This window comes from Anomaloglossus baeobatrachus, chromosome 5 (assembly GCF_048569485.1).
Source record: "Anomaloglossus baeobatrachus isolate aAnoBae1 chromosome 5, aAnoBae1.hap1, whole genome shotgun sequence".
Taxonomy (NCBI): Eukaryota; Metazoa; Chordata; class Amphibia; order Anura; family Aromobatidae; genus Anomaloglossus; species Anomaloglossus baeobatrachus.
This window is the reverse complement of record NC_134357.1, coordinates 595169668-595239723: the sequence shown is the minus strand read 5'-3', so window position 1 is coordinate 595239723 and position 70056 is coordinate 595169668. Positions and strand designations below refer to the sequence as shown.

Genomic DNA, 70056 nt, shown 5'->3' with positions numbered 1-70056 from the left:
GGTGAGGAAGTTTTTGCGACAAACTGTCTCTCACCCACCGGCCATTGACCTGTGGCAGTTAAATGTCGCTAAAGCGGGGGAGTCTGCCACCGACCGCGGACGCGGAGAGAGAGGGCTGAAAGTCATGAGGAAACCGCCTTGGTAGAGGTTCCTCTGGCTGCCTTCTCCGGGCGTGATTGAGCCCGCCAGGAACCTGCGCCCCTCTGAGCCTTTTGAGTCCTGTTGGACGAGGGCAATTGGGACGTGCCCGATCCTGGGAAGGACCGAAACCTCGACTGTCCCTTCTCCTGATGGGTCTTGTTTGATAGCTGGGGTAAGGAAGAATCCGTACCCTTGGACAGTTGAATGATTTAATCCAACCGCTCATGAAACAGTCTGTCACCAGATAAAGGCAATCTGGTTAAGCACTTTTGTGGAAGCAGCATCTGCTCCAATCCCTTAACACTAGGAGCGTAACAACACGGAGTTGGCGGACGCCACTGACGTACGGCTCGTAGAGTCCAGGACAGCATAAACAGCTTGAGTCGCAATGCCGACATTGCGAGGTGAAGGACGCTACTGCGGCCAAGATGTACATGTGACTGCGTCCCTCTGCGCAATACTAGCTGAAATAGCTTGGAGTGCCTCTATGGCTGCGAATGCCGGGGCAACCGACCCGCCGATAGCTTCATAGACAGATTGCAACCAGAGGGCTATCTGTCTGTCAATGGCATCTTTAAGTGAAGTCCCATCTTCCACTGCAACTATAGATCTAGCCGCAAGCCTGGAGATTGGGGGATCCACCCTTGGAGCGCTTGAGCACGTCAGGGGGGAAGAGACAACGCGTATCCTCAATACGGTTGGAGAAACGCTTATCGGGATAAGCGTGGTGTTCCTGGACTGCTTCTCTGGAGTCAGAGTGACCAGAAAAGTACTCAATATACGCTTGAGATACCGAAATAGGGATTTCTTCTGCTGTGAAGCTGACCCCTCCACTGGAGGAGTTGAGGGAGAAATACCCAACCTTCCATTGATGGACGCTATAAGATTATTCACTATAGCGTCACCATCCGGTGTATCCGGATTGAGAGCGGTCTCAGGATCAGAGTCCTGAACAGCTACGTCTGCATCATCATACAGAGAGTACTGTGATGAAGTCGAGGGCCGTTCTTAGGGAGCTCGCTTAGGCCGTCTGGGACTGTCGTCCGTGTCAGAGCCTGCACCCTGGGATGCATGGGACCCTCCTGGAGCCATGATTTGTTTCGAAATCAGGGTGGCCAGGGGCATTGAATCAACATTGCCCAAGGTCTGTCTGGACTGCAAAGTCTGTAAGATGTTAGTCATAGTCACAGACAATATATCAGCGGAAACTGCAACTCCGTCCCTGTCCCTGGACAGGGATCACAGGTGGTTCTTTTGGCCACCTGTAGCAGAGACCCCGTTGAGTAATTGCACACACTGGGGGTCCTGGAACAGTATCGCATGCAGTACAAGCAGCATAGAAAGCCTGTGCCTTGGCACCCATGCTTTTTTTTTTTTTGCTGTTGCTGTCTAGCCATCTAGGAGCATTAGCCAAGAATAGCGACCGTACAGTGCAATGTATAGCATACAAGCATGAAGTACAATAAACACTTCAGCACATGCAGTACAAGGAGCATAGAAAGCCTGTGCCTTGGCACCTTTGCTTTTCTGCTGCCGTTGTCTAGTTATTCAGGAGCATTAGCCAAGAAAAGCGACATACAGTGAATGTATAGCATACAAGCATGAAAATAATCACTGCAGCACATGCAATCCAAGCAGCATTGAAAGCTTGTGCCTTAGCACCCTTGCTTTTCTGCTGCTGTTGTCTAGTCATCAAGGAGCATTAGCCAAGAATAGCGACATGCAGTGAATGTACAAGCATGAAAATAAACTCTGCAGTACATGCAATCCAAGCAGCATTGAAAGCTTGTGCCTTAGCACCATTGCTGTTTGCTGCCGCTGTCTAGCCATCTAGGCGGGTAGACAGCCAAGAATAGCCCTTACAGTGCAATGTAAAGCATACAAGCATAAAGGACACATGACACTGCAGCACATGCAAGACAAGCAGCATATAGAGTCTGTGCTTTAGCACCCCTAATCTTTTGCTGCTGTTTCTAGGTCTGCATCCTGAATAGCGACCGTACAAAAGTACAACAGGACACTTCGGCATTAGTGGGTCAGCACTTTAGTTGCCGCTTACCGCCCGCACAAAAGCGGGTGTGTGGCGCCGGAATCCTGTGCTGGTAGCTCAGCGCTTGTCTCCGTTTTCCCGCTCTGCGTGCCGGAATGGCTGCCGGCGTCCAGAGGAGAGGGGCGGGCCGAGGGCGTGCCCGAGACAAGAGCGGGAACCCGGCGCCCACTGTGTCTAGTGAAGGGGGCTGGAGAATGCAAATAAGGCTCCAGCCCTCGGCGCTGCTATAGAACAGCGTCTCTCCCTTTCCCTGAGTGACAGGGTGGGGGCGGGAACGAAGCGGCGCTAGGCCGCAAAAGCCGGGGACTAAAGTTAGAAGCGCCGCCGCCGTAAAAGCGCGGTCGGCGCGTCCCCGGCGCACTACAAGTCGCAGCTGCGCCGCCGCTCCAGGGGCAGTCGGCGCGGCGGTCCCCACACGTAAAGTCCCCCAGTAATCTGCAGGGACTATAAGCCCAGCGCACAGCGCTACAGTCCCCGGCGCACTAGCACACCCAGCAAGCCTGGAGTGTGCGTGGCCTGCCATACGGGGACACAGAGTACCTGAAAGTTGCAGGGCCTTGTCCCTGAACGGCACTCCCGCTCCACATCCAGCAGGTTCTATGGGTCTGTGGATGGAGCCCGGCCTCAGGGCTTGGTGGCCGGAAAGATCCCACTTCCTCAGAGCCCCTCAGGGGGATGGGGAAGGAAAACAGCATGTGGGCTCCAGCCTCCGTACCAGCAATAGGTACCTCAACCTTACAAACCGCAAGTGGGGTGAGAAGGGAGCATGCTGGGGGCCCTAGTATGGGCCCTCTTTTCTTCCATCCGATATAGTCAGCAGCTACTGCTGACTAAACAGTGGAGCTTATGCATGGATGTGTGCCTCCTTCGCACAAAGCTTGAAAACTGAGCAGCCCGTGATCCCACGGGGGGTGTATAGCCAGAAGGGGAGGGGCCTTACACTTTTTAGTGTAATGCTTTGTGTGGCCTCCGGAGGCAGTAGCTATACACCCAATCGTCTGGGTCTCCCAATAGAGCGCCGAAGAAAAGAAGGCAAAGAGATATCCTGATTAAGATGAAAAGAGGATACCACCTTCGGGAGAAACTCCTGAATGGGCCGCAGCACTACCTTGTCCTGGTGGAAGACCAGGAAGGGAGCCTTGGATGACAGCGCTGCTAGCTCAGACACTCTCCGAAGAGATGTGATCGCTACCAGAAAAGCCACTTTCTGTGATAGTCTAGAAAGTGAAACCTCCCTCAGAGGCTCGAAGGGCGGCTTCTGGAGGGCAACTAGTACCCTGTTCAGATCCCATGGATCTAACGGCCGCTTGTACGGGGGTACGATATGACAAACCCCCTGCAGGAACGTGCGTACCTTAGAAAGTCGTGCTAGACGCTTCTGAAAAAGAAGGGAATTTTGTTACTTACCGTAAATTCCTTTTCTTCTAGCTCTTATTGGGAGACCCAGACGATTGGGTGTATAGCACTGCCTCCGGAGGCCACACAAAGCAATTACACTTAAAAGTGTAAGGCCCCTCCCCTTCTGGCTATACACCCCCAGTGGGATCACTGGCTCACCAGTTTTAGTGCAAAAGCAAGAAGGAGGAAAGCCAATAACTGGTTTAAACAAATTCACTCCGAGTAACATCGGAGAACTGAAAACCGTTCAACATGAACAACATGTGTACCCGCAAACAAACCAAAAATCCCGAAGGACAACAGGGCGGGTGCTGGGTCTCCCAATAAGAGCTAGAAGAAAAGGAATTTACGGTAAGTAACAAAATTCCCTTCTTCTTCGGCGCTCTATTGGGAGACCCAGACGATTGGGACGTCCAAAAGCTGTCCCTGGGTGGGTAAAGAAATACCTCATGTTAGAGCTGCAAGACAGCCCTCCCCTACGGGGAGGCAACTGCCGCCTGCAGGACTCTTCTACCTAGGCTGGCGTCCGCCGAAGCATAGGTATGCACCTGATAATGTTTGGTGAAAGTGTGCAGACTCGACCAGGTAGCTGCCTGGCACACCTGTTGAGCCGTAGCCTGGTGTCGTAATGCCCAGGATGCACCCACGGCTCTGGTAGAATGGGCCTTCAGCCCTGATGGAACCGGAAGCCCAGCAGAACGGTAGGCTTCAAGAATTGGTTCCTTGATCCATCGAGCCAGGGTGGCCTTAGAAGCCTGCGACCCTTTGCGCTTACCAGCGACAAGGACAAAGAGTGCATCCGAACGGCGCAAGGGCGCCGTGCGGGAAATGTAGATTCTGAGTGCTCTCACCAGATCTAACAAATGTAAATCCTTCTCATACCGATGAACTGCATGAGGACAAAACGAAGGCAAAGAGATATCCTGATTAAGATGAAAAGAGGATACCACCTTCGGGAGAAACTCCTGAATGGGGCGCAGCACTACCTTGTCCTGGTGGAAGACCAGGAAGGGAGTCTTGGATGACAGCGCTGCCAGCTCAGACACTCTCCGAAGAGATGTGATCGCTACCAGAAAAGCCACGTTCTGGGATAGTCTAGAAAGTGAAACCTCCCTCAGAGGCTCGAAGGGCGGCTTCTGGAGGGCATAGTACCCTGTTCAGATCCCATGGATCTAACGGCCGCTTGCACGGGGGAACGATATGGCAAACCCCCTGTAGGAACGTGCGCACCATAGGAAGGCGTGCCAAACGCCTCTTGAAAAAAGACGAATAGCGCAGATACCTGACCTTTAAGGGAGCCGAGCGCCAAACCTTTTTCTAACCCAGATAGCAGGAAAGAAAGAAAGGTAGGCAATGCAAATGGCCAGGGAGACACTCCCTGAGCAGAGCACCAGGATAAGAATATCCTCCACGTTCTGTGGTTCTTAGCGGACGTGGGCTTCCTAGCCTGTCTCATGGTGGCAACGACCCCGTGGAATAATCCTGAAGACGCTAGGATCCAGGACTCAATGGCCACACAGTCAGATTCAGGGCCGCGGAATTCCGATGGAAAAAACGGCCCTTGGGACAGCAAGTCTGGTCGGTCTGGTAGTGCCCACGGTTGGCCGACCGTGAGCTGCCACAGATCCGGATACCACGCCCTCCTCGGCCAGTCTGGGGCGACGAGTATGACGCGGCTGCAATCGGATCTGATCTTGCGTAGCACTCTAGGCAAGGGTGCCAGAGGTGGAAACACATAAGGGAGCCGGAACTGCGACCAATCTTGCGCTAGGGCGTCTGCCGCCAGCGCTCTTTGATCGCGAGACCGTGCCATGAAGGTTGGGACCTTGTTGTTGTGCCGGGGCGCCATTAGGTCGACGTCCGGCCTTCCCCAGCGGCGACAGATTTCCTGAAACACGTCCGGGTGAAGGGACCATTCCCCTGCGTCCATGCCCTGGCGACTGAGGAAGTCTGCCTCCCAGTTTTCTACGCCGGGGATGTGAACTGCGGATATGGTGGAGGCCGTGGCATCCACCCACATCAGAATCCGCCGGACTTCCTGGAAGGCTTGCCGACTGCGTGTCCCCCCTTGGTGATTGATGTATGCCACCGCTGTGGACTTGTCCGATTGAATTCGGATCTGCTTTCTTTCCAGCCACTGCTGGAAGGCTAGTAGGGCAAGATACACTGCTCTGATTACCAGAACATTGATCTGAAGGGTGGACTCCTGCTGAGTCCACGGACCCTGAGCCCTGTGGTGGAGAAAAACGCTCCCCACCCTGACAGACTCGCGTCTGTCGTGACCACCGCCCAAGACGGTGGTAGGAAGGATCTTCCCTGTGATAATGAGGTGGGAAGAAGCCACCTGGTAGCGGTTCCTCCGGCTGCCTTCCTTGGGCGTGATTGAGCCCGGCCGGCAGCTGAGCCCCTCTGAGGCTTTTCAGCCCTTTTGGACGAGGACAATTGGGACCTGCCCGAGCCTGGGAAGGACCGAAACCTCGGCTGTCCTTCCAGGACAGCATTAATAGGGTAAGTCGCAATGCAGACATTGCGAGGTTACGGACGCCCCTGCGGCACAGATGTACTTGTGCTCAAGACCAGCTGCACAAGAACAGCTGAAAAGCTTAGGGTGCCCATACGGCTGTGAATGCCGGAGCAACCGACACGCCGATAGCCTCACAGACAGATTTCAACCAGAGTCCATCTGTCTGTCAATGGCATCTGTAAGTGAAGTCCCATCTCCACTGCAACTGTGGCTCTAGCCGCAAGCCTGGAGATTGGAGAATCCACCTTTGGACCCTGGGTCCAACGCCTGACCACGTCAGGGGGAAAGTGATAACGTGTATCCTTAATACGTTTGGAGAAAACGCTTATCTGGGAAGCGTGGTGTTCCTGGACTGCTTCTCTGAAGTCAGCGTGGCCAGAACACTACTCAATATACGTTTGAGTTTGAAATGGGACTTCTCCTGCTGTGAAGCTGACTCCTCCACTGGGGGAGCTGAGGGAGAAAAGATCCAACATTCCATTGCTGGACGCTATAGGATCATTCCTTATGGCGTCACCATCCGGTGTATCCGGAGTGAGAGCGGTGTCAGGATCAAAGTCCTGATGAGCTACGTCTACCTCATCATACAGAGAGCCTCCTGGGACCCCCCCGGAGCACCGATTTTTAATCCAAGTGAGGGTGGCCAGGGAGCAATGATCCAGATTGCCCATGGCCTGTCCGGACTGCAAGTCTCTATCCCATTGCAACTCCGTCCCTGTCCTTGGACAGGGTTGAGAGGTGGTTCTTTTGGCCACGTCAAGTAGAGACCCCGGCTGACCAAGTGCTACAGGGGAGCATTGCACCCAATGGGGAGCAGTGCCGTGGAACAGTATCACATGCAGCAAAAACAGCATCGAAAGCCTGTGTTGCTTATATGCTGCTGCCGACTTATAGAGCCAAGAATGGCGACCGTACAGTGCAATGTATATCATACAAGCATAAAGTACAAATGAACACTGCAGCACATGCAATACAAGCAGCATAGAAAGCCTGCTTTTCTGCTGCTGTAGACTAGCCATCTAGGGGAATAGAGCCCAGAATAGCGACCATACAGTGCAATGTATAGCATACAAGCATAAGTACAAATGAACACTGCAACACCTGCAATACAAGCAGCATAGAAAAAAACCTGTGCCTCAGCACCCTTGCTTTTCTGCTGCTGTAGTCTAGCCATTCTATGGCGAATATAGCCAAGACTAGTGACCGTACAGTGCAGTGTACAGCATACAAGCATAAATACACATGAACACTTCAGTACGTGCAATACAAGCAGCATAGAAAGCCTGTGCCGTAGCACCCATGCTTTCCTGCTGCTGATGTGTCGCCATCTAAGAGGGCATATAGCCCGAAATAGCGACCTATGCAGTGTACTTAAATACAAATAGACAAAACTGCGGTATTTAGTGTCAGCACCCTAGGTGCCGCTTACCGCCCGCCTATAAGCGGGTGTGTGGTCGCCCCATTCCTGTTGGTTGCCCAGAGTCCGTTCTCCCAGCTCGGGCTGCAGGAATGGCTGCCGGCGTCCTTCCCCAGCTCGTGTGAGTAGGGGCGGGCCGTGGGCGTGCCCCCAAGTTAGAGCGGGAAACCTGGCGTCCCACAGTGTCTAGTGAGAGGGCTGGAGCATGTAAATAAGGCTCCAGCCCTCGGCGCTGCTGAGTGTACAGCGTCTCTCCCCTACCCTGATTGACAGGGTGGGGGCGGGAACGAAGCTGAGTTAGGCCGCAAAAGCCGGGGACTGGATTTACGAGCGCCGCCGCCGTAAAAGCGCGGTCGGCGCTAAGTCCCCGGCGCACTACAAGTCCCAGCCGCGCCGCCGCTCCCGGAGCGTCCGGCGCGGTAGTTCCCCATACATAAAGTCACTCAGCCAAGCTGCAGTGACTGTAGCCCTTTACTGTCCCCGGCGCACTAGCACACCCAGCAAGTCTGGAGTGTGCTGTGCCTGTGTGTACGGGGACACAGAGTACCTGAATGGTGCAGGGCCATGTCCCTGAACGGCACTCCCGCTCCACATCCAGCAGGTTCAATGGGTCTGTGGATGGAGCCCGGCCTCAGGGCTTTGGGGCCGGTAAGATCCCACTTCCTCAGAGCCCCTCAGGGGGATGGGGAAGGAAAACAGCATGTGGGCTCCAGCCGCCGTACCAGCAATAGGTACCTCAACCTTACAAACCACCGGTGGGGTGAGAAGGGAGCATGCTGGGGGCCCCATATGGGCCCTCTTTTCTTCCATCCGATATAGTCAGCAGCTACTGCTGACTAAACAGTGGAGCTATGCGTGGATGTCTGACCTCCTTCGCACAAAGCCGAAAACTGGTGAGCCAGTGATCCCACTGGGGGTGTATAGCCAGAAGGGGAGGGGCCTTACACTTTTAAGTGTAATTGCTTTGTGTGGCCTCCGGAGGCAGTGCTATACACCCAATCGTCTGGGTCTCCCAATAGAGCGCCGAAGAAAGACGGATAGCGCCGAGACTTGCCCTTTAAGGGAGCCGAGCGACAAACCTTTTTCTAACCCAGATTGCAGGAAAGAAAGAAATGTAGGCAATGCAAATGGCCAGGGAGACACTCCCTGAGCAGAGCACCAGGATAAGAATATCCCCCACGTTCTGTGGTAGATCTTAGCGGACGTGGGCTTCCTAGCCTGTCTCATGGTGGCAACGACCCCTTGGGATAATCCTGAAGACGCTAGGATCCAGGACTCAATGGCCACACAGTCAGGTTCAGGGCCGCAGAATTCCGATGGAAAAACGGCCCTTGGGACAGCAAGTCTGGTCGGTCTGGTAGTGCCCACGGTTGGCCGACCGTGAGATGCCACAGATCCGGATACCACGCCCTCCTTGGCCAGTCTGGGGCGACGAGTATGACGCGGCTGCAGTCGGATCTGATCTTGCGTAGCACTCTGGGCAAGAGTGCCAGAGGTGGAAACACATAAGGGAGCCGGAACTGCGACCAATCTTGCACTAAGGCGTCTGCCGCCAGAGCTCTGTGATCGCGAGACCGTGCCATGAAGGTTGGGACCTTGTTGTTGTGCCGGGACGCCATTAGGTCGACGTCCGGCCTTCCCCAGCGGCGACAGATTTCCTGAAACACGTCCGGGTGAAGGGACCATTCCCCTGCGTCCATGCCCTGGCGACTGAGGAAGTCTGCTTCCCAGTTTTCTACGCCGGGGATGTGAACTGCGGATATGGTGGAGGCCGTGGCTTCCACCCACATCAGAATCCGCCGGACTTCCTGGAAGGCTTGCCGACTGCGTGTCCCCCCTTGGTGGTTGATGTATGCCACCGCTGTGGAGTTGTCCGACTGAATTCGGATCTGCCTTCCTTCCAGCCACTGCTGGAAGGCTAGTAGGGCAAGATACACTGCTCTGATTTCCAGAACATTGATCTGAAGGGTGGACTCTTGCTGAGTCCACGTACCCTGAGCCCTGTGGTGGAGAAAAACTGCTCCCCACCCTGACAGACTCGCGTCTGTCGTGACCACCGCCCAGGACGGTGGTAGGAAGGATCTTCCCTGTGATAATGAGGTGGGAAGAAGCCACCACTGAAGAGAGTCCTTGGCCGTCTGGGAAAGGGAGACTTTCCTGTCCAGGGATGTTGACTTCCCGTCCCATTGGCGGAGAATGTCCCATTGAAGTGGGCGCAGATGAAACTGCGCAAACGGAACCGCCTCCATTGCCGCCACCATCTTCCCGAGGAAGTGCATGAGGCGTCTTAAGGAGTGCGACTGACTTTGAAGGAGAGCCTGCACCCCAGTCTGTAGTGACCGCTGCTTGTCCAGCGGAAGCTTCACTATCGCTGAGAGAGTATGAAACTCCATGCCAAGATACGTCAGTGATTGGGTCGGTGACAGAGTTGACTTTGAGAAGTTGATGATCCACCCGAACGTCTGGAGAGTCTCCAGTGCAACATTCAGGCTGAGTTGGCATGCCTCCTGAGAGGGTGCCTTGACAAGTAGATCGTCCAAGTAAGGGATCACAGAGTGTCCCTGAGAGTGCAAGACTGCTACCACTGCCGCCATGACCTTGGTGAACACCCGTGGGGCTGTCGCCAGACCAAATGGCAGAGCTACGAACTGAAGATGGTCGTCTCCTATCACGAAGCGTAGAAAGCGTTGGTGCTCGGTAGCAATCGGCACGTGGAGATAAGCATCTTTGATGTCTATTGATGCTAGGAAATCTCCTTGGGACATTGAGGCAATGACTGAGCGGAGGGATTCCATCCGGAACCGCCTGGCGTTCACATGCTTGTTGAGCAGTTTTAGGTCCAGAACAGGACGGAATGAGCCGTCCTTTTTTGGCACCACAAAGAGATTGGAGTAAAAACCTTGTCCTTGTTCCCGAAGAGGAACAGGGACCACCACTCCTTCTGCTCTTAGAGAATGCACCGCCTGCAGAAGGGCATCTGCTCGGTCGGGATGTGGGGAAGTTCTGAAGAACCGAGGCGGAGGACGAGAACTGAACTCTATCCTGTACCCGTGAGACAAAATGTCTGTTACCCACCGGTCTTTGACCTGTGGCAGCCAAATGTCGCAAAAGCGGGAGAGCCTGCCACCGACCGAGGATGCGGAGGGAGGCGGCCGAAAGTCATGAGGCAGCCGCCTTGGAAGCGGTACCTCCGGTTGCTTTCTTGGGGCGTGAGTGAGTCCGCCAGGAATCAGAGCTCCTTTGCTCTTTCTGAGTCCCTTTGGACGAGGAGAATTGGGGCTTGCCCGAGCCTCGAAAGGACCGAAACTTTGACTGCCACTTCCTCTGTTGAGGTTTGCTTGATCTGGGCTGGGGTAAGGAAGAGTCCTTACCTTTGGACTGTTTAATGATTTCCGCCAATTGCTCACCAAACAGTCTGTCTCCAGATAATGGCAAGCTGGTTAAACATTTTTTAGAAGCAGAATCTGCTTTCCATTCTTTTAACCACAAGGCTCTGCGCAAAACTACAGAGTTGGCGGATGCCATTGAGGTACGGCTCGTAGAGTCCAGTACCGCATTGATAGCGTAGGTCGCAAACGCAGTCATTTGCGTAGTTAAGGACGCCACTTGCGGCACCGCTGGACGTATGAAAGAGTCCACCTGTGCCAGACCAGCTGAAATAGCTTGGAGTGCCCACACGGCCGCGAATGCTGGAGCAAACGACGCGCCAATAGCTTCATAGACAGATTTCAACCAAAGGTCCATCTGTCTGTCATTGGCATCTTTAAGTGAAGCCCCATCCTCCACTGCAACTATGGATCTAGCTGCAAGCCTGGAGATTGGGGGGTCCACTTTTGGACACTGGGTCCAGCGTTTGACCACGTCAGGGGGAAAGGGATAACGTGTATCCTTAAGACGTTTGGAAAAACGCTTGTCCGGATAAGCATGGTGTTTCTGGATTGATTCTCTGAAGTCAGAGTGGTCCAGAAAAGTACTCAATTTACGCTTGGGATACAGGAAATGGAATTTCTCCTGCTGGGCAGCTGCCTCCTCTGCTGAAGGGGCTGGGGGAGAAATGTCCAACAGCCTATTGATGGCCGCTATAAGGTCATTTACCGTGGCGTCACCATCTGGCGTATCCAAATTGAGTGCGGTGTCAGGACCAGACTCCTGATCACCCACCTCTGTCTCATCATATAGAGACCCTTCTCGCTGAGACCATGACCCGCGTGATGACGTGGAGGGTCTCTCCCAGCGAGCTTGCTTAGGCGGCCTGGGACTGTCATCAGAGTCAGAGCCCTCAGCCTGTGATGCCTGGGACCCCCTTGAAGTACGGATTAGTTCCAACTGAGGGGGACCGGGGAACATAGACACAGCAGTGTCCATGGTCTGAGCAACTGGCCTGGACTGCAAGGTCTCCAGGATTTTTGTCATAGTCACAGACATTTTATCAGCAAAGACTGCAAATTCTGTCCCCGTCACCGGGGCAGGGTTCACAGGCGTCTCTGCCTGGGCTACCACCACCATAGGCTCTGGCTGACGAAGTGCCACTGGGACTGAACATTGCACACAATGAGAGTCGTTGGAGCCTGCTGGTAGATTAGCCCCACATGCTGTACAAGCAGTGTACACAGCCCGTGCCTTGGCACCCTTGCGTTTTGTGGATGACATGTTGCTGTCTCCTCAGAGCAATATAGGGTATACAGCCAAGAAGCGACCTTACAGTGCAATATATATAGATATATCTGGTACAGGAAAAAGTACACCAATACAACACTGTGGCACTAGTGGGGCCAGCACTAATGTGCTGCTTACCGCCCGCTAAATGCGGGTGTGTGGTCGCCAGAAATCCCTAGTCCGGGTCTCCCAGAGCCTGTGTCCGTCCTCCAGCCAGACTGCATGCAGGAATGGCTGCCGGCGTCCTGTGGAGGGGGGGGCGGGCCCTGGGCGTGCTCAGACCAAAAGCGGGAAACTGCGTCCCACTGTGCCTAGTGAGAGGGCTGGAGCATGTAAATAAGGCTCCAGCCCTCGGCGCTGACGATTGCACAGCGTCTGTCCCATTCCCTGATTGACAGGGAGGGGGCGGGAACGAAGCGGAGCTAGGCCGCAAAAGCCGGGGACTAAATTTATAAGCGCCGCCGCCGTAAAAGCGCGGTCGGCGCTAAGTCCCCGGCGCACTACAAGTCCCAGCCGTGCCGCCGCTACGAGAGTGGCCGGCGCGGTAGTTCCCAGCACATGAAGTCACACAGCTAAGCTGCTGTGACTCAAACCCCAGCGTGCAGCGCTACTGTCCCCGGCGCACTAACACACCCAGCAAGCCTGGCGTGTGCGTGCCTGTCTGTACGGGGACACAGAGTACCTGAAAGTTGCAGGGCCTTGTCCCTGAACGGTACCCAGCTCCGTATCCAGCAGGTTCACTGGGTCTGTGGATGGAGCCCGGCCTCAGGGCTTGGGGGCCGGTAAGATCCCACTTCCACAGAGCCCCTCAGGGGGATGGGGAAGGAAAACAGCATGTGGGCTCCAGCCTCTGTACCCGCAATGGGTACCTCAACCTTACAAACCACAAGTGGGGTAAGAAGGGAGCATGCTGGGGGCCCCATATGGGCCCTCTTTTCTTCCATCCGACATAGTCAGCAGCTACTGCTGACTAACCAGTGGAGCTATGCGTGGATGTCTGACCTCCTTCGCACAAAGCAGAAAACTGGTGAGCCAGTGATCCCACTGGGGGTGTATAGCCAGAAGGGGAGGGGCCTTACACTTTTTAGTGTAATGCTTTGTGTGGCCTCCGGAGGCAGTAGCTATACACCCAATCGTCTGGGTCTCCCAATGGAGCGCCGAAGAAAACCGCATGACTGCTGCACTGCCAACACTGGGACGGCCACCAAGAATTAAGTCTCGTTTCCAGAGGGATCCAATACTTATTTCTCTCTGCAAAATGCAAATAAATATATACAATGTGATTTTCTGGATTTAAATTTTGGATATTCTTTCACTCCCTGTTTAAAATAACCTACCCTTAATATTATAGACTGTTCAAAACTAACAAAGAAGGGAATTTTGTTACCGTAAATTCCTTTTCTTCTAGCTCTTATTGGGAGACCCAGACGATTGGGGTATAGCTACTGCCCTCTGGAGGCCACACAAAGCACTACATTAAAAGTGCAAGGCCCCTCCCCCTCTGGCTATACCCCCCCCGTGGTATCACGGGTTCTCCAGTTTTAGTGCCAAAGCAAGAAGGAGGAAGCCAATAACTGGTTTAAACAAATTAACTCCGAATAACATCGGAGAACTGAAAAACCGTTCAACATGAACAACATGTGTACCCGCAAACAACAAAAAAACATCCCGAAGGACAACAGGGCGGGTGCTGGGTCTCCCAATAAGAGCTAGAAGAAAAGGAATTTACGGTAAGTAACAAAATTCCCTTCTTCTTCAGCGCTCTATTGGGAGACCCAGACGATTGGGACGTCCAAAAGCTGTCCCTGGGTGGGTAAAGAAATACCTCATGTTAGAGCTGCAAAACAGCCCTCCCCTACGGGGGTGTCACTGCCGCCTGCAGGACTCTTCTACCTAAGCTGGCATCCGCCGAAGCATAGGTATGCACCTGATAATGCTTGGTGAAAGTGTGCAGACTGGACCAGGTAGCTGCCTGGCACACCTGTTGAGCCGAAGCCTGGTGACGTAATGCCCAGGACGCACCCACGGCTCTGGTTGAGCGGGCTTTTAGCCCTGAAGGAACCGGAAGCCCCGCAGAACGGTAGGCCTCTAGAATTGGTTCTTTGATCCATCGAGCCAGGGTGGCTTTAGAAGCCTGCAACCCCTTGCGCGGACCAGCGACAAGGACAAAAAGTGCATCGGCACGGCGCATGGGCGCCGTGCGGGAAATGTAGATTCTGAGTGCTCTCACCAGATCTAGCAAACGTAAGTCCTTTTCATACCGGTGAACCGGATGAGGACAAAAAGAAGGCAAGGATATATCCTGATTAAGATGAAAAGAGGATACGACCTTAGGGAGAAACTCCGGAATAGGGCGCAGCACTACCTTGTCCTGGTGGAACACCAGGAAGGGAGCCTTGGATGACAGAGCTGCCAGCTCAGACACTCGCCGAAGCGATGTGATCGCAACAAGAAACGCCACTTTCTGTGACAGCCGAGAAAAGGAAACTTCCTTCAGAGGCTCGAAGGGCGGCTTCTGGAGAGCAACTAGTACCCTGTTCAGATCCCATGGATCTAACGGCCGCTTGTACGGGGGCACAATATGACAGACCCCCTGCAGGAACGTGCGCACCTTAGAAAGACGTGCTAGACGCTTCTGAAAAAACACGGATAGTGCCGAAACTTGCCCTTTAAGGGAGCTGAGCGACAAGCCCTTTTCTAACCCCGATTGCAGGAAGGAAAGAAACTTGGGCAATGCAAATGGCCAGGGAGACACTCCCTGAGCAGAGCACCAGGATAAGAAAATCTTCCACGTTCTGTGGTAGATCTTAGCCGAATTCGACTTTCTAGCTTGTCTCATTGTGGCAACGACTCCTTGAGATAATCCTGCAGATGCTAGGATCCAGGACTCAATGGCCACACAGTCAGGTTCAGGGCCGCAGAATTCTGATGGAAAAACGGCCCTTGGGACAGTAAGTCTGGTCGGTCTGGCAGTGACCACGGTCGACCGATCGTGAGATGCCACAGATCCGGATACCACGACCTCCTCGGCCAGTCTGGAGCGACGAGTATGATGCGGCTGCACTCGGATCTGATCTTGCGTAGCACTCTGGGCAAGAGCGCCAGAGGCGGAAACACGTATGGGAGCTGAAACTGCGACCAATCTTGAACCAAGGCGTCTGCCGCCAGAGCTCTTTGATCGCGCGACCTCGCCATGAATGCCGGGACCTTGTTGTTGTGCCGGGATGCCATTAGGTCGACGTCCGGCACTCCCCAGCGGCGACAGATTTCCTGAAACACGTCCGGGTGAAGGGACCATTCCCCTGCGTCCATGCCCTGGCGACTGAGGAAGTCTGCTTCCCAGTTTTCTACGCCTGGGATGTGAACCGCGGATATGGTGGATGCTCTGTCCTCCACCCACATTAGAATGCGCCGGACTTCTTGGAAGGCTTGCCGACTGCGCGTCCCTCCTTGGTGGTTGATGTATGCCACTGCTGTGGAGTTGTCCGATTGGATTCGGATCTGCTTTCCTTCCAGCCACTGTTGGAAGGCCAGTAGAGCAAGGTACACTGCTCTGATCTCCAGAACATTGATCTGAAGGGTGGACTCCTGCGGAGTCCACGTCCCCTGAGCCCTGTGGTGGAGAAATACTGCTCCCCACCCTGACAGACTCGCATCTGTCGTGACTACTGCCCAGGATGGGGGCAGGAAGGATCTTCCCTGAGACAATGAGGTGGGAAGGAGCCACCATTGTAGGGAGTCCTTGGCCGTCTGGGAAAGCGAGACTTTCCTGTCCAGGGACGTTGACTTCCCGTCCCATTGGCGGAGAATGTCCCATTGAAGTGGGCGCAGATGAAACTGCGCAAAGGGAACTGCTTCCATGGCTGCCACCATCTTCCCTAGGAAATGCATGAGGCGCCGCAAGGGATGCAACTGGCCTTGCAGAAGAGATTGCACCCCTGTCTGTAGTGACCGCTGCTTGTTCAGCGGAAGCTTCACTATCGCTGCTAGAGTATGAAACTCCATGCCAAGATACGTTAGTGATTGAGTCGGTGATAGGATCGACTTTGGAAAGTTGATGATCCATCCGAAAGACTGTAGGGTCTCCAGCGTAGCATTCAGGCTGCGCTGACATGCCTCTTGAGAGGGAGCTTTGACCAATAAATCGTCTAGGTAAGGGATCACCGAGTGTCCCTGAGAGTGCAAGACTGCTACCACCGCCGCCATGACCTTGGTGAAGACCCGTGGGGCTGTCGCCAGACCAAATGGCAGAGCTACGAACTGAAAATGGTCGTCTCCTATCACAAAACGTAGAAAACGTTGATGTTCTGTAGCAATTGGCACGTGGAGATAAGCATCTTTGATGTCTATTGAGGCAAGGAAGTCTCCTCTGGACATTGAGGCAATGACAGAACGCAGGGTTTCCATCCGGAACTTCCTGGCGTGCACATGTTTGTTGAGCCGTTTTAGGTCCAGAACAGGACGGAACGAGCCGTCCTTTTTTGGAACCACAAAGAGATTGGAGTAAAACCCTTGCCCTTGTTCCTGAGGAGGGACTGGGATCACCACTCCTTCCGCTCTTAGGGAGTCCACCGCCTGCAGCAGAGCATCTGCTCGGTCTGGATGTGGGGAGGTTCTGAAGAACCGAGCTGGAGGACGAGAATTGAACTCGATTCTGTACCCGCGAGACAAAATGTCCGTCACCCACCGGTCTTTGACCTGTGACATCCAAATGCCGGAAAAGCGGGAGAGCCTGCCCCCGACCGGCGATGCGGAGGGAGGGGGCTGGAAGTCATGAGGTAGCCGCTTTGGAAGTGGTACCTCCATTTGCTTTCTTGGGGCACGTGTGAGCCCGCCACGAATCTGAGTTTCTTTGCGTCCTCTGAGTCCCTTTGGACGAGGTAAACGGTGTCTTGCCCGAACCTCGAAAGGACTGAAACCTCTGCTGCCACTTTTTCTGCTGAGGTTTGGTTGTTCTGGGTTGTGGTAAAGAGGAGTCTTTACCCTTGGACTGCTTAATGATATCAGCCAATGGCTCGCCAAACAGTCTATCTCTAGATAAAGGCAAACTGGTTAAACATTTTTTGGAACCAGCATCTGCTTTCCAGTCCTTTAACCACAAGGCTCTGCGCAAAACTACCGAATTGGCGGACGCCATTGAGGTGCGACTGGTAGATTCTAGGACCGCATTGATAGCGTAAGACGCAAACGCCGACATCTGCGTGGTAAGGTGCGCCACTTGCGGCACTGCTGGATGTATGATAGCATCCACTTTTGCTAAGCCAGCTGAAATAGCCTGGAGTGCCCATACGGCTGCGAATGCCGGAGCAAACGACGCGCCGATAGCTTCATAGACAGATTTTAACCAAAGGTCCATCTGTCTGTCATTGGCATCTTTAAGTGAAGCGCCATCCTCCACTGCAACTATGGACCTAGCTGCGAGTTTGGAAATCGGGGGGTCTACCTTTGGACACTGTGTCCAGCGCTTGACCACCTCAGGGGGGAAAGGGAAACGCGTATCTTTAGATCGTTTAGAGAAACGCCTTTCTGGGTGAGCGTCGTGCTTCTGGATTGATTCTCTGAAGTCAGCGTGATCCAACAAAGCACTCAATTTACGCTTGGGATAAAGGAAACGAAACCTCTCCTGCTGTGCAGCTGCCTCCTCTGCAGAAGGGGCTGGGGGAGAAATATCCAACAGCCTATTGATGGCTGAGATAAGGTCGTTTACCATGGCATCCCCATCAGGGGTATCCAGGTTGAGAGGGGTTCCAGGAATGGATTCCTGATCACTCTCATCAGACCCATCACAGGGAGACTGATTGCGCTGAGACCCTGAGCAGTGTGATGACGTCGAGGGTCTTTCCCAGCGAGCTCGCTTAGGGTGGCTGGGGCTATCATCTGAGTCATAATCCTCGGCCTGTGAAGCCGGGGACCCCCCTGTGGGCTGGATTAATTCCAAGTGAGGGGGACCTGAGGACAGAGGCCTCGCCGTGCCCAAAGACTGAGCCCCATGCATAGATTGCAAGGTTTCAAGGATTTTTGCCATAGACACAGACATATTATCAGCAAAAACTGCAAAGTCTGTCCCTGTCACCGGGGCAGAACTTACAAGCGTCTCAGCCTGGGTCACTACCCCTCCTGACTCCGGCTGGCGAAGCAGCACCGGGTCGGAGCATTGCACACAATGGGGGTCATCGGAGCCTGCTGGTAGATTAGCCCCACATGCAGCACACGCAGTATACACAGCCCTAGCCATGGCAGCCTTGCGTTTTGAGGATGGCATGTTGTTGCTTCCACAGAGTGATCTGGGAGAGCAGCCAGAAGCGACCTCACAGTGCAAGAAATACAATATCTCTATATCCTACACAGTACACTGATACACCGTGAGGCACTAGAGGGACCAGCACAGAAAAATCGCTTACCGCCCGCTTAAAAAGCGGGTGTGTGGTCGCCAGATAGCCCCTAGTCCAGGTCTCCCAGAGCCTTGCGTCCTTCCTCCAGCCAGACTGCATGTAATGGCTGCCGGCGTCCTGAGAGAGAAGGGGGGCGGGCCCTGGGCGTTCCTGGCTAAGAGCGGGAAGCCTGCTTCCCTCTGTGCCTAGTGTGAGGGCTGGAGCATGTAAATCAGGCTCCAGCCCTCGTCGCTGCTAGCGAACAGCGTCTCTCCCCTACCCTGAATGACAGGGTGGGGGCGGGAACGAATCGGAGCTGCCGGCGTCCTAGGCCCAAAAAGCCGGGGACTCAATTTATAACCGCCGCCGCCGTAAAAGCGCGGACGGCGGATCCCCGGCGCACCACAAGTCACAGCAGCGCCGCCCGGTCCAGAGGGGGTCGGCGCTGCGTTCCCATACACAAAAAATCCCCCAGTAATCTGTAGGGACACTAACTCCAACGTTGCGGTCCCCGGCGCACTACAACACCCAGCCAGCCCGGAGTGTGTCTGTGCCTGCCGGGGACACAGAGTACCTGTATGATGCAGGGCCTGTCCCTGATCGTACTCCTGCTCCGTCTCCATCAGGTTCTAATGGGTCTGTGGATGGAGCCCGGCGTCAGAGCTGAGAGGCCGGCAGGATCCCACTTCCACAGAGCCCTACCAGGGGATGTGGAAGGAAAACAGCATGTCAGGCTCCAGCCCTGTACCAGCAATAGGTACCTCAACCTTACAACACCATCCAGGGGTGAGAAGGGAGCATGCTGGGGACACAATATGTGTCCTCTTTTCTTCCATCCGAAATAGTCAGCAGCTACTGCTGACTAAAATCTGTGGAGCTATGCATGGAATGTCTGACCTCCTTCGCACACAAAGCTAAAACTGGAGAACCCGTGATACCACGGGGGGGGTATAGCCAGAGGGGGAGGGGCCTTGCACTTTTAATGTAGTGCTTTGTGTGGCCTCCAGAGGGCAGTAGCTATACCCCAATCGTCTGGGTCTCCCAATAGAGCGCTGAAGAAATCAGCAAGCGATCAAATACTCATTTCCTTCACTGTAGATGCAGTATAATGGAGACCCCACAGCTCCCCTACATACAGTATAATGGAGACCACACAGCCCTCTACATACAGTATAATGGAGACCCCACAGCCCTCTACATACAGTATAATGGAGACCCTACAGCCTCTACATACAGTATAATGGAGATCCCACAGCCTCAACATACAGTATAATGGAGACCACACAGCCCTCTACATACAGTATAATGGAGACCCCACAGTCCCCTACATACAGTATAATGGAGACCCTACAGTCCCCTACATACAGTATAATGGAGACCCTACAGTCCCCTACATACAGTATAATGGAGACCCTACAGTCCCCTACATACAGTATAATGGAGACCCTACAGTCCCCTACATACAGTATAATGGAGACCCCACAGCTCCCATACATACAGTATAATGGAGACCACACAGCCCTCTACATACAGTATAATGGAGACCCCACAGCCATCTACATACAGTATAATGGAGATCCCACAGCCCCTACATACAGTATAATGGAGACCCCCACAGCTCCCCTACATACAGTATAGTGGAGACCCCACAGCCCTCTACATACAGTATAATGGAGACCCAACCTCTACATACAGTATAATGGAGATCCCACAGCCTCTACATACAGTATAATGGAGACCCCCACAGCTCCCCTACATACAGTATAATGGAGACCCCACAGCCCTCTACATACAGTATAATGGAGACCCCACAGCCCTCTACATACAGTATAATGGAGACCCCACAACCTGCCTACATACAGTATAATGGAGACCCCACAGCCCTCTACATACAGTATAATGGAGATCCCACAGCCTCTACATACAGTATAATGGAAACCCCACAGCCTCTACATACAGTATAATGGAGACCCTACAACCTGCCTACATACAGTATAATGGAGACCCCCACAGCTCCCCCTACATACAGTATAATGTAAACCCCACAACCTGCCTACATACAGTATAATGGAGACCCTACAGCTCCCCTACATACAGTATAATGGAGACCCCCACAGCTCCCCTACACACAGTATAATGGAGACCCCACAACCTGCCTACATACAGTATAATGGAGACCCCCACAACCTGCCTACATACAGTATAATGCAGACCCCCACAGCTCACCTACACACAGTATAATGGAAACCTCCCACAGCCCCCCTACATACAGTATCAGCATAAGAGACCACACAGCTCCCTACATACAGCATAATGGAACCCCCCCACAGCCCCCTACCTTACAGACCTCAGCACACAGTATAATGGAGACCCCACATTCCCCACTGCATACAGAATAATGGAGCCCCCTGCACAGGGTATAGTGGACTCCCCCATACTGTAGGATACTCACACACAAGTACTGATTAATAAGATTAATTAAAAAAAATATTACCTTTCCGCCTTCCTCTGCTATCTTAGCCTGTGTTCTGAAGCTCTGACAACAGCAGGCACCAACTAGTTATATCGCACCTGCTGTGCCGGGACTCACAGGAGAGGGGAGCTACAGATGGGCGCCTGGAGAAAGAAAGAGGGCGGGGAGCCCGGAGGACGACAGAGGGGTGGAGCCCGGAGGACGACAGAGGGCGGGGAGCCCGGAGGACGACAGATGGCGGGGATTCCGGAGGACGACAGAGGGCGGGGAGCCCGGAGGACGACAGAGGGCGGGGAGCCCGGAGGACGACAGAGGGCGGGGATTCCGGAGGACGACAGAGGGCGGGGAGCCCGGAGGACGACAGAGGGCGGGGAGCCCGGAGGACGACAGAGGGCGGGGAGCCCGGAGGACGACAGAGGGCGGGGAGCCCGGAGGACGACAGAGGGCGGGGAGCCCGGAGGACGACAGAGGGCGGGGAGCCCGGAGGACGACAGAGGGCGGGGAGCCCGGAGGACGACAGAGGGCGGGGAGCCCGGAGGACGACAGAGGGCGGGGAGCCCGGAGGACGACAGAGGGCGGGGAGCCCGGAGGACGACAGAGGGCGGGGAGCCCGGAGGAAGGAAGATGACAGAGGAGTGGAGCCTGAAAGGAAGACGACAGAGGGTGAGCCTGGAGGAAGGAAGATGACAGAGGGGGAGCCTGGAGGAAAAAAAAGAGGACAAGAGTGGGAGTCTGGAGGACAAGATGGGGAGCCTGGAGGAAAAAGAGGACAAGAGTGGGAGTCTGGAGGACAAGATGGGGAGCCTGGAGGCAGGACGACAAGAGGGGAGGAGACTGGAGGAAGGAGGACAGAGGGAGAACCTGGAAGGAGGACGAGAGAGAAAGAGCCTGGAGGACAGAGGGGTCCAGAAATGTATCCCAAATAATTATCAGATGAGGACATCGTCTGATCCGGTATATATCGGAGAAGGGAAACATGGCGAAGGCTGTAGGAGGATGGCTTCACAGAGCGGTTGTCCCCGGCACACAGCAGACACAGGGCGATGGTCGCAGGAGACTGTCATCCGGCACACAGCAGACACAGGGCGATGGTCGCAGGAGACTGTCATCCGGCACACAGCAGACACAGGGCGATGGTCGCAGCAGACACAGGGCGATGGTCGCAGCAGACACAGGGCGATGGTCGCAGCAGACACAGGGCGATGGTCGCAGGAGACTGTCATCCGGCACACAGCAGACACAGGGCGATGGTCGCAGGAGACTGTCATCCGGCACACAGCAGACAGGGCGATGGTCGCAGGAGACGTGGCGTCCCCTTTTATTGTGTCATTTACATCCAGAACTTTTAGTTTTACATAGAAAAGAAATTAAAATTCAAATTGACAAACAATTTACAAAGAATCCCAAAAATTAATATTCCAGAGCGGGGGAGGGGACCCCTCCTCCCCATCCAACAGTCATCAGTCCTAACAGTCCAGGTGGCGGCGCTGCGTCCGGTCGCGGCGGTCACACGTCCGGATAGCCTCTCCTTTCATAGAAAGAAATGACTTTTTTCAGATTGGTTTCTTTCCATTTACTTACAGGAATCGTGTTAAAACACAGGACAAATTTAACTCCGCGTCGAGTCCGGAGCGGCTGAGGTTTGTTTTTTTTTTTCTTTTTTCCCATTTATAAACTTTTTTTTTTTTTTTAATTTTGTTTTCGTAAGAAAAAATAATTAGTCGACAAATGAGCAGGAATAAAAAAAGGTCTCTGAGCAATAAATAAATACGTCAAAAAGTCTCTGAACGCTAAACCGCTTCTTCACTGAAGAACATGCGACGTGATGCACGGAGCGAGCGCTGCTCCACCGCAGGAAACGCCAGGTCCACGTCCGCCGGTGAGGACGCGGACCAGACTCGTCCGCTCGCCATTTACCCGTCTCCTCTGTCGCTTTTGTCCTTTGGACAAATTACTCCTTTCCCTCCAAGTTGTGTCTTTCTGTGGCCGCGGTCTAGGAGGAGGAGGAGGAGGAGGACTGCAGCTTGTTGTTATGGGACCTGCACAGAACAGATAACGGGTCACACACCGGACACATGCCAGGGTATGGAGGACGGGGTCCGGACGCTGCTCACCTGCTCGCTTTGAACGCCTTCAGCTTCTGCACAAAGTAGGACTCCAGGACCTCGGCGCTCTGGCAGAACGTGGACTCGCTGGGGTTGTAGTAGCGGCAGTTGTCGAAGATTTTGGTCATGTCGGCCACGAACTCCGTCAGCTTCTTGTAGTATCGGCTGCGGATTCTGTCCTCCATGGTGGCCAGGTCTGAGAGAGGCAAGAGAGGATGAGACCGCGGAGGAGGATGACGTCCGCTCACAACCAGCCGCTAACGAGGCTCACTGCGGCACGGGAACGTTCACCTGTGCCCCCCCAGGGGGAGCCCGGACCCTCACTGTTCCCAGGATTAGTAATTGGTAGGGGGCGGAGCACCCCAAATACTGAGCTGTGCAAACATCACACAGGAGGATCACAACCCTCATCATCTCACTCACCCATCGGCTCCTTGATCACAGCATAATAATCAGGCGCGTCCTCCGGGTCCACGGCCTCCAGGAACGGCCACGCCATCTTATGTGCCTGCAGGAGAAGCTTCAATGAGGTCACCCCGTATACCAGAACTCAACCAGAATAGTGAGCGCAGCTCCGGAGCATACTACAGGTTCAGTAATGTATGTACACAGTGACTGCACCAGCAGAATAGTGAGTGCAGCTCTGGAGTATAATACAGGAGCTAACTCAGGATCAGTAATGTAATGTATGTACACAGTGACTGCACCAGCAGAATAGTGAGTGCAGCTCTGGAGTATAATACAGGAGCTAACTCAGGATCAGTAATGTAATGTATATACACAGTGACTGCACCAGCAGAATAGTGAGAGCAGCTCTGGAGTATAATACAGGAGGTAACTCAGGATCAGTAATGTATGTACACAGTGACTGCACTAGCAGAATAGTGAGTGCAGCTCTGGAGTATAATGCAGGAGGTAACTCAGGATCAGTAATGTATGTACACAGTGACTGCACCAGCAGAATAGTGAGAGCAGCTCTGGAGTATAATACAGGAGGTAACTCAGGATCAGTAATGTATGTACACAGTGACTGCACTAGCAGAATAGTGAGTGCAGCTCTGGAGTATAATGCAGGAGGTAACTCAGGATCAGTAATGTATGTGCACAGTGACTGCACTAGCAGAATAGTGAGTGCAGCTCTGGAGTATAATGCAGGAGGTAACTCAGGATCAGTAATGTATGTACACAGTGACTGCACCAGCAGAATAGTGAGTGCAGCTCTGGAGTATAATACAGGAGGGAACTCAGGATCAGTAATGTATGTACACAGTGACTGCACCAGCAGAATAGTGAGTGCAGCTCTGGAGTATAATACAGGAGGGAACTCAGGATCAGTAATGTATGTACACAGTGACTGTAGCAGCAGAATAGTGAGTGCAGCTCTGGAGTATAATACAGGAGGTAACTCAGGATCAGTAATTTAATGTATGTACACAGTGACTGCAGCAGCAGAATAGTGAGTGCAGCTCTGGAGTATAATACAGGAGGTAGAAGGATTCATACCTGCAATGACCTGAGAACTCTCTTTAGTCCTTCGTAGTCCTTGTCGGTCAGTGGGCTCAGCACCGTCATGGCGTCCTCTGTGGACTGACACTCGGGACACACATACTCGTCTATGTACTCTGCTTCACTCTGTAATATCCCGACACAGCGACCGTGGAACCAGTTCTGGCAGCGATCACATCCGATGTAAAATCTGCACAGTGCAACACATGAGCAGGAGGTGAGCGGAGGCTGGGGACACCGCACAGGACGGGCGCTGGGAGCACCGCACAGGACGGGCGCCGGGAGCACCGCACAGGACGGGCGCCGGGAGCACCGCACAGGACGGGCGCCGGGAGCACCGCACAGGACGGGCGCCGGGAGCACCGCACAGGACGGGCGCCGGGAGCACCGCACAGGACGGGCGCCGGGAGCACCGCACAGGACGGGCGCCGGGAGCACCGCACAGGACGGGCGCCGGGAGCACCGCACAGGACGGGCGCCGGGAGCACCGCACAGGACGGGCGCCAGGAGCACCGCACAGGACGGGCGCCGGGAGCACCGCACAGGACGGGCGCCGGGAGCACCGCACAGGACGGGCGCCGGGAGCACCGCACAGGACGGGCGCCGGGAGCACCGCACAGGACGGGTGCCAGGAGCGATCTTACGGCCACTGACACCAAACAACCCTAAAGCAGAAGCTGAGAGTGGAGGAGCCCTGCGCGGAGAGCGCTGCAGTGCACAGGACCAGGCAGCAGGAGCCGCCAGGTGAGAAGCAGAGAGAGCGGCTGCCTCGCAGTTATCAGTCCGGAGGACATGCAGCACATGGTGCACAGAGCTCATGATACCGGGGTCACCAGACAATCCCCTCCCCGGTCCGGGGACAGCATGCTCTGGTTAATGAGGACACTACGGAAATGGGAAGCGACTGCTGCCAACATCCAACAAGCGCTCGTTAGTAGAGAAAGGAGCCGGACTCACTGTGAATCATCATACGGTGTCCGGCAGATACAATACAACTCCTCACTGCTGCCCTCTTGTGAGTGTTTACACTCATTACAGATGTACACATCCACTTTCTTGGCCTCCGTCTCTGTGATGCCAACACATTCTCCGTGATACCAATTAGCACAAAGCTCACAGCCAATATAGAACCTGCAATCAATTCACAGCAAACACCCGACATCATTGTCAGAAGCTCCGGCCGCCGCGCCACACTGAACACGCGCACAGCTTCCTTGGTGGATCCGCGGGGGCGGCACAGGCTGTGTCAAGAGGTGGGGCATCCGGGAGGTGGGGCATCCGGGAGGTGGGGCATCCGGGAGGAACAATACAGGCTGTGGGCAATGAATGGGAGCATGACTGAGGTCTATGCAGAGAGAGAGACGTTCCCTGCAGAATCTCGCCTACTCCCAACCCTCCCTCCCGGAATCTCGCCTCCACCCTCCCTCCCGGAATCTCGCCTCCTCCCTCCCTCCCGGAATCTCGCCTCCTCCCTCCCTCCCGGAATCTCGCCTCCTCCCTCCCTCCCGGAATCTCGCCTCCTCCCTCCCTCCCGGAATCTCGCCTCCTCCCTCCCTCCCGGAATCTCGCCTCCTCCCTCCCTCCCGGAATCTCGCCTCCTCCCTCCCTCCCGGAATCTCGCCTCCTCCCTCCCTCCCGGAATCTCGCCTCCTCCCTCCCTCCCGGAATCTCGCCTCTTCCCTCCCTCCCGGAATCTCGCCTCTTCCCTCCCTCCCGGAATCTCGCCTCTTCCCTCCCTCCCGGAATCTCGCCTCTTCCCTCCCTCCCGGAATCTCGCCTCTTCCCTCCCTCCCGGAATCTCGCCTCTTCCCTCCCTCCCGGAATCTCGCCTCTTCCCTCCCTCCCGGAATCTCGCCTCTTCCCTCCCTCCCGGAATCTCGCCTCTTCCCTCCCTCCCGGAATCTCGCCTCTTCCCTCCCTCCCGGAATCTCGCCTCTTCCCTCCCTCCCGGAATCTCGCCTCTTCCCTCCCTCCCGGAATCTCGCCTCTTCCCTCCCTCCCGGAATCTCGCCTCTTCCCTCCCTCCCGGAATCTCGCCTCTTCCCTCCCTCCCGGAATCTCGCCTCTTCCCTCCCTCCCGGAATCTCGCCTCTTCCCTCCCTCCCGGAATCTCGCCTCCTCCCTCCCTCCCGGAATCTCGCCTCCCGGAATCTCGCCTCCTCCCTCCCGGAATCTCGCCCCCTCCCTCCCGGAATCTCCCCCCCTCCCTCCCGGAATCTCCCCTCCCGGAATCTCGCCTCCTCCCTCCCAGAATCTCTCCTTCCAGAATCTCGCCTCCTCCCTCCCGGAATCTCCCCTCCCAGAATCTCGCCTCCTCCCTCCCGGAATCTCACCTCCTCCCTCCCTCCCGGAATCTCGCCTCCTCCCTCCCACCCTCCCTCCCGGAATCTCGCCTCCTCCCTCCCGGAATCTCCCCTCCCGAAATCTCGCCTCCTCCCTCCCGGAATCTCCCCTCCCAGAATCTCGCCATCTCCCTCCCGGAATCTCACCTCCTCCCTCCCACCCTCCCGGAATCTCGCCTCCTCCCTCCCACCCTCCCTCCCGGCATCTCGTCTCCTCCCTCCCACCCTCCCTCCCGGAATCTTGCCTCCTCCCTCCCACCCACCCTCACGGAATCTCGCCCCCTCCCTCCCGGAATCGCCCCTCACGGAATCTCGCCTCCTCCATCCCGGAATCTCCCCTCCCGGAATCTCGCCTCCTCCATCCCGGAATCTCCCCTCCCGGAATCTCGCCTCCTCCATCCCGGAATCTCGCCTCCTCCCTCCCTCCCACCCACCCGGAATCTCGCCCCCTCCCTGCCGGAATCTCCCCTCCCGGAATCTCGCCTCCTCCATCCCGGAATCTCACCTCCTCCCTCCCGGAATCTCGCCTCCTCCATCCCGGAATCTCCCCTCCCGGAATCTCGCCTCCTCCCTCCCACCCTCCCGGAATCTCACCTCCTCCTCCCTCCCGGAATCTCACCTCCTCCTCCCTCCCGGAATCTCACCTCCTCCTCCCTCCCGGAATCTCACCTCCTCCTCCCTCCCGGAATCTCACCTCCTCCCTCCCGGGATCTCACCTCCTCCCTCCCGGGATCTCACCTCCTCCCTCCCGGGATCTCACCTCCTCCCTCCCGGGATCTCACCTCCTCCCTCCCACCCTCCCGGAACCTCGTCCCCATCCCAATTCTCAGCTTATCTCCCCCCCACACACACTGTAAATCTCACCTCCCCCTTCCGGAAATCTCAGCTCGTTTACCTCCCACTCTCCCTCTGAAATCAATGATATTTTGGGATGATCTACCCCCGGTGCTAGCGATAGTGATCCATAGTATCGAGGTTCAGAGCAGCGCTCACCATTCTGCTGCTTGTTGCTAGAATCTAGTGCAGCTTCTTGTATAACTGGGGGTGGGGTGAAGGGAAGGGAACAATTTTTCCTACAATAAGGAATGCTGGGAGATTTCAGCTGTAAATCTGCATAACAGTGAGCGCAGCTCTAGGGCACAGTACGGAGGATGAAACCTGTGTGAGCTGGGTGGTCCGGGGCTGAACACTGCGGCCTGCACCGTATTGAACCCCCACAGGGTAAACGCACCCCCTCTGCATAGAACCGGACACATGAGGGCGATCAGAGCACAACCACATACACAACACAGCGTGACAGGGCTGGACGGGACCCCCGAACTGGGGGCTTCACCTCCTCTACCCGAGGCCTCAACAAAATGACCCCTACAACAATGACGTCCCGGGGGACAGCACAACACAATGACCGGACCACCACAAGAAATGAGCAGGACACGGAGCATGAGCGTCATGGCGGCGGGAGGATAACACACAACACCCCACTTACCTACCGACCCCTGCGCTGGAGGGGAGGAGACCCTGCATACACGAGATGGCAGTCACACATATAGAGGCCAGGGGAGGGCTGGGGGTCCCAGGGGGGGTCACTGACTGACAAATACAAGCCTGTAAATGCAGTGCCCCCGAAGGGGTCAGTCCTCCCGGGCGATGATGATTAAGACCATGCAATGAACTGCGCTCCACCTGCGCAGCTCCTGAGAGCGGCAGAACCGGAGGCGATCCACAAAGGAAGCTGGGCTCACAGGACAAGACAGACACGGACACTGTGCGCTGCAAGGGGGATGGGGGGGGGGGGACGGACTGAGGCCGGGGGGGGACGGACTGAGGCCGGGGGAATGGGGGAGAGAGAAACGACGAGGCTGCGGAACGAGGGGAGAGAGAGAGGAGAGAAAGAGAGGAGAGAAACAGACGAGGCCGGGGGACGAGGGGAGAGCGAGAAGAAAGAAGAAAGAGAAGAAGAGAGACCAGGGCAGAAGAGAGAGAGAGAGACCGGGGCAGAAGAGAGAGAGAGAGACCGGGGCAGAAGAGAGAGAGAGAGACCGGGGCAGAAGAGAGAGAGAGAGACCGGGGCAGAAGAGAGAGAGAGAGACCGGGGCAGAAGAGAGAGAGGAGGCAGAAGAGAGAGAGGAGGCAGAAGAGAGAGAGGAGGCAGAAGAGAGAGAGGAGGCAGAAGAGAGAGGAGGCAGAAGAGAGAGGAGGCAGAAGAGAGAGGAGGCAGAAGAGAGAGGAGGCAGAAGAGAGAGGAGGCAGAAGAGAGAGGAGGCAGAAGAGAGAGGAGGCAGAAGAGAGAGATGGCAGAAGAGAGAGATGGCAGAAGAGAGAGATGGCAGAAAAGAGAGATGGCAGAAGAGAGAGGAGGCAGAAGAGAGAGGAGGCAGAAGAGAGAGGAGGCAGAAGAGAGAGGAGGCAGAAGAGAGAGGAGGCAGAAGAGAGAGGAGGCAGAAGAGAGAGGAGGCAGAAAAGAGAGAGGAGGCAGAAAAGAGAGAGGAGGCAGAAAAGAGAGAGGAGGCAGAAAAGAGAGAGGAGGCAGAAAAGAGAGAGGAGGCAGAAAAGAGAGATGGCAGAAAAGAGAGATGGCAGAAGAGAGAGGAGGCAGAAGAGGGAGGAGGCAGAAGAGAGAGGAGGCAGAAGAGAGAGGAGGCAGAAGAGAGAGGAGGCAGAAGAGAGGAGGCAGAAGAGAGAGGAGGCAGAAAAGAGAGATGGCAGAAAAGAGAGATGGCAGAAAAGAGAGATGGCAGAAGAGAGAGGAGGCAGAAGAGGGAGGAGGCAGAAGAGAGAGGAGGCAGAAGAGAGAGGAGGCAGAAGAGAGAGGAGGCAGAAGAGAGGAGGCAGAAGAGAGAGGAGGCAGAAAAGAGAGATGGCAGAAAAGAGAGATGGCAGAAAAGAGAGATGGCAGAAAAGAGAGATGGCAGAAGAGAGAGGAGGCAGAAGAGAGAGGAGGCAGAAGAAAGACAGAAGAGAGAGGCCGGGGACAAGGGTAGAACATTCTGGACATGGCTGAAATCATCCAAAACTATTAATACTTTTATATATACATTATTGTATGTGGAGACTCTTCATGGAAAAGCTTCAGACAAATATGGGCCAATCACAGGTCGTACTCCCACCCCTAGGATGGAGGACTTATGCAAAGCATAGGTGGAGGTTTACTGTGCAATGTATGAGGTCACGTCTATCCGCATCCTATGCTTCCCCTCTCTCCTACCCCCCCTCCGGGCAGAGGGGACAATAAGGACAATGGCTGATTGTGATCATTAGATTATTATTGAATTCTGATATAATAGACACACAGTGACTGACACATACATATCTATCTATCTATATATATATATAAAAGCACATATCTCTATCTCTATGGCTGCGGCGGGGACTCACTTGGACTCGTCGTACGGCGTCCGGCAGATGCAGTACAGCTTGTTGTCCTTCTTGTTGTCTTTTGAGGTAGCGGAGATTATTTTCTTCTTTTTCGGCTTGGAGGGATGATGGGGATGGTGGTGATGATGATGATGCTCCTTCTCCTCCTCCCTCTTCCGTTTGTGGGAGGAGGAGGTTGTGGTGGGGGAAGTGGGCGACGGTCGGTGCACAGGTGGGGGTGGCGGTGGTGACGGAATGGGGGGCGGTGGTGGTGGAGGAGGGGGGGGCGGCTGCAGCAGCGGCGGCAGCGGCCTGGGCGCGCTCCTTCTCCTTCTTGATTTTATGCAGATCCTTCTTAAGCTCCTCCTGTCAGAGGATACAGATTACACTATACGCGGTCACACTCCCCCTCCCTCCTTACACTATGTGCGGTCACGCTCCCCCTCCTTACACTATGCGCGGTCACGCTCCCCCTCCTTACACTATAGACGGTCACACTCCTCCCCCTCCTTACACTATACACGGTCACACTCCTCCCCCTCCTTACACTAAGCGCAGTCACGCTCCCCCTCCCTCCTTACACTAAGCGCGGTCACGCTCCCCCTCCTTACACTAAGCGCAGTCACGCTCCCCCTCCCCCCCACCATGCGCCAGTTGGCCGGACCTACCTGCACCTCGATCTGCAGCTCCTTGTCCAGCAGCGCCCTCTTCTTCAGGATCTCGGCCTTCAGCTGCTCCTTGTGCTTGAAGAGCAGAGCGGACAGCTTGCTGGCGTTCTGCTTGCTCTTCTTCTGCTCCACGCTCTCCTCCCGCTTGCGTTTCTTCGCCGCCTGCTTCTCTTCTTTGTCGATCTTGTCCAGGATGTATTTCATCACCTGGTTACACACGATCATCCTGAACGACAGAGATGCATCCGTTACCGCCTCGTCCGACAACCGCCTGTCAGGATATATCCTCAGATACCAGGTTGTCAGACAGAACCCATGCTGGCAGCATTGGCTACCCACAAGCCTTTGCCCTGGGGGTCTCTACCTCTGATTTTCTTCTCTTTCCGTCGGCGTCATGGTCTTCTTCTGCTTCAGGTGCTCAATGACAGCATTCTGCTTCATCACCACCTGCGGGGCCGAGACAGCAGTCAGACACAGATGTGGTGCGGCCCCCGCCGCCTCCTGCGCGGCCCCCCGCAGTCTCCTGCGCGGCCCCCCTGCGCAACCCCGCTCACCTGCTTCTGGATGATCTCGCTCTGGTTGCTTCCCTGCAGCGTCTGCTCCCTCTTCGCCTCCTGATGCTTCTTCTTGCCCTGCTGTTCCTGGATCTGCTTTATCCGCTGCAGATGCTCCTGGACGCTGGACGCCTGCACCGTCACCACGTTCTGGATCTGGTGCGCCTGGCCCGGCCCGGCCTGCTGGATCTGGAAGGGCAGCTGCAGTTTGATTTGCTGGGGGATCCCTCCCTGCTGGATCTGGGCCATCACCTGTGGGGGCAGGTGGGACAGGACCTGCATCTGCTGGTGGAGTTGGGGGACGGTGATGACCTGCGTCTGTGCCGGCTGGATCTGCAGCTGCCCTCGGGGCGGGGACTGCACCGTAGGTTTTGTCTGCAGCGGAGGTGACTGAATGTGGAATGAAGCCGGAAGGGTCATCTGGATGGAGGGGTGCGCCTGGCCGGGACTGGCGGCTAAAGTCTGCATCTGGGGTCGACTCAGCTGGGCCGACGGTTGTGACAACATCTGGACAGAGACCGGGGGGACGTGAGCAGCGGTGGTCGTGTCAGAGGTCGCCAGATTTTGTGCCGTCTCGGGTGCTGCGGACTGTTGCGGCTGCCCGTCACCCGAGGTCCCGGCAGGGTGAGATGCCTGTAACGGGGGCAAGCTCTGATCGGAGGTCTGTGGGGGTAACATCGGAGGGTCCATGCTCTGAGGCAGGGTCTGTGAGGACTGGGCCGGAGCTGGAGGAGCCATCTGGCTGCTGGGAATCTGGGCTGAAGATTTCTGTTCACATGATGACGAGGCTGATGGGAGAGAACAGATCTGTAATCGGGAGCAAGAACACAGAACCGGCGGGCGGAAACCGTGGAGCAGGCGGGAAACCGTGGAGCGGGCGGGAAACCGTGGAGCGGGCGGGAAACCGTGGAGCGGGCGGGAAACCGTGGAGCGGGCGGGGAACCGTGGAGCGGGCGGGGAACCGTGGAGCGGGCGGGGAACCGTGGAGCGGGCGGGAAACCGTGGAGCGGGCGGGGAACCGTGGAGCGGGCGGGGAACCGTGGAGCGGGCGGGGAACCGTGGAGCGGGCAAGGGGAGGGAGGGCGAGGACCTAGCTGCTACATACCAGCAGTGGAGGTGGTGGCAGTCGTGCTGGCCGGCGTGGAGCCCGGGGGCAGCGGAGTGAACAGGAACCTCTGGATGGTACCGTTGGGCATGGCGGCCTGCATCAGCTGCTGCCCGGGGGTGGGGATGACGGTCACCCCTTGTGGGATGAGCTGCAGCTGGCCGGTGGTCTGTCCTTGACCTTGCACCACAACTGTGAGGCTCTGGTTACCCCCCTATATAAAGACAAGTGTTAGCCGCAGCCCCCGATGACCCCCGCCCGGGCCGAACCCGCCACACCTGGCACTTACCTGCTGCTGCGTCAGCTGTGTGAGCTGCGCCATGGTCAGCTTCACCTGCCCCTGCTGCGGCGGTCTGCTGGGCTGCGGAGTGGTGGCCTGCGGCTGAGCCTGTTGTACTGGAGTGCCCACCTTCAGCCCCCCACTGGACACCGTGGTTCCTAAGGGCATAGTGGTGGTGACTGGCTGCCCCCGTATGATCTGCGTCACCACCTGCTGCGGCTGACCTGTGGGCATACATTATACTGCTATAACATTACACCTCCTGCACCACGCGGCAGCGCCGCTGCACAGGAGACACGTACCGGACTGCAGGATCCCCTGCTGCACCATCAGGGGGGTGCGCATGATGGGTTTCCCGGCCGACGACTGTGGCAAGGTCGGCGTCCGGATCACAGTCATGGCGGGGCGGATCTGAGCGCCGGCCGTGATCACCTAGGACGGGAGCGGGGTCATTAGCGCGGGATCATTTCACACATCGGCCAAGGGTCCCCAATCCCATGTCCGCACCTGCTGGGTGGTCGCTGTGGTCCCAGTCGTTCCCACGTTATTCGGCCGGATGGACACGGTCGCCGTCCGCGGCTGGAACGTGGTGTAGGTCTGCTGCACCCCCGTGGTGGACGGTAAGATGCCCAGCACCTTCTGCTGCACCTGCACCACACCTGTACGGGAGAAGACTGGTGGTTATAGCCGGCGGCCCCCCACAGGAAAGGTACCGTACGGCCGGCAGCGTCCCTACCTCCCGGGGACGAGGGCACGGTCACGGCTAATATCTTGCTATTGGCCGGAAGTGGCAGCTTAGTGAGGACCTTCCCGGCCACAGACACCGGACTGCCACTTATCTGGAAGGTTTGGCCTGAGGTGGTGGCAGAAGTGGCCGAGGAAACCTCTGTGCTGGAGGCTACAAAACACAAGGCATCCGGCCGTGTGAGCCCACCAGGTCTCGCCCTCCGCTGCTGCTGTCACCTCCCCCACGCCGCCCCTCCTGCCTGTGACCACCGCCCCCCCATTACCGGTGGTGGTCTGTCCTTGCTTCACCCACGTGGCGAAGGTCTGGTGGAAGTTCTTGTTCTGCTGGAAGGAGACGGTGGTCGGGGAGCCGATCTTGGTGGCCAGCATCACTTTGGCCCCTGGGGTGACGGAGGTGGATAAGGAGCCCATCACGATTTTGTGCGGCGTGGTCAGAGTGGCGCTGGTGGTGACCGCGATGGTGGCGCCGCCCGTGAGCGGTAACTGCTTCTGCTGCTCCAAGCGTTTCTGGAAAAAGAGGATACCATGCATTAAGTGCCTTGCAGAGCGAGGAGGCACAAACTTACGTCCCCCAAAGTGTGATGGCCGCGGTACACCCAATGGAGGTCGCCGTACCTGCTGGGCGGAGAGGCGCTGCTGCTTCAGCTGAGCGTCCGCCTGAGACTTCCCGTCCTCGCCCTTCTTCAGGTCCCCGGGCTTCCCCTCCCCGGACTGGAGCTTCTCCTTCTCCACCCTGCAGAGATGATAGGCGTCATAGTCCAGGCCGGTGGTGTCGGACGCGGCGCTGGATGCGGCACTTACCGCTCGGAGAAGCACTTGATCTCCCACAGTTCCAGCTCGTCCTCAGTCACCCAGGTCTCCAGGATGATAGGACCCGTATGTTTGGGGGTCTCGGGTCGTTTAGGGCGCAGTGCACTGGATCGGAGCCCCTTCCTCTGCGGAGTCGGGGTCTCTGTAACAGAGGAGTGGTACGTTACATCTGTCCGCAGGGGTTTGTGCCGGGGGCCGCCGCTCGGCTTCAGGGTCTCACCTTTTGGAGCCTCCGGGACACCGATGGGACAAATGATCTTCCGGACACAATACTCTGCACGGATGGCGTACGGGCCGACGTCCCTCCTCTTGATGATCTCCGTGGTGATGATCTCAGTCTCTGAGGACTCTACGAAATACAGGGCTCCGTTATATCGGACAGAACATGGCGGCTGGACAGGAGGGCTCGGGGCGCTGCGTACATGGTGGCCGGGCAGGAGGGCTCGGGGCGCTGCGTTCATGGCGGCCGGGCAGGAGGGCTCGGGACGTTGCGTACATAGCGGCCGGGCAGGAGGGCTCGGGGCGCTGAATACATGGCGGCTGGGCAGGAGGGCTCGGGGCGTTGCAAACATGGCGGCCGGGCAGGAGGGTTCGGGGCGTTGCAAACATGGCGGCCGGGCAGGAGGGCTCGAAGTGCTGCATACATGGCGGCAGGGCAGGAGGGCTCGAAGTGCTGCATACATGGCGGCCAGGCAGGAGGGCTCGGGGAGTTGCACACATGGCGGCCGGGCAGGAGGGCTCGGGGCGCTGCATATATGGCGGACGGACAGTAGGGCTCGAGGTGCTGCATACATGGCGGCTGGGCAGTAGGGCTCGGGGTGCTGCATACATGGTGGCCGGGCAGTAGGGCTCGGGGTGCTGCATACATGGTGGCCGGGCAGGGGGTTCGGGGCGTTGCAAACATGGCGGCCGGGCAGGAGGGCTCGAAGTGCTGCATACATGGCGGCAGGGCAGGAGGGCTCGAAGTGCTGCATACATGGCGGCCAGGCAGGAGGGCTCGGGGAGTTGCACACATGGCGGCCAGGCAGGAGGGCTCGGGGAGTTGCACACATGGCGGCTGGGCAGTAGGGCTCGGGGTGCTGCATACATGGTGGCCGGGCAGTAGGGCTCGGGGTGCTGCATACATGGTGGCCGGGCAGGAGGGCTCGGGGCGTTGCATACATGGCGGCCGGGCAGTAGGGCTCGGGGCGTTGCATACATGGCGGCTGGGCAGTAGGGCTCGGGGTGCTGCATACATGGCGGCAGGGCAGGAGTGCGCTGCATACATGGCGGCAGGGCAGGAGGGCGCTGCGTACATGGCAGCCGGGCAGGAGGGCGCTGTGTACATGGCAGCCGGGCAGGAGGCCGCTGCGTACATGGCAGCCGGGCAGGAGGCCGCTGCGTACATGGCAGCCGGGCAGGAGGGCGCTGCGTACATGGCAGCCGGGCAGGAGGGCGCTGCGTACATGGCAGCCGGGCGCTGCGTACATGGCAGCCGGGCAGGAGGGCGCTGCGTACATGGCAGCTGGACAGGAGGGCGCTGCGTACATGGCAGCCGGGCAGGAGGGCGCTGCGTACATGACAGCCGGGCAGGAGGGCGCTGCGTACATGGCAGCCGGGCAGGAGGGCGCTGCGTACATGGCAGCCGGGCAGGAGGGCGCTACGTACCTGTGCGCGTCATCCCCCCACCAGGAGGGGGCTTAGCGATCATGTCATCCCACCGCAGACTGGCCCAAAGGAGCCGCAGCATGAGGCTGACGCCAGCCAGGGACTTGACTGTCTGCAGGCGGTATCTGCGAGGGTGAAGGACAGACGGACATGTGAGAACCCCATGACAACACTTCCCGAGAAGGATCCAAATCTAAGCCTCTTACATCTAACAGGAAGTGTTGTCATAGGGCCGGCAGGTTACGTACCTCCAGGTGATTCCGAACGTGGGGCGCGGTGACGGATACGGCCAGATATCCTGCACGGGTTTGGCGTTGTAGCTGAAGAACGGCACCTCCCGGATGCCTCCTCTCCGCGACAGCTTCTTCAGGTCGTCCAGCGGCAGCACAAATATGCTCTTCTTGTTGCTCTTGGTGACGAATTTCCGGTACGAGGGGAGCGCCGTCCCCGACCGGGACTTCTTGGGTTTGGAGAACTTCATGAGGCGCACGCGGTCCTTGGTGGTGTACGCTTTGCTGACTGTCATCAGTGAGGAGACAGTGCTGGCCGGTGTGGCAGTGCAGTCTGATGCGGTCACCACCGTTCTGCTGTGCTCTCTGACGGACAGGACGCCGCAGTCGCTCGGCGAGGTGATTTTGGTCACGGTGGTGGTCGTGGTGCCCGACACCGACGTCTTCTCTGAGGACACCTCCTGCGTGGGGGACTTACTGGAAACCTCCGCGACGGTCCTGGAGGTGGACACGGTGGTGGTCGTAGTGGTCACTTCTGTGACAACCGTCAGTTTTTTGTCCTCCCCGTTTTCGGTGTCGGGGGGTAAACCGTTCTGTTGTATGGAATCATTACTGAGGCTGGACTCCTCGGCGGAGGTCACCGGGGACGAGGCGCTCTTCTGGGGCTCGCTGTTATCAGCTGTGTCTGGGCAGTTCTGGGGCGCCCCTTCCTCTGCGGAGACTCCATTCTCCTCCTCCATGTTGACGTCTCCGTTCATGAATGGTTTTGGCGCGTTGGCGGAGTTTGTTTTGGCTCCGTGCATGTTGTTCACCTTCGGCTCGATCTCCTGCTCGCGGCTTCTCTTCAGGAACACGTCGTCCTTCCCGTTAACCTGCGGGGCGATGACTTCTCCGTCCGTGGAGCGATCCTCCGGGGCGTCGCGGCCTTGGTCCGGGCTTTCTGCTGCCGGCTCAGGATTTCCTCCAGATTTATCACTCACCATTTCCGGACTATTGGAAGTAGGGTGGTCTTGGCGCGACTCTGCACCGGCGGGGGGCTCCTCTTTGGTCTCACTTTCCGCAATGCTACATGTACTTTGTGCCGTCTGTGCGGGGTCGTCCCCGGGGGCCGGACTGCTGGACGTGACAGTGTCCTGGCTGACGACATCAGCGCTGTCCATGTCCAGTTTCCGGGCTGTGCCTTTACTCCCGGCTTTCCCGCCGTCCAGTAATCCTCTGTGCTGCTGTGAGGCGCTGCCAAGCTTGAGTCTCTCCAGTCGCTGCTTCTCCTCGTAAGCAAATTGTCTCTCCCTCCGCTCCAGTAAGACGTCCAGGCGGGAGGACTTCAGCTTCTTATACCAGGTCCTCCTCTGAAAGCCGAGGCTCACGTTGATCAAATCGGCATCCGGAAAGGGCCCCTCTTTGCTGCACGCTGTGTCCCCCTCCATGGCCTCCTCTTTGCTGCACACTGCGTCCCCCTCCATGGCTTCCTCTTTGCCACACGCTGCGTCCTCCTCCATGGCCTCCTCTTTGCCACACGCTGCGTCCTCCTCCATGGCCTCCTCTTTGCCACACGCTGCGTCCTCCTCCATGGCCTCCTCTTTGCCACACGCTGCGTCCTCCTCCATGGCCTCCTCTTTGATGGATTCGTCATCTTCCAGACCTATAAAAGCAGAAGGATATAAGGTTTTTGAGGGTATAAAGGGCTTTTCTATCATTTGTTTTGGGGTCTTTAGATAGACCTTTGTGAGGACATAGGGATCTTCTGAGCTATAAGCCATATTCCTATAGCCGCCATCTTGTCAGGGGTATGACCATATCCCTTGTGTGTGACTGGGCTTTCAGGCCTAAAGAGGCTCCAATCAGTATGCTAATTAACTTGAGGAAATTTTCTATTGTCAGTGGAGTGAACAAAAGGCAATCTCCAATGATATGGAAATTAGGTGTCCTGTTCAGGCCTTGAGAACAAAGGGGAGGAAGATCCCTCTCAGTGACCCTGTAGAAGAAGTTCCTAACTAGTTAACAGGCATCCTGAACACCCGAGACAGACAGGCACCAGGAATAAATGTGTAATATCTCGTGAGCCGTGCTTCCTATTAATATGTCAAGCAGAAATATGGCATCCCAGGATGCCATATAGGTGTGGGACCTTTGTAGGTATCCCAAATTTGATATTGGCCAGTGGGGCACCAGCAGACTAGCCATGTGTCCTATCATTGTGAAGGTAAAATCATAACTGTAAAAATGAGAGCATTGGTGTCCGCCTACGACGTTCCCAGGCAAAGTTATGGCCAATAATCACTTTGGGATATTATTTTAGTGTCAAGACAGGGGTGGGGCAGTGCTCCCCTGCGAGGTCACCAAAAGGGGAGGGGACATGGATTGAGCCAGTTTGATAAACCCAGTTCAGACATTTTTAGCTGGTCTTTGCTCGGGGGTCAAGTGTACTATACACCTGTGAGAAAGTCCCTGGAACCCTGGTCGAACGGCGCCCCCCTGTGGCCAGACGCATAAGGTAACTGCCTGATCTGCCTCTGTTTGTGACCATGCCCTATTTGTAGATGTACTCTGACCTATGTATATATTCTGTAAATTCCATATTGTAAAAACATATATAATTTAATCCTGAACTCCACGTCTGTGTGCTCGGTGAATAGTTATCGTAATCGATTGGTGGCAGCGAGTTTATGCCAAGGATCATTGTGGGGCAACCAGTGAGATCTGGGAGGATTAGGTATATTCCATCCGCTGAGGTCGGGGGAATATATACCTTACTCTCACCGGGACCCCTTCAATCATACAGGAGAATAGCGGCCTCCTGGCTTATTGTCGGGCAATTCCATAATTGGCCTGACTATAAGAGGGGCGCTAGAGAGCGAGTCACGTGCTCTGTCTGTCGGGTGGTAGAAAGAAGGGGTGTGACTCCCGCTTCCTACCCCCCGTTTCGTGACACCTTTATGGGGAGCGCAGCTCTGGAGGATCCGGTACACACCTCTCGCCTCCTCCTTCACCGTCCTGGCTTGGTCCTTGAGCTCGTCCCTCGCGGCACCGGCAGGTTCTGCCTTAATCTTCCTCTCCGCCATCTCCTCCTTGTCACCGCTTTCCGTTTTCTCTGTGCGGAGGAGATGAAGGCACGGCTGTCAGCACACCGCCTCGATATATACACACACTACTGCAGTATACGGTATACACCCGGTGGCTCACCCAGCATTTTCCGGTAGTTGACGTTGGTGTTCCCCGGTAATCGCGGCAGGAAGCGGTGGACGTGCGTCTTGCTGATCCAGCTCCAGCCGCCGTATCCGGTCACCCGGTATTCCTCCCCCTTCTGCTTCCAGACCTAAAAATAAGCAGCGGCTGGTCACGTCTCTGAGGGACGCAGCAGGGCGTGGACCACCGGAGGCCGTGACGTGGGACCGCCATACCTGGTGCTTTATGGGGAAGGTGTACTTGACCCAGGTGGCCTGCTGCATGGTCTCCTCCTCCTCCTGTTTCCGCTCCTTCTTCTTCACCTTGTCTTTTTCTTCTCTTTCCATGGACGTCATCCTCCGTAACCTGCAAACAAGTGGTCTTCAAGAATGGCCGCTAACGGCAGACGTATCAGACCCCTCATGTGCGGTGCCGTTACCTCGTGTGCCCCAGAGAATCCTTCCACACCGGCAGCATGACGACAGGCTTGATGGCGCACTCCAGGATGGCCAGCGCCAGCGCGAACTCCCGGGGCTTGCTACACATCTGCACGGCCTTGATCCAGTTTGACCTGTGGCAGAGATACGGCCGTGATGTCATCCGCAGCGTTACAGCAAGCGGAGGAGACGAGGTGGAGGTTACAGCAAGCGGAGGAGACGAGGTGGAGGTTACAGCAAGCGGAGGAGACGAGGTGGAGGTTACAGCAAGCGGAGGAGACGAGGTGGAGGTTACAGCAAGCGGAGGAGACGAGGTGGAGGTTACAGCAAGCGGAGGAGACGAGGTGGAGGTTACAGCAAGCGGAGGAGACGAGGTGGAGGTTACAGCAAGCGGAGGAGACGAGGTGGAGGGTTACAGCAAGCGGAGGAGACATAGGCACAGGGATACACAAGCGGAGGAGACATAGGCGCAGGGATACACAAGCGGAGGAGACATAGGCGCAGAGTTACACAAGCGGAGGAGACATAGGCGCAGGGATACACAAGCGGAGGAGACATAGGCACAGGGATACACAAGCGGAGGAGACATAGGCGCAGGGATACACAAGCGGAGGAGACATAGGCGCAGGGATACACAAGCGGAGGAGACATAGGCTGGGTTACCTGTGCGAAGCCCAGTTCGGGTGCAGGAAGGGCGCGGGCACGTTGCTCTCCAGCTGTACGATGGTCAGCCGCAGGGTGGAGATGGTCAGCACCTTGGAGCCGTGCACAGAGCCGTTCCACTTGAACTCGCCGATGAGTGAGAGACAGAACTTGTGTGCCAGGTGGCGCCTCTTGTCGTGGTCCTCGCGGTGCTGGTGCTTGTTCAGGGCGTACGAGTTGGTGGAGTACTGATTGTGGTACATGCGATACTTGGCCTCCTGCCCCAGCTTGAAGTGTGCACCGGAGACGCCCCTCATCACCACCTCCTTCCTGGTGCTGAGCCGGGAGATCTCGCCCTGAGAATTCACCACCAGGACCTGTACGGGCGAAGCGAGGGCGAGTTACTAAAGGCCCGACGGGCACCTGTCCGAGCAACAGCCGCTCCGGCCCCTAAGTGCAGCGTCTGGGGGGGGAAGTCAGACCTTAAAAAGTAGAAAGAGAGGTCAACGGTGGCCGAACCTCGGTGTCCACAGCATCCGTCAGCGGAGGTGGACACGGAGGGCGGAGGTGTCCACAGCATCCGTCAGCGGAGGTGGACACGGAGGGCGGAGGTGTCCACAGCATCCGTCAGCGGAGGTGGACACGGAGGGCGGAGGTGTCCACAGCATCCGTCAGCGGAGGTGGACACGGAGGGCGGAGGTGTCCACGGGGGCCGACGCAGAACACAAACCTCTCTGCCTTCCTTATAAATCTTATTAGCCTCCTGGACTGCGGCACTGAACTGGTGATTCTTCCACAGACTTAACTTGCTGTCGGGGTTCCTCAGCCGCGTCACGATCCTGGAGGGGGTCCGCCCCGGACATGGAGGGTCCGCCGCCTCCACAGGGCTCTTATCCAACTTGCATTCCCCAACTACTAAAAACACAAAAGCAAAGCTGTAGCGTTATACAGGGTGTATGGGGGGGCAGGGGACCTCGTCCTCACTCACCAGTGTCCTCCTGCTTCGGGGGCTTATCCCCCGGCTGTTCTGGTGCAGAGCAGTCGTCTGTCTGCGGTGCGGTGCCGGCTTCTGAGTCTGTGCAGGAGAACAGAGGTCAGCACCCAATATATGTATACACCCCCACAGCTGGCAGGGCAGGGGGACACGTACCTGCAGGGGCTGCCGGCTCGGGGATCTTATCTGCCGCTTTATCTACGGCCTGAGACGTCTCGGGTTCTGCCTCTGTGGATTTGTTGTTATCGGACGCTGCCGATTCCTCTGTGCTGCTTTTTTTGGCCTCGGCGCTCTCTGTAAGAGTAGTGACACACCGTGAGTGTGTGAACATGGGAGGATGGACCCTGCGCCCCCCACATGATGAGTCTCACCTTCGGCCGGGCCTTTACCTCCCGTCTCGGGGGCCTCGGGCGACTCCTTGCTGCTCTCCCCCTCGGCGGCACTGTCCGGCTTTTCTCCCTCCGCCGGCAGCTTGCTCGGCTCTGCTGCATCCACTTTAGATTTCAGTCTCTCCATAATTTCCTCTAAAGGGACAGAAGAGAGAGATGGTAGGTGATTGAGCGGCGCCCCCCCCACAACCCCCCCACCCCTTGCCTGTCTGTCCCCGGCTCCGCCGGTCCTCACCGTTCACCACGGACAGGTAGGAGCGGTTGTTGCCTCGTGCCTTGTTGGTCAGCTCCTCGGTGATGTCCATGTGGCGGTGGATCTCTTCCCGCAGGTCGTCCAGCGTCTTGCACAGGTCGGCCTCATACTGTGTCCGGTCCAGCTGCTCCAGTAACTCCTCCAGCTGCGGCCGGGAGCTGTAGTACCAGATCCTCTTCTCCTTCTCAGAGTCTTCTTCTCTGCAGACGGAAGACACGCAGTCCCATGTAAACTAGCAAAGGACAACACAGACCACCACTGCCACACTCATCTGCCTGAGCTCTCACTGCCCTCCACCATCTTAGCTGTGTATCAAAACAGGAGGAACCGCTTGCGGACTGTTTAAATTATATAAATAAAAATGTTTAAAAAAAACGGTGTGCGGTCCCCCACAAATTTGAAACCCAGCCATAATAAAGCCAGACAGCTGGGGGCTGGTATTCGCAGGCTGAGGAGACCCATGGTTATTTGGAGCTCCCCAGCCTAAAATAGCAGCCCAGAATTGTCGTATCTATTAGATGTGTTATTTCCGACACTTTACCCGCTTCTTCCCGATTGGCCTGGTGCAGTGGAAATTGAGTAATAAGGGGTTAATCGCAACTCACAACTGCCACTAAGTCCTAGATTAGGAATGGGAGACGTCTATAAGACCCCCCATTACCAATCTGAAAGTGAAAGTAAATAAACACAAACACCAAAAAATGCCTTTATTTGGAATAAAATACAAAAAAAACCCCACCCTCTTTCACCACTTTATTAACCCCCAAAACACCTCTGCAGGCCCGACGTAATCCACACAAGGTCCCACAATGATTCAGCTCTGCTACATCTGAAGTCACAGTGAGTGACATAGCCGCGATCAGCCGTGATGTCTCAGGTGATTTGTGGTCACAGCTGGAGGCTCCCACAGTCCTCCACCTGTGACCACAGGTAACCTGACATCATGGGACCTCAAAAAAGTCAGTGACCTCACCTCAGGGGACCTTCTAGTTTAATAAAGAACCCTGCGGTCAGGTTACCTTCGGTTACAGGCGGAGGACCGGGGGAACCTCCAGCTGCGGCCATAACTAACCTGAAAGACATCATCGTTGATCGCGGTTCAGTCTCTGCCTGCAGTTACAGCGGGCGGTTGTGCTCTATAGCCGCACGCTGTGACTCAGATGTAGCAGTCAGGATCGTCGTAGGACCTCGTGTGGATTACGGCGGACCTGCAGGGGTGTTTTAGAGTTAATAAGTGGTGTTAAGGATTTTTTTAGGATGTTTGAGTTTATTTACTTTCACTTACAGAATAGTAATGGGGGGGTCTCAGACTCCTCCCATTACTAATCTAGGGCTTAGTGGCAGCTATGAGCTGACATTAACCCCTTATTACCACCGCATCAGGGCAATCGGGAAGAGCCGTGATTGTCACATCTAATGGATGCGGCAATTCTGGGTGGCTGCAGGCTGCTATTTTTAGGCTGGGGAGGCCCAATAAGAATGGGTCTCTTTATCTTGGCTGGGTATCAAAAGTGGGGGGACCACACGCCATTTACAAAAAAAAAATATATATAATATAATAATACTACAAAAAAGAAGGCGCATGCGGTTCCTCGTATTCTGATACCCAGAAAAGATAAGCGCACGGCTGGGGGCTGCAGCCTGAAGCCGTGGACTTTATCTGTGCTGGTATAATATGGGGGAACTATTAAATATTTTATTCTACTGTATGAGACACCCGCATACAGCACCTGTGATTGGAAGCGTCAAGACGGGCGGTCACTCAGGCTGGAGACTGACTGCAACCAATCACAGATGCTGGTGGGCGGGGAAAGCAGTGCATATGCATGAGGCTAATGAGCGGCCCCAGAAGTGAAGGAGAGGCCGCGGGAGCAGTTAATGCTCACTGCCCCGGACCTCCATACACTGCACGAAGGCCACACTGTAGGGTAGGGGGTTGGACACCGGCCGTCTCCTCTATCCTTGGGCGGCTGTATTGGTGACAACCCTGGAGACCACCGGACCCCAGCTGTAAGCAGTTGTCAGAGATCCGGAGCCACTTACATAATGATCCGCCGGTTCAGGAACCAGTACTTCCTCCGGTGCCGGTCGTACCCGATGGGCTCGTGCCTTATGTAGGGCTTGTTTTTCTGGATCTCAGAGACGCAGTCGTTGACGCCGGACACCTTGTGGGCCACGCACACCTCGCACTGCCACTCGTCCTCCGGGACCTCCACCAGTGGAGGCTTCACACACTCCAGGTGGTAGACCGCCGAGCAGGTCTCGCAGCAGAGCAAGTCGCCCAGTTTATGGCACACGCGGCAGTGGTCGTCGTACTGGATGACGCCCTCCGACATTAACTCCTCGCGCGCCATGTTCGTGGTTAGAAACTGATCCACCAGGAAGAGCAGCACCTGCACCTTGCTGTGGATGGGTCCGTAGGGGTAGTCGTCCGCCTCCTGGCAGGGCAGCACGTGCTGGAACTCGCGGTCGCTCTCGCAGTACACCCGCAGCACCTCTGGCCAAGTCATGCCATCAATGAAGTACAAGGTGGAGTTCACGCTGTCCTTCAGGTCGGCCGGTCCGAAGCTGGTGTTGGAGGTGTCCTCCTCCCGCAGGACGGCCTTCAGGAGGGTGATGTGCATTTCGGCCATCAGAGTGCACTGCTCCTGGCTCCCCAGAGCGGCGCAGAAGTCCTCAAAGCGGAAAGGGGAGAGTCGCAGCACCGTCCCGAAAGTGCGCAGCACCTCGTACACTGCAATCACGTCCATCAGGTGCTCGCTGGGAAGCAGCAGGTCCTCCGACGACTTGGGGAAGGTCAGCGGAGGAACGTCCTTCTCCTCAAAGATCGGCGAGCGGGGCCGGTGCACGCGGGCTTTCCTCCGTCCTGTGAAAAGAAGAGGAAAAGTCAGAAAATACAGCCACGGCCAGCCTCCCCCAGCCAGGGGCCACGGCCAGCCTCCCCCAGCCAGGGGCCACGGCCAGCCTCCCCCAGCCAGCCTCCCCCAGCCAGGGGCCACGGCCAGCCTCCCCCAGCCAGGGGCCACGGCCAGCCTCCCCCAGCCAGGGGCCACGGCCAGCCTCCCCCAGCCAGGGGCCACGGCCAGCCTCCCCCAGCCAGGGGCCACGGCCAGCCTCCCCCAGCCAGGGGCCACGGCCAGCCTCCCCCAGCCAGGGGCCACGGCCAGCCTCCCCCAGCCAGGGGCCACGGCCAGCCTCCCCCAGCCAGGGGCCACGGCCAGCCTCCCCCAGCCAGGGGCCACGGCCAGCCTCCCCCAGCCAGGGGCCACGGCCAGCCTCCCCCAGCCAGGGGCCACGGCCAGCCTCCCCCAGCCAGGGGCCACGGCCAGCCTCCCCCAGCCAGGGGCCACGGCCAGCCTCCCCCAGCCAGGGGCCACGGCCAGCCTCCCCCAGCCAGGGGCCACGGCCAGCCTCCCCCAGCCAGGGGCCACGGCCAGCCTCCCCCAGCCAGGGGCCACGGCCATCACTTCAAAAAGGGAATCTATCAGCAGATGCTCTGAGAGCAGCGGAACGGGGAGGAGCGGGAGGGGAACGGGGCCGCGGGGAGGAGGCGGGGAACGGAGCCGCGAGGAGGAGGCGGGGAACGGAGCCGCGAGGAGGAGGTGGGGAACGGAGCCGCGAGGAGGAGGCGGGGAACGGAGCCACGAGGAGGAGGCGGGGAACGGAGCCGCGAGGAGGAGGCGGGGAACGGAGCCGCGAGGAGGAGGCGGGGAACGGAGCCGCGAGGAGGAGGCGGGGAACGGAGCCGCGAGGAGGAGGCGGGGAACAGAGCCGCGAGGAGGAGACGGGGAACGGAGCCGCGAGGAGGAGACGGGGAACGGAGCCGCGAGGAGGAGACGGGGAACGGAGCCGCGAGGAGGAGACGGGGAACGGAGCCGCGAGGAGGAGACGGGGAACGGAGCCGCGAGGAGGAGACGGGGAACGGAGCCGCGAGGAGGAGACGGGGAACGGAGCCGCGAGGAGGAGACGGGGAACGGAGCCGCGAGGAGGAGACGGGGAACGGAGCCGCGAGGAGGAGACGGGGAACGGAGCCGCGAGGAGGAGACGGGGAACGGAGCCACGAGGAGGAGAAAAGGAACTGAGCCGCAAGAAAGAGAAGGCGGCGTATTTTTTCTCGCTTTCTCCCCAGCAGGTGGCGCTGTGTTTCCCTGTATTCCCCAGCTCTCCTCCCCTCCTCAGGTCCCCGATGCTCTCCTCTCCTCAACAGGTCCCTAGTCCTGCCCCGTGCTCTCCCCTCCACAGGTAGCCAGCGCTCTCCCCTTCTCCTCAGATCCCCGTTGCTCTCCTCTCCTCCTCAGGTCCCAGGTGCTCATCCCCCCACCCCCCCTTCCAAGTCCTCACCCCTCATCCCCGGGGCTCTCCTTCCCTCCAACGGTTGTCACCCCTCCTCCCCAATGCTTTCCTTCCCCCCCCCCCCTCTCTCGTTCTCCCCCCCCCCCCGGTTGTCGCCCCTCCTCCTCAATGCTATCCAGCCCCCGGTTGTCACCCCTCCTCCCCAATGCTCTCCTTCCCTGGACCTCTCCCCTTCTACCCGGTCCTCTGTGCTCTCCCTTCCTCCCCTGGTGGTCCTCTGACCCAGGGTAGTGCTGCTGTACAAGAGAAGCTCCCCCCTCCTCCGGTAACAGGTGCTGTCCCCTCCTCCCCCGGTCCCCTGTGCTATGCTCGCCCTCCCACCCAGTCCCCATGCTCTCCTCTTCCCTCGAACTCTCCTGGTCCCTACCCCTTCCTTCCCCGGTCCTCAGGCAATCACCTCCCCCGCTCTCCTCTTCCCTGGTTGCCCGGTCGTCTCCCCCGATGTTGTGCTGCTGCTGTACGTGCTGAGGCTCTCCCCTCCTCCTCTCCCAGGTCCCTGGTGCTCTCCGCTCCTCCCCCGGTCCTCTCCCCGATGTCGTGCTGCTGCTGCTGTACGTGCTGAGGATCTCCCCCAGCTCGCCCCTCCTCCTCCCCCGGTCCTCTTCCCCGATGTCGTGCTGCTGCTGTACGTACTGAGGATCTCCCCCAGCTCTCCCTTCTTCCCCCGATCCCCTGGGCTCTCCCGTCCTCCTCCTCCCCCTTCTGCTCTCCCCTCCTCCCCCGGTCCTCTTACCCGGGGTCGTGCTGCTGCTGTACGTGCTGAGGCTCTCCCCTCCTCCGGTCCCCTGTTCTCTCCCCTCCTCCCCCGGTCCTCTTACTCGGGGTCGTGCTGCTGCTGTACGTACTGAGGCTCTCCCCCGGTCCTCTCCCCGATGTCGTGCTGCTGCTGCTGCTGTACGTGCTGAGGATCTCCCCCAGCTCGCCCCTCCTCCTCCCCCGGTCCTCTTCCCCGATGTCGTGCTGCTGCTATACGTGCTGAGGATCTCCCCCCGCCTCTCCCTTCCTCCCCGGTCACCTGGTCTCTCCCCTCCTCCCCCGGTCCTCTTACCCGGGGTCGTGCTGCTGCTGTACGTGCTGAGGCTCTCCACGCCGCCTCCTCCCCCAGTCCCCTGTGCTCTCCCCTCCTCCCCGGGTCCTCTTACCCGGGGTCGTACTGCTGCTGTGCGTGCTGAGGATCTCCCCCTCCCCCGCTCCCCTGTGCTCTCCTCTCCTCCCCGGGTCCTCTTACCCGGGGTCGTACTGCTGCTGTACGTGCTGAGGATCTCCCCCTCCTCCCCCGGTCCTCTTACTCGGGGTCGTGCTGCTGCTGTACGTGCTGAGGCTCTCCCCTCCTCCCCTGGACCGCTCACCTGGGGTCGTGCTGCTGATGTATGTGCTGAGGCTCTCCACGCCCTCTCCCCCGGTCCTCTCCCCCTGGTGTCGTGCTGCTGCTATACGTGCTGAGGATCTCCCCCTCCCCCCTGTTCTCTCGCCTCCTCCCCCGGTCCTCTTACCCGGGGTCGTGCTGCTGTACGTGCTGAGGCTCTCCACGCCGCCTCCTCCCTCAGTCCCCTGTGCTCTCCCCTCCTCCCCCGGTCCTCTTACCCGGGGTCGTGCTGCTGCTGTACGTGCTGAGGCTCTCCCCCCCCTCCGGTCCCCTGTGCTCTCCCCTCCTCCCCCGGTCCTCTTACCCGGGGTCGTGCTGCTGCTGTACGTGCTGAGGCTCTCCCCTCCTCCCTCAGTCCCCTGTGCTCTCCCCTCCTCCCCCGGTCCTCTTACCCGGGGTCGTGCTGCTGCTGTACGTGCAGAGGCTCTCCACGCCGCCTCCTCCCTCCTCCCCCAGTCCCCTGTGCTCTCCCCTCCTCCCCCGGTCCTCTTACCCGGGGTCGTGCTGCTGCTGTACGTGCTGAGGCTCCGGAAGCTGCTGTCCGTGCAGTAACTGGCGTCGTCGTCGTCATCGATGTCTTCGTCCAGCTCGTGTCGGTAGTCGTCGTCGTCGATCTCGTCGTCCGGCTCCTCGGGGAAGTCCTCCAGCTCGCGGCGCTCTTCGTCGCTCTCGTGGTCGTCGTACACCACCTTGCTGCAGGCGCGGCCTCGTCCTCGGCGGCCCCGGGTGCCCGCTCCGGCCTTCCTCCTCCTGCGGCGGCCGCGGGCCGGGGGGGACGCGTCTCCGTGCAGCACCCAGCGGCCCCGGCTGCTCACTCCCCGCAGTCTGGAGCGCAGGCCGGCCGTGGGGCCCGGGGACGTGTCTGCGGGCGGCAGCGAGGGGGTCTTCGGCGGCCTCCCCCTCCGCCCCCTCATCCTGGCGGAACCGGGGGCTGCTGGGCGGGAGACTGCGGGCAGCACGGACCGAGGGCGGCGGAGCGGGCGGGAGGCTCAGTCACAGGCGGCGGCGCCAGGCTCCGGATCCACCGCGGCCGCCATCTTACCCTCCCTGTACTGGAAGAGCCAGGCCGGAGTCACGTGACGGCGAGATGGAGACGACGGCGAGCGACCCCTGCTGGAGGCTGCTCGGGAACTGCAGGCACTGAGAGAAGAGCTCCCCCTGCTGGCGGCTGCTCGGGAACTGCAGGCACTGAGCGGAGAGCTCCCCCTGCTGGTGGCTGCTCGGGAAGTGCAGGCACTGAGCGGAGAGCTCCCCCTGCTGGTGGCTGCTCGGGAACTGCAGGCACTGAGCGGAGAGCTCCCTCTGCTGGCGGCTACTCAGGAACTGCAGGCACTGAGCGGAGAGCTCCCCCTGCTGGTGACTGCTCGGGAACTGCAGGCACTGAGCGGAGAGCTCCCTCTGCTGGCGGCTGCTCGGGAACTGCAGGCACTGAGCGGAGAGCTCCCTCTGCTGGCGGCTACTCAGGAACTGCAGGCACTGAGCGGAGAGCTCCCCCTGCTGGTGACTGCTCGGGAACTGCAGGCACTGAGCGGAGAGCTCCCTCTGCTGGTGGAATCCCGGGAACTGCAGGCACTGAGCGGAGAGCTCCCTCTGCTGGCGGCTGCTCGGGAACTGCAGGCACTGAGCGGAGAGCTCCCTCTGCTGGTGGAATCCCGGGAACTGCAGGCACTGAGCGGAGAGCTCCCTCTGCTGGTGGAATCCCGGGAACTGCAGGCACTGAGCGGAGAGCTCCCCCTGCTGGTGACTGCTCGGGAACTGCAGGCACTGAGCGGAGAGCTCCCCCTGCTGGTGGCTGCTCGGGAACTGCAGGCACTGAGCGGAGAGCTCCCTCTGCTGGTGGCTGCTCGGGAACTGCAGGCACTGAGCGGAGAGCTCCCCCTGCTGGTGACTGCTCGGGAACTGCAGGCACTGAGCGGAGAGCTCCCCCTGCTGGTGACTGCTCGGGAACTGCAGGCACTGAGCGGAGAGCTCCCCCTGCTGGTGACTGCTCGGGAACTGCAGGCACTGAGCGGAGAGTTCCCTCTGCTGGTGGTGGCACCCCGGGAACTGCAGGCACTGAGCGGAGAGCTCCCCCTGCTGGTGGCTGCTCGGGAACTGCAGGCACTGAGCGGAGAGCTCCCCCTGCTGGTGGCACCCCGGGAACTGCAGGCACTGAGCGGAGAGCTCCCCCTGCTGGTGGCACCCCGGGAACTGCAGGCACTGAGCGGAGAGCTCCCCCTGCTGGTGGTGGCACCCCGGGAACTGCAGGCACTGAGCAGAGAGCTCCCCCTGCTGGCGGCATCCCAGGAACTGCAGGCACTGAGCGGAGAGCTCCCCCTGCTGGTGGCATCCCAGGAACTGCAGGCACTGAGCGGAGAGCTCCCTCTGCTGGTGGTGGCACCCCGGGAACTGCAGGCACTGAGCGGAGAGCTCCCTCTGCTGGCGGCATCCCAGGAACTGCAGGCACTGAGCGGAGAGCTCCCTCTGCTGGCGGCTGTTTGGGAACTGCAGGCACTGAGCGGAGAGCTCCCTCTGCTGGTGGCTGCTCGGGAACTGCAGGCACTGAGCAGAGAGCTCCCCCTGCTGGCGGCATCCCAGGAACTGCAGGCACTGAGCGGAGAGCTCCCTCTGCTGGCGGCTGTTTGGGAACTGCAGGCACTGAGCGGAGAGCTCCCTCTGCTGGTGGCTGCTCGGGAACTGCAGGCACTGAGCGGAGAGCTCCCTCTGCTGGAGGCATTCTGGGAACTGCAGGCACTGAGCGGAGAGCTCCCCCTGCTGGTGGCATCCCGGGAACTGCAGGCACTGAGCGGAGAGCTCCCTCTGCTGGCGGCTGCTCGGGAACTGCAGGCACTGAGCGGAGAGCTCCCTCTGCTGGTGGCTGCTCGGGAACTGCAGGCACTGAGCGGAGAGCTCCCCCTGCTGGTGGCTGCTCGGGAACTGCAGGCACTCAGCTGAGAGCTCCCCCTGCTGGTGGCTGCTCGGGAACTGTAGGCACTGAGCGGAGAGCTCCCTCTGCTGGTGGCTGCTCGGGAACTGCAGGCTCTGAGCGGAGAGCTCCCCCTGCTGGTGGCTGCTCGGGAACTGCAGGCACTCAGCTGAGAGCTCCCCCTGCTGGTGGCTGCTCGGGAACTGCAGGCACTGAGCGGAGAGCTCCCTCTGCTGGCGGCTGATCGGGAACTGCAGGCACTCAGCTGAGAGCTCCCCCTGCTGGTAGCTGCTCGGGAACTGCAGGCACTGAACGGAGAGCTCCCCCTGCTGGTAGCTGCTCGGGAACTGCAGGCTCTGAGCGGAGAGCTCCCTCTGCTGGCGGCTGTTTGGGAACTGCAGGCACTGAGCGGAGAGCTCCCTCTGCTGGCGGCTGCTCGGGAACTGCAGGCACTGAGCGGAGAGCTCCCTCTGCTGGCGGCTGTTTGGGAACTGCAGGCACTGAGCGGAGAGCTCCCTCTGCTGGCGGCTGCTCGGGAACTGCAGGCACTGAGCGCAGAGCTCCCTCTGCTGGTGGCTGCTCGGGAACTGCAGGCACTGAGCGGAGAGCTCCCTCTGCTGGCGGCTGTTTGGGAACTGCAGGCACTGAGCGGAGAGCTCCCTCTGCTGGCGGCTCCTCGGGAACTGCAGGCACTGAGCGGAGAGCTCCCTCTGCTGGCGGCTCCTCGGGAACTGCAGGCACTGAGCGGAGAGCTCCCTCTGCTGGAGGCATCCCGGGAACTGCAGGCACTGAACGGAGAGCTCCCTCTGCTGGCGGCTCCTCGGGAACTGCAGGCACTGAGCGGAGAGCTCCCTCTGCTGGCGGCTGCTCGGGAACTGCAGGCACTGAGCGGAGAGCTCCCTCTGCTGGCGGCTGTTTGGGAACTGCAGGCACTGAGCGGAGAGCTCCCTCTGCTGGTGACTGCTCGGGAACTGCAGGCACTGAGCGGAGAGCTCCCTCTGCTGGAGGCATCCCGGGAACTGCAGGCACTGAACGGAGAGCTCCCTCTGCTGGCGGCTCCTCGGGAACTGCAGGCACTGAGCGGAGAGCTCCCCCTGCTGGTGGCTGCTCGGGAACTGCAGGCACTGAGCGGAGAGCTCCCCCTGCTGGTGACTGCTCGGGAACTGCAGGCACTGAGCGGAGAGCTCCCCCTGCTGGTGGCTGCTCGGGAACTGCAGGCACTGAGCGGAGAGCTCCCCCTGCTGGTGGCATCCTGGGAACTGCAGGCACTGAGCGGAGAGCTCTCTCTGCTGGCGGACTCTCGGGAACTGCAGGCACTGAGCGGAGAGCTCCCTCTGCTGGTGGCTGCTCGGGAACTGCAGGCAATGAGCGGAGAGCTCCCTCTGCTGGTGGCTGCTCGGGAACTGCAGGCACTGAGCGGAGAGCTCCCTCTGCTGGTGGCTGCTCGGGAACTGCAGGCACTGAGCGGAGAGCTCCCTCTGCTGGCGGCTGCTCGGGAACTGCAGGCACTGAGCGGAGAGCTCCCCCTGCTGGTGGCTGCTCGGGAACTGCAGGCACTGAGCGGAGAGCTCCCTCTGCTGGTGGTGACATCCCGGGAACTGCAGGCACTGAGCGGAGAGCTCCCTCTGCTGGAGGCATCGCGGGAACTGCAGACACTGAACGGAGAGCTCCCCCTGCTGGCGGCTGCTCGGGAACTGCAGGCACTGAGCGGAGAGCTCCCTCTGCTGGAGGCATCGCGGGAACTGCAGACACTGAACGGAGAGCTCCCCCTGCTGGCGGCTGCTCGGGAACTGCAGGCACTGAGCGGAGAGCTCCCTCTGCTGGAGGCATCGCGGGAACTGCAGACACTGAACGGAGAGCTCCCCCTGCTGGCGGCCTCTCGGGAACTGCAGACACTGAGCGGACAGCTCCCCCTGCTGGTGGCCTCCTGGGAACTGCAGGCACTGAGCGGAGAGCTCCCCCTGCTGGTGGCATCCTGGGAACTGCAGGCACTGAGCGGAGAGCTCCCCCTGCTGGAGACATCCCGGGAACTGCAGGCACTGAGCGGAGAGCTCCCCCTGCTGGTGGCATCCTGGGAACTGCAGGCACTGAGCGGAGAGCTCCCCCTGCTGGCGGCCTCTCGGGAACTGCAGGCACTGAGCGGAGAGCTCCCCCTGCTGGTGGCTGCTCGGGAACTGCAGGCACTGAGCGGAGAGCTCCCTCTGCTGGCGGAATCCTGGGAACTGCAGGCACTGAGCGGAGAGCTTCCTCTGCTGGCGGCTGCTCGGGAACTGCAGGCACTGAGCGGAGAGCTCCCTCTGCTGGCGGCTGCTCGGGAACTGCAGGCACTGAGCGGAGAGCTCCCCCTGCTGGCGGCATCCCAGGAACTGCAGGCACTGAGCGGAGAGCTCCCCCTGCTGGCGCCTCTTTGGGAACTGCAGGCACTGAGCGGAGAGCTCCCTCTGCTGGTGGCATCCCGGGAACTGCAGGCACTGAGCGGAGAGCTCCCTCTGCTGGCGGCTCCTCGGGAACTGCAGGCACTGAGCGGAGAGCTCCCTCTGCTGGCGGCTGCTCGAGAACTACAGGCACTGAGCGGAGAGCTCCCCCTGCTGGCGGCTACTCGGGAACTGCAGGCACTGAGCGGAGAGCTCCCTCTGCTGGTGGCTGCTCGGGAACTGCAGGCACTGAGCGGAGAGCTCCCCCTGCTGGCGGCCTCTCGGGAACTGCAGGCACTGAGCGGAGAGCTCCCCCTGCTGGTGGCTGCTCGGGAACTGCAGGCACTGAACGGAGAGCTCCCTCTGCTGGCGGAATCCTGGGAACTGCAGGCACTGAGCGGAGAGCTTCCTCTGCTGGCGGCTGCTCGGGAACTGCAGGCACTGAGCGGAGAGCTCCCTCTGCTGGCGGCTGCTCGGGAACTGCAGGCACTGAGCGGAGAGCTCCCCCTGCTGGCGGCATCCCAGGAACTGCAGGCACTGAGCGGAGAGCTCCCCCTGCTGGCGCCTCTTTGGGAACTGCAGGCACTGAGCGGAGAGCTCCCTCTGCTGGTGGCATCCCGGGAACTGCAGGCACTGAGCGGAGAGCTCCCTCTGCTGGCGGCTCCTCGGGAACTGCAGGCACTGAGCGGAGAGCTCCCTCTGCTGGCGGCTGCTCGAGAACTACAGGCACTGAGCGGAGAGCTCCCCCTGCTGGCGGCTACTCGGGAACTGCAGGCACTGAGCGGAGAGCTCCCTCTGCTGGTGGCTGCTCGGGAACTGCAGGCAATGAGCGGAGAGCTCCCTCTGCTGGTGGCTGCTCGGGAACTTCAGGCAATGAGCGGAGAGCTCCCTCTGCTGGTGGCTGCTCGGGAACTGCAGGCACTGAGCGGAGAGCTCCCTCTGCTGGTGGCTGCTCGGGAACTGCAGGCACTGAGCGGAGAGCTCCCTCTGCTGGTGGTGACATCCCGGGAACTGCAGACACTGAGCGGAGAGCTCCCTCTGCTGGCGGCTGCTCGGGAACTGCAGGCACTGAGCGGAGAGCTCCCTCTGCTGGTGGCTGCTCGGGAACTGCAGGCACTGAGCGGAGAGCTCCCTCTGCTGGTGGTGACATCCCGGGAACTGCAGACACTGAGCGGAGAGCTCCCTCTGCTGGAGGCATCGCGGGAACTGCAGGCACTGAGCGGAGAGCTCCCTCTGCTGGCGGCTGCTCGGGAACTGCAGGCACTGAGCGGAGAGCTCCCTATGCTGGAGGCATCGCGGGAACTGCAGACACTGAACGGAGAGCTCCCCCTGCTGGCGGCCTCTCGGGAACTGCAGACACTGAGCGGACAGCTCCCCCTGCTGGTGGCCTCCTGGGAACTGCAGGCACTGAGCGGAGAGCTCCCCCTGCTGGTGGCATCCTGGGAACTGCAGGCACTGAGCGGAGAGCTCCCCCTGCTGGAGACATCCCGGGAACTGCAGGCACTGAGCGGAGAGCTCCCCCTGCTGGTGGCATCCTGGGAACTGCAGGCACTGAGCGGAGAGCTCCCTCTGCTGGCGGATGCTCGGGAACTGCAGGAACTGAGCGGAGAGCTCCCCCTGCTGGCGGCCTCTCGGGAACTGCAGGCACTGAGCGGAGAGCTCCCCCTGCTGGTGGCTGCTCGGGAACTGCAGGCACTGAGCGGAGAGCTCCCTCTGCTGGCGGCTGCTCGGGAACTGCAGGCACTGAACGGAGAGCTCCCTCTGCTGGCGGAATCCTGGGAACTGCAGGCACTGAGCGGAGAGCTTCCTCTGCTGGCGGCTGCTCGGGAACTGCAGGCACTGAGCGGAGAGCTCCCTCTGCTGGCGGCTGCTCGGGAACTGCAGGCACTGAGCGGAGAGCTCCCCCTGCTGGCGGCATCCCAGGAACTGCAGGCACTGAGCGGAGAGCTCCCCCTGCTGGCGCCTCTTTGGGAACTGCAGGCACTGAGCGGAGAGCTCCCTCTGCTGGTGGCATCCCGGGAACTGCAGGCACTGAGCGGAGAGCTCCCCCTGCTGGCGGCTCCTCGGGAACTGCAGGCACTGAGCGGAGAGCTCCCTCTGCTGGCGGCTGCTCGAGAACTACAGGCACTGAGCGGAGAGCTCCCCCTGCTGGCGGCTACTCGGGAACTGCAGGCACTGAGCGGAGAGCTCCCTCTGCTGGTGGCTGCTCGGGAACTGCAGGCAATGAGCGGAGAGCTCCCTCTGCTGGTGGCTGCTCGGGAACTTCAGGCAATGAGCGGAGAGCTCCCTCTGCTGGTGGCTGCTCGGGAACTGCAGGCACTGAGCGGAGAGCTCCCTCTGCTGGTGGCTGCTCGGGAACTGCAGGCACTGAGCGGAGAGCTCCCTCTGCTGGTGGTGACATCCCGGGAACTGCAGGCACTGAGCGGAGAGCTCCCTCTGCTGGAGGCATCGCGGGAACTGCAGACACTGAGCGGAGAGCTCCCTCTGCTGGAGGCATCGCGGGAACTGCAGGCACTGAGCGGAGAGCTCCCTCTGCTGGTGGCTGCTCGGGAACTGCAGGCACTGAGCGGAGAGCTCCCCCTGCTGGCGGATGCTCGGGAACTGCAGGCACTGAGCGGAGAGCTCCCTCTGCTGGAGGCATCGCGGGAACTGCAGACACTGAGCGGAGAGCTCCCCCTGCTGGCGGCCTCTCGGGAACTGCAGGCACTGAGCGGAGAGCTCCCCCTGCTGGCGGCTACTCGGGAACTGCAGGCACTGAGCGGAGAGCTCCCTCTGCTGGCGGAATCCTGGGAACTGCAGGCACTGAGCGGAGAGCTCCCCCTGCTGGTGGTGGCATCCTGGGAACTGCAGGCACTGAGCGGAGAGCTTCCTCTGCTGGCGGCTGCTCGGGAACTGCAGGCACTGAGCGGAGAGCTCCCTCTGCTGGCGGCTGCTCGGGAACTGCAGGCACTGAGCGGAGAGCTCCCCCTGCTGGCGGCATCCCAGGAACTGCAGGCACTGAGCGGAGAGCTCCCCCTGCTGGCGCCTCTTTGGGAACTGCAGGCACTGAGCGGAGAGCTCCCCCTGCTGGCGGCTCCTCGGGAACTGCAGGCACTGAGCGGAGAGCTCCCCCTGCTGGCGGCTACTCGGGAACTGCAGGCACTGAGCGGAGAGCTCCCTCTGCTGGCGGCTGCTCGAGAACTACAGGCACTGAGCGGAGAGCTCCCCCTGCTGGCGGCTACTCGGGAACTGCAGGCACTGAGCGGAGAGCTCCCTCTGCTGGTGGCTGCTCGGGAACTGCAGGCAATGAGCGGAGAGCTCCCTCTGCTGGTGGCTGCTCGGGAACTGCAGGCAATGAGCGGAGAGCTCCCTCTGCTGGTGGCTGCTCGGGAACTGCAGGCACTGAGCGGAGAGCTCCCTCTGCTGGTGGCTGCTCGGGAACTGCAGGCACTGAGCGGAGAGCTCCCTCTGCTGGTGGTGACATCCCGGGAACTGCAGGCACTGAGCGGAGAGCTCCCTCTGCTGGAGGCATCGCGGGAACTGCAGACACTGAGCGGAGAGCTCCCCCTGCTGGCGGCTGCTCGGGAACTGCAGGCACTGAGCGGAGAGCTCCCTCTGCTGGAGGCATCGCGGGAACTGCAGACACTGAGCGGAGAGCTCCCCCTGCTGGCGGATGCTCGGGAACTGCAGGCACTGAGCGGAGAGCTCCCTCTGCTGGAGGCATCGCGGGAACTGCAGACACTGAGCGGAGAGCTCCCCCTGCTGGCGGCCTCTCGGGAACTGCAGGCACTGAGCGGAGAGCTCCCCCTGCTGGCGGCCTCTCGGGAACTGCAGGCACTGAGCGGAGAGCTCCCTCTGCTGGCGGCTACTCGGGAACTGCAGGCACTGAGCGGAGAGCTCCCTCTGCTGGTGGTGGCATCCTGGGAACTGCAGGCACTGAGCGGAGAGCTCCCCCTGCTGGTGGTGGCATCCTGGGAACTGCAGGCACTGAGCGGAGAGCTTCCTCTGCTGGCGGCTGCTCGGGAACTGCAGGCACTGAGCGGAGAGCTCCCCCTGTTGGAGGCATCCTGGGAACTGCAGGCACTGAGCGGAGAGCTCCCTCTGCTGGTGGCTGCTCGGGAACTGCAGGCACTGAGCGGAGAGCTCCCCCTGCTGGTGGCATCCAGGGAACTGCAGGCACTGAGCGGAGAGCTCCCCCTTCTGGCGGCTGTTTGGGAACTGCAGGCACAGAGCGGAGAGCTCCCCCTGCTGGCGGCTGCTCGGGAACTGCAGGCACTGAGCGGAGAGCTCCCCCTGCTGGCGGCTGCTCGGGAACTGCAGGCACTGAGCGGAGAGCTCCCTCTGCTGGTGGCATCCTGGGAACTGCAGGCACTGAGCGGAGAGCTCCCTCTGCTGGAGGCATCCCGGGAACTGCAGGCACTGAGCGGAGAGCTCCCTCTGCTGGTGGCTGCTAGGGAATTGTAGGGACTGAGCGGAGAGCTCCCCCTTCTGGCGGCTGTTTGGGAACTGCAGGCACAGAGCGGAGAGCTCCCCCTGCTGGCGGCTGCTCGGGAACTGCAGGCACTGAGCGGAGAGCTCCCTCTGCTGGTGGCATCCTGGGAACTGCAGGCACTGAGCGGAGAGCTCCCTCTGCTGGTGGCCTCCTGGGAACTGCAGGCACTGAGCGGAGAGCTCCCCCTGCTGGAGACATCCCGGGAACTGCAGGCACTGAGCGGAGAGCTCCCTCTGCTGGTGGCATCCTGGGAACTGCAGGCACTGAGCGGAGAGCTCCCTCTGCTGGTGGAATCCCGGGAACTGCAGGCACTGAGCGGAGAGCTCCCCCTGCTGGTGACTGCTCGGGAACTGCAGGCACTGAGCGGAGAGCTCCCCCTGCTGGTGGCTGCTCGGGAACTGCAGGCACTGAGCGGAGAGCTCCCTCTGCTGGTGGCTGCTCGGGAACTGCAGGCACTGAGCGGAGAGCTCCCCCTGCTGGTGACTGCTCGGGAACTGCAGGCACTGAGCGGAGAGCTCCCTCTGCTGGTGGCTGCTCGGGAACTGCAGGCACTGAGCGGAGAGCTCCCTCTGCTGGTGGTGACATCCCGGGAACTGCAGGCACTGAGCGGAGAGCTCCCTCTGCTGGAGGCATCGCGGGAACTGCAGACACTGAGCGGAGAGCTCCCCCTGCTGGCGGATGCTCGGGAACTGCAGGCACTGAGCGGAGAGCTCCCTCTGCTGGAGGCATCGCGGGAACTGCAGACACTGAGCGGAGAGCTCCCCCTGCTGGCGGCCTCTCGGGAACTGCAGGCACTGAGCGGAGAGCTCCCCCTGCTGGCGGCTACTCGGGAACTGCAGGCACTGAGCGGAGAGCTCCCTCTGCTGGCGGAATCCTGGGAACTGCAGGCACTGAGCGGAGAGCTCCCCCTGCTGGAGACATCCCGGGAACTGCAGGCACTGAGCGGAGAGCTCCCTCTGCTGGTGGCATCCTGGGAACTGCAGGCACTGAGCGGAGAGCTTCCTCTGCTGGCGGCTGCTCGGGAACTGCAGGCACTGAGCGGAGAGCTCCCTCTGCTGGCGGCTGCTCGGGAACTGCAGGCACTGAGCGGAGAGCTCCCCCTGCTGGCGGCATCCCAGGAACTGCAGGCACTGAGCGGAGAGCTCCCCCTGCTGGCGCCTTTATGGGAACTGCAGGCACTGAGCGGAGAGCTCCCTCTGCTGGCGGCTCCTCGGGAACTGCAGGCACTGAGCGGAGAGCTCCCTCTGCTGGTGGCATCCTGGGAACTGCAGGCACTGAGCGGAGAGCTTCCCCTGCTGGCGGCTGCTCGAGAACTACAGGCACTGAGCGGAGAGCTCCCCCTGCTGGCGGCTACGCAGGAACTACAGGCACTGAGCGGAGAGCTCCCTATGCTGGAGGCATCCTGGGAACTGCAGGCACTGAGCGGAGAGCTCCCTCTGCTGGCGGCATCCTGGGAACTGCAGGCACTGAGCGGAGAGCTCCCCCTGCTGGCGGCATTCTGGGAACTGCAGGCACTGAGCGGAGAGCTCCCTCTGCTGGAGGCATCCCGGGAACTGCAGGCACTGAGCGGAGAGCTCCCCCTGCTGGAGGCATCCCGGGAACTGCAGGCACTGAGCGGAGAGCTCCCCCTGCTGGCGGCATTCTGGGAACTGCAGGCACTGAGCGGAGAGCTCCCCCTGCTGGAGGCATCCCGGGAACTGCAGGCACTGAGCGGAGAGCTCCCCCTGCTGGCGGCATCCTGGGAACTGCAGGCACTGAGCGGAGAGCTCCCCCTGCTGGCGGCATCCTGGGAACTGCAGGCACTGAGCGGAGAGCTCCCCCTGCTGGCGGCATTCTGGGAACTGCAGGCACTGAGCGGAGAGCTCCCTCTGCTGGAGGCATCCCAGGAACTGTAGGCACTGAGCGGAGAGCTCCCCCTGCTGGCGGCTGCTCGGGAACTGCAGGCACTGAGCGGAGAGCTCCCTCTGCTGGTGGCATCCTGGGAACTGCAGGCACTGAGCGGAGAGCTCCCCCTGCTGGAGACATCCCGGGAACTGCAGGCACTGAGCGGAGAGCTCCCCCTGCTGGCGGCTGCTCGGGAACTGCAGGCACTGAGCGGAGAGCTCCCTCTGCTGGAGGCATTCTGGGAACTGCAGGCACTGAGCGGAGAGCTCCCCCTGCTGGAGACATCCCGGGAACTGCAGGCACTGAGCGGAGAGCTCCCCCTGCTGGCGGCTGCTCGGGAACTGCAGGCACTGAGCGGAGAGCTCCCTCTGCTGGTGGCTGCTCGGGAACTGCAGGTACTGAGAGAAGAGCTCCCCCTGCTGGCGGCTGCTCGGGAACTGCAGGCACTGAGCGGAGAGCTCCCCCTGCTGGAGGCATCCTGGGAACTGCAGGCACTGAGCGGAGAGCTCCCCCTGCTGGGGGCTGCTCGGGAACTGCAGGCACTGAGCGGAGAGCTCCCCCTGCTGGTGGCATTCTGGGAACTGCAGGCACTGAGCGGAGAGCTCCCCCTGCTGGTGGCATCCTGGGAACTGCAGGCACTGAGCTTAGAGCTCCCTCTGCTGGTGGCTGTTTGGGAACTGCAGACACTGAGCGGAGAGCTCCCCCTGCTGGTGGCTGTTTGGGAACTGCAGGCACTGAGCGGAGAGCTCCCTCTGCTGGTGGCTGCTCGGGAACTGCAGGCACTGAGCGGAGAGCTCCCTCAGCTGGTGGCATTCTGGGAACTGCAGGTACTGAGCGGAGAGCTCCCTCTGCTGGTGGCTATTCGGGAACTGCAGGTACTGAGCGGAGAGCTCCCTCTGCTGGAGGCATTCTGGGAACTGCAGACACTGAGCGGAGAGCTCCCTCTGCTGGTGGCATCCAGGGAACTGCAGGCACTGAGCGGAGAGCTCCCCCTGCTGGTGGCATCCTGGGAACTGCAGGCACTGAGCGGAGAGCTCCCCCTGCTGGCGGCTGCTCGGGAACTGCAGGCACTGAGCGGAGAGCTCCCTCTGCTGGAGGCATCCCAGGAACTGCAGGCACAGAGCGGAGAGCTCCCTCTGCTGGTGGCATCCTGGGAACTGCAGGCACTGAGCGGAGAGCTCCCCCTGCTGGCGTCATCCTGGGAACTGCAGGCACTGAGCGGAGAGCTCCCTCTGCTGGAGGCATCCCAGGAACTGTAGGCACTGAGCGGAGAGCTCCCCCTGCTGGCGGCTGCTCGGGAACTGCAGGCACTGAGCGGAGAGCTCCCTCTGCTGGCGGCATCCTGGGAACTGCAGGCACTGAGCGGAGAGCTCCCTCTGCTGGTGGCATCCTGGGAACTGCAGGCACTGAGCGGAGAGCTCCTCCTGCTGGAGACATCCCGGGAACTGCAGGCACTGAGCGGAGAGCTCCCTCTGCTGGAGGCTGCTCGGGAAGTGCAGGTACTGAGAGAAGAGCTCCCCCTGCTGGCGGATGCTCGGGAACTGCAGGCACTGAGCGGAGAGCTCCCCCTGTTGGAGGCATCCTGGGAACTGCAGGCACTGAGCGGAGAGCTCCCTCTGCTGGTGGCTGCTCGGGAACTGCAGGCACTGAGCGGAGAGCTCCCCCTGCTGGTGGCATCCAGGGAACTGCAGGCACTGAGCGGAGAGCTCCCCCTTCTGGCGGCTGTTTGGGAACTGCAGGCACAGAGCGGAGAGCTCCCCCTGCTGGCGGCTGCTCGGGAACTGCAGGCACTGAGCGGAGAGCTCCCCCTGCTGGCGGCTGCTCGGGAACTGCAGGCACTGAGCGGAGAGCTCCCTCTGCTGGTGGCATCCTGGGAACTGCAGGCACTGAGCGGAGAGCTCCCTCTGCTGGAGGCATCCCGGGAACTGCAGGCACTGAGCGGAGAGCTCCCCCTGCTGGTGGCTGCTAGGGAATTGTAGGGACTGAGCGGAGAGCTCCCCCTTCTGGCGGCTGTTTGGGAACTGCAGGCACAGAGCGGAGAGCTCCCCCTGCTGGCGGCTGCTCGGGAACTGCAGGCACTGAGCGGAGAGCTCCCTCTGCTGGTGGCATCCTGGGAACTGCAGGCACTGAGCGGAGAGCTCCCTCTGCTGGTGGCCTCCTGGGAACTGCAGGCACTGAGCGGAGAGCTCCCCCTGCTGGAGACATCCCGGGAACTGCAGGCACTGAGCGGAGAGCTCCCTCTGCTGGTGGCATCCTGGGAACTGCAGGCACTGAGCGGAGAGCTCCCCCTGCTGGTGGCTGCTCGGGAACTGCAGGCACTGAGCGGAGAGCTCCCCCTGCTGGTGGCTGCTCGGGAACTGCAGGCACTGAGCGGAGAGCTCCCTCAGCTGGAGGCATTCTGGGAACTGCAGGTACTGAGCGGAGAGCTCCCCCTGCTGGTGGCATCCCGGGAACTGCAGGCACTGAGCGGAGAGCTCCCCCTGCTGGTGGCATCCTGGGAACTGCAGGCACTGAGCGGAGAGCTCCCTCTGCTGGTGGCATCCTGGGAACTGCAGGCACTGAGCGGAGAGCTCCCCCTGCTGGTGGCTGCTCGGGAACTGCAGGCACTGAGCGGAGAGCTCCCCCTGCTGGTGGCTGCTCGGGAACTGCAGACACTGAGCGGAGAGCTCCCCCTGCTGGTGGCCTCTCGGGAACTGCAGGCACTGAGCGGAGAGCTCCCTCTGCTGGTGGCATCCAGGGAACTGCAGGCACTGAGCGGAGAGCTCCCCCTGCTGGTGGCATCCTGGGAACTGCAGGCACTGAGCGGAGAGCTCCCCCTGCTGGTGGCATCCTGGGAACTGCAGGCACTGAGCGGAGAGCTCCCTCTGCTGGGGGCTGCTCGGGAACTGCAGGCACTGAGCGGAGACCTCCCCCTGCTGGTGGCATCCTGGGAACTGCAGGCACTGAGCGGAGAGCTCCCTCTGCTGGCGGCTGCTCGGGAACTGCAGGCACTGAGCGGAGAGCTCCCCCTGCTGGCGGCTGCTCGGGATTTGCAGGCACTGAGCGGAGAGCTCCCCCTGCTGGCGGCTGCTCGGGATTTGCAGGCACTGAGCGGAGAGCTCCCCCTGCTGGTGGCATCCTGGGAACTGCAGGCACTGAGCGGAGAGCTCCCCCTGCTGGTGGCATCCTGGGAACTGCAGGCACTGAGCGGAGAGCTCCCCCTGCTGGCGGCTACTCGGGAACTGCAGGCACTGAGCGGAGAGCTCCCCCTGCTGGCGGCTGCTCGGGAACTGCAGGCACTGAGCGGAGAGCTCCCCCTGCTGGCGGCATCCAGGGAACTGCAGGCACTGAGCGGAGAGCTCCCTCTGCTGGAGGCATCCCGGGAACTGCAGGCACTGAGCGGAGAGCTCCCCCTGCTGGTGGCTGCTAGGGAATTGTAGGGACTGAGCGGAGAGCTCCCCCTTCTGGCGGCTGTTTGGGAACTGCAGGCACTGAGCGGAGAGCTCCCTCTGCTGGCGGCTGCTCCGGAACTGCAGGCACTGAGCGGAGAGCTCCCTCTGCTGGTGGCATCCTGGGAACTGCAGGCACTGAGCGGAGAGCTCCCCCTGCTGGCGGCTACTCGGGAACTGCAGGCACTGAGCGGAGAGCTCCCCCTGCTGGGGGCTACTCGGGAACTGCAGGCACTGAGCGGAGAGCTCCCCCTGCTGGGGGCTGCTCGGGAACTGCAGGCACTGAGCGGAGAGCTCCCCCTGCTGGTGGCATCCTGGGAACTGCAGGCACTGAGCTTAGAGCTCCCTCTGCTGGTGGCTGTTTGGGAACTGCAGACACTGAGCGGAGAGCTCCCTCAGCTGGTGGCATCCCAGGAACTGCAGGCACTGAGCGGAGAGCTCCCTCTGCTGGAGGCATTCTGGGAACTGCAGGTACTGAGCGGAGAGCTCCCTCTGCTGGTGGCATCCAGGGAACTGCAGGCACTGAGCGGAGAGCTCCCCCTGCTGGTGGCATCCTGGGAACTGCAGGCACTGAGCGGAGAGCTCCCCCTGCTGGTGGCATCCTGGGAACTGCAGGCACTGAGCGGAGAGCTCCCTCTGCTGGGGGCTGCTCGGGAACTGCAGGCACTCAGCGGAGAGCTCCCTCTGCTGGTGGCATCCCGGGAACTGCAGGCACTGAGCGGAGAGCTCCCCCTGCTGGTGGCATCCCGGGAACTGCAGGCACTGAGCGGAGAGCTCCCCCTGCTGGTGGCATCCTGGGAACTGCAGGCACTGAGCGGAGAGCTCCCTCTGCTGGAGGCATCCCAGGAACTGTAGGCACTGAGCGGAGAGCTCCCCCTGCTGGCGGCTGCTCGGGAACTGCAGGCACTGAGCGGAGAGCTCCCTCTGCTGGTGGCATCCCGGGAACTGCAGGCACTGAGCGGAGAGCTCCCCCTGCTGGTGGCATCCTGGGAACTGCAGGCACTGAGCGGAGAGCTCCCCCTGCTGGTGGCATCCTGGGAACTGCAGGCACTGAGCGGAGAGCTCCCTCTGCTGGAGGCATCCCAGGAACTGTAGGCACTGAGCGGAGAGCTCCCCCTGCTGGCGGCTGCTCGGGAACTGCAGGCACTGAGCGGAGAGCTCCCTCTGCTGGTGGCATCCTGGGAACTGCAGGCACTGAGCGGAGAGCTCCCTCTGCTGGTGGCCTCCTGGGAACTGCAGGCACTGAGCGGAGAGCTCCTCCTGCTGGAGACATCCCGGGAACTGCAGGCACTGAGCGGAGAGCTCCCTCTGCTGGAGGCATTCTGGGAACTGCAGGTACTGAGCGGAGAGCTCCCTCTGCTGGTGGCATCCAGGGAACTGCAGGCACTGAGCGGAGAGCTCCCCCTGCTGGTGGCATCCTGGGAACTGCAGGCACTGAGCGGAGAGCTCCCCCTGCTGGTGGCATCCTGGGAACTGCAGGCACTGAGCGGAGAGCTCCCTCTGCTGGAGGCATCCCAGGAACTGTAGGCACTGAGCGGAGAGCTCCCCCTGCTGGCGGCTGCTCGGGAACTGCAGGCACTGAGCGGAGAGCTCCCTCTGCTGGTGGCATCCTGGGAACTGCAGGCACTGAGCGGAGAGCTCCCTCTGCTGGTGGCCTCCTGGGAACTGCAGGCACTGAGCGGAGAGCTCCTCCTGCTGGAGACATCCCGGGAACTGCAGGCACTGAGCGGAGAGCTCCCTCTGCTGGTGGCATCCTGGGAACTGCAGGCACTGAGCGGAGAGCTCCCCCTGCTGGTGGCTGCTCGGGAACTGCAGGCACTGAGCGGAGAGCTCCCTCTGCTGGAGGCTGCTCGGGAAGTGCAGGTACTGAGAGAAGAGCTCCCCCTGCTGGCGGCTGCTCGGGAACTGCAGGCACTGAGCGGAGAGCTCCCCCTGCTGGCGGCATCCAGGGAACTGCAGGCACTGAGCGGAGAGCTCCCTCTGCTGGAGGCATCCCGGGAACTGCAGGCACTGAGCGGAGAGCTCCCCCTGCTGGTGGCTGCTAGGGAATTGTAGGGACTGAGCGGAGAGCTCCCCCTTCTGGCGGCTGTTTGGGAACTGCAGGCACTGAGCGGAGAGCTCCCTCTGCTGGCGGCTGCTCCGGAACTGCAGGCACTGAGCGGAGAGCTCCCTCTGCTGGTGGCATCCTGGGAACTGCAGGCACTGAGCGGAGAGCTCCCCCTGCTGGCGGCTACTCGGGAACTGCAGGCACTGAGCGGAGAGCTCCCCCTGCTGGGGGCTACTCGGGAACTGCAGGCACTGAGCGGAGAGCTCCCCCTGCTGGGGGCTGCTCGGGAACTGCAGGCACTGAGCGGAGAGCTCCCCCTGCTGGTGGCATCCTGGGAACTGCAGGCACTGAGCGGAGAGCTCCCTCTGCTGGTGGCATCCAGGGAACTGCAGGCACTGAGCGGAGAGCTCCCCCTGCTGGTGGCATCCTGGGAACTGCAGGCACTGAGCGGAGAGCTCCCCCTGCTGGTGGCATCCTGGGAACTGCAGGCACTGAGCGGAGAGCTCCCTCTGCTGGGGGCTGCTCGGGAACTGCAGGCACTGAGCGGAGAGCTCCCTCTGCTGGCGGCTGCTCGGGAACTGCAGGCACTGAGCGGAGAGCTCCCTCTGCTGGGGGCTGCTCGGGAACTGCAGGCACTGAGCGGAGAGCTCCCTCTGCTGGTGGCTGCTCGGGAACTGCAGGCACTGAGCGGAGAGCTCCCCCTGCTGGTGGCTGCTCGGGAACTGCAGGCACTGAGCGGAGAGCTCCCTCTGCTGGTGGCTGCTCGGGAACTGCAGGCACTCAGCGGAGAGCTCCCCCTGCTGGCGTCTGCTCGGGATTTGCAGGCACTGAGCGGAGAGCTCCCTCTGCTGGTGGCATCCAGGGAACTGCAGGCACTGAGCGGAGAGCTCCCCCTGCTGGTGGCATCCCGGGAACTGCAGGCACTGAGCGGAGAGCTCCCTCTGCTGGCGGCTGCTCGGGAACTGCAGGCACTGAGCGGAGAGCTCCCCCTGCTGGTGGCATCCTGGGAACTGCAGGTACTGAGCGGAGAGCTCCCTCTGCTGGCGTCTGCTCGGGATTTGCAGGCACTGAGCGGAGAGCTCCCCCTGCTGGTGGCATTCTGGGAACTGCAGGCACTGAGCGGAGAGCTCCCTCTGCTGGTGGCATCCTGGGAACTGCAGGCACTGAGCGGAGAGCTCCCCCTGCTGGTGGCATCCTGGGAACTGCAGGCACTGAGCGGAGAGCTCCCTCTGCTGGTGGCATCCTGGGAACTGCAGGCACTGAGCGGAGAGCTCCCTCTGCTGGTGGCATCCTGGGAACTGCAGGCACTGAGCGGAGAGCTCCCCCTGCTGGAGACATTCTGGGAACTGCAGGTACTGAGCGGAGAGCTCCATCTGCTGGCGGCTGCTCGGGAACTGCAGGCACTGAGCGGAGAGCTCCCTCTGCTGGAGGCTACTCGGGAACTGCAGGCATTGAGCGGAGAGCTTCCCCTGCTGGCGGCTGCTCGGGAACTGCAGGCACTGAGCAGAGAGCTCCCCCTGCTGGTGGCTGCTCGGGAACTGCAGGCACTGAGCGGAGAGCTCCCTCTGCTGGTGGCTGCTCGGGAACTGCAGGCACTGAGCGGAGAGCTCCCCCTGCTGGTGGCATCCAGGGAACTGCAGGCACTGAGCGGAAAGCTCCCCCTGCTGGTGGCATCCCGGGAACTGCAGGCACTGAGCGGAGAGCTCCCCCTGCTGGTGGCTGCTCGGGAACTGCAGGCACTGAGCGGAGAGCTCCCCCTGCTGGTGGCATCCTGGGAACTGCAGGCACTGAGCGGAGAGCTCCCTCTGCTGGTGGCATCCTGGGAACTGCAGGCACTGAGCGGAGGGCACTGTAATCAGCACAGAGTGGCGGGGGTCCCACTATAATCAGCACAGAGTGCCGGGGGGTCCCACTATAATCAGCACAGAGTGCCGGGGGGTCCCACTATAATCAGCAGAGTGCCGGAGGGTCCCACTGTAATCAGCACAGAGTGCGGGGGGGTCCCACTATAATCAGCACAGAGTGCGGGGGGGTCCCACTATAATCAGCACAGAGTGCGGGGGGGTCCCACTATAATCAGCACAGAGTGCGGGGGGGTGTGAGGCAAATCCCGGGATATGAAGATGAATTATGACTCCAGTCATAATCCCTCATCACTCCCTGGCAGTGCCCCCTCCCTTCTTGTTCTCAGTGTTCCACTCACACCTCCATGGCCATGTCCTGTGATATGGAGATGAGGTGGTGTGGGAACAATGGACACAGGATGACTCCCTGCCGTCACCCTGTAGTAGGAGCTGCTAGCTAGTTAGCAAGGCTATGGAAATAGCCAGACAGAACGACTCCAGTAAAAAATGGTTCATATCTCGCAAGCCATATTTCCGATAAATATGGCAACCATAAAAATGGTGTCTCTGCATGCGGACGATGCCGGCACACCCTTTTTATGGGAGCAGGACATTGGGAAATGCCCCAGGCGTGATATCAGCCAATGGGGAACTGGCAGACAGGTCATGAGTCCCCTCGTTCTGTAGCTAAATTCATAACTGTCACAATGAGAGCATTGGCGTCTGCCTACGACGCTCCCAGGCAAAGTTATGGCCAATATCCCCTTTGCTGGATAATTCTGATCCATGCAGGGGGAGTGGCAGTGCTTCCCTGTGAGGTCACTAAGGTAGGAGGGGACCTGGATCTGCCCAGGTTGATAACCCTACTTCGGCCATTTTCCAGCGTTCTTTCGCTGGGGGCACGTGTAGGAAACATCTGTGGGAGTTCCTGGAAACCTGGTCTACAGCGCCCCCCTGTGGCCAGACGCACAAGGTAACTGATTGAATTGCATACCTGTTTGAAAACCATGCTTTATCTGTAACTGTACTCTGACATATGTATATTCTGTAGATTCCCTATTGTATATATTGTAGTTTCTAGTGTGCTTTAGGCTGATTAAATTATATAATTAATCTTGGGCTGTTCTGTTATCTCGATCTTGAATCCCACGTCTGTGTGTTCGGCTAATAGTTACCGTGAAGCGGTTGGTGGCAGCGAGTTGTGCCAAGGATTATTGTGGGGAGGCCAGTGAGATTCGGGGAGATTTTATATATTCCGCCCGCGGAGGTCGGGGGAATATATACCCTACTCTCACCGGGGACCCTTCAATAATCGGCATAAGTAGTATAGCGGCCTCCTTGCTTATTGTCGGGCAATTCCATAATTGGCCTGACTATAAGAGGGGCGCTAGAGAGCGCGTCACGTGCTCTGTCTGTCGGTCGGGAGGTATAAAGGAGGGGTGACCCCCACTTGTTACCCCCCGATTGTGACGTACTGGTAGCCAGCGCGGGGGATTTCTGAGTGACCCCCCCGGTGGTCCGTGACATATTGGTGGCATAGCGGTGGGATCGAGATAATAGTGTGTGTGAGTGTGAGACCCATACTCCCAGACACTAAAGACTGCCTGCAGCAGCTGTGGCTGCTGGGGTCTTCAGACTAGCTCAACACTAGAGTGTCAGAGTGCAGATACTGTAAGGTGTGTGGAGGCATCAGGTGTCAGTTCTGTGTCAGTGACCAAAAGTCTGCAAGAATGGCTGATGGCACCAGGAGCAGAGCTATGCAACTGGCCAATGCTAAGGCAGGAGCCGAAGAGAGGGAGGACGGTGCTGTGGACAGCAATGAGGAGGTTGCCCACGAGTCCTCCAGGAGCTCGACGCCAGAAAACCGTTCTGCCGAGGACATTGCGCAACCTGGCACTGCTGGACAAGATGAGGAGGAGCTCACCCAAGGTTCCTCAACGAGCCAGATGCCAGCCCTCCGCTCTGAAAGGGACAGTGAATCACCAGGCTCCGCAGCGTGCCGCAGATCACCACGTGCCATTCCACCGAGCCTGGGAGGCTCGGATAGCCTTCTTCAAATGGCTATGGCCCTTCTCCAGGCTGGAGACCAGAAGGGCTACAAGGAACTCCTGGCAGAGCGCAGGGCAGAGCGGCACGCAGAGCGTGAGGCTGCGGAGCGAGAGCGGCAGGCAGCGCGTGAAGAGCGAGAGCGAGAGCGACAGGCAGACCGTGACTACCAGCTGCAGCTAGCTCAGCTCCGGCCCTCATCAGCCACACGTGACCTTCGAGACACCAAACTTCCAAAGGTCCGTGTTGAGGACTTCCCAGTGCTGGAGAAGGATGGAGACTTGGACTCTTTCTTGACTGCTTTTGAACGGACTTGCCTGCAGCACCATCTGGACAAGGACCAGTGGGCCAAATACCTGACCCCCCGTTTAAGGGGTAAGGCCCTGGATATCCTTGGGGACTTGCCTGCTGAGGCAGATCAGGGCTACGACACCATCAAGCGGGCCCTGATCCAACAGTACAACCTCACTCCGGAGTCCTACCGCAAGAAGTTCCGGACCCTGCAGAAGGGACCAAAGGACTCCTGGGCTGACCACCGGCGGGCCCTTGCCCGAGCTGCCGACCACTGGACCCAAGGCCTGCAGCTTTCCACCGGACCAGAGATCCTGGACTTGGTCATCACGGAGCAACTCTTGTGGAACTGCCCTGAGGATCTCCGCCAGTTCATCCGAGACCAGAAGCCAAAGGGGTCCACGGCTACAGCTGCCCTGGCCGATGACTACACCAACAGTCGGGCTCCTGAAGCCAGGAGAGCAGCCACCAGCAGCACCTGGAGAGGGGGTAAGATGAACTCTGCGACTGCCCCACCTGCCCCTAGACTGCAGGGGGTGTCCCCCTCAACTCCCCTCTCCAGGCCCGTGGCAGAACCAAGACGGTGCCACCAGTGCAACCTACCTGGACACTTCAAGGCCATGTGCCCTCAGCGTCCCAAGGCCCCGGCTCCGTCCCCGTCCCAAGGGCCGCCCAAGGTGTATTGTGTGGGTGGGGGTGGTGGTAGGTCCCTGGACAGCTTCCAACCTGTCACCGTCGGCCGGTCTGTG

At 59.7% G+C, this 70056-nt stretch overlaps 1 protein-coding gene across 1 annotated transcript; it reads right to left on the bottom strand.

Annotated features, from left to right (window-relative positions):
- Window positions 1-22319: 22319 nt before the first annotated feature.
- BPTF (bromodomain PHD finger transcription factor) lies at window positions 22320-49048 on the bottom strand. Its single transcript, XM_075351501.1, is given in 33 exon segments — window positions 22320-23069; window positions 23145-23331; window positions 23559-23643; window positions 24639-24831; window positions 25599-25772; window positions 30359-30636; window positions 30638-30703; window positions 31006-31231; window positions 31370-31452; window positions 31560-32347; window positions 32665-32878; window positions 32954-33168; window positions 33247-33376; window positions 33452-33603; window positions 33681-33842; window positions 33955-34198; window positions 34307-34424; window positions 34493-34643; window positions 34722-34850; window positions 36149-36273; window positions 36397-38020; window positions 39350-39469; window positions 39562-39694; window positions 39780-39909; window positions 39983-40114; window positions 40644-40999; window positions 41353-41537; window positions 41611-41697; window positions 41773-41910; window positions 41988-42140; window positions 42241-42458; window positions 44302-45124; window positions 48471-49048. Coding segments are annotated over 33 exon segments (8286 nt in total). The 5' UTR covers window positions 48892-49048; the 3' UTR covers window positions 22320-23023.
- Window positions 49049-70056: the final 21008 nt, after the last annotated feature.